At 37.1% G+C, this 70759-nt stretch overlaps 7 protein-coding genes across 24 annotated transcripts in view; 3 read left to right on the top strand and 4 right to left on the bottom strand.

Annotated features, from left to right (window-relative positions):
• LOC121879659 (protein pelota homolog) overlaps nt 1-8521 on the bottom strand; it is a 12569-nt gene extending 4048 nt beyond the window's left edge. The window contains exons 1-9 of one of the 2 annotated variants that reach the window (XM_042386345.1): nt 8397-8521; nt 7570-7773; nt 6184-6337; nt 5338-5478; nt 4697-4825; nt 3933-4026; nt 3421-3613; nt 2808-2914; nt 1191-2405 (exon numbers count right to left, since the gene is read on the bottom strand). In XM_042386345.1, coding sequence (XP_042242279.1) covers nt 2311-2405; nt 2808-2914; nt 3421-3613; nt 3933-4026; nt 4697-4825; nt 5338-5478; nt 6184-6337; nt 7570-7773; nt 8397-8437 — 1158 coding nt within the window. In that variant the 5' untranslated portion in view covers nt 8438-8521 and the 3' untranslated portion in view covers nt 1191-2310. Of the gene's footprint in view, nt 1-1190; nt 2406-2807; nt 2915-3420; nt 3614-3932; nt 4027-4696; nt 4826-5337; nt 5479-6183; nt 6338-7569; nt 7774-8396 lie in introns of those variants that run through there. The other variant, XM_042386346.1, reaches the window with a different exon arrangement.
• Nucleotides 8522-11160: 2639 nt separating this feature from the next.
• On the bottom strand, nt 11161-19769 carry LOC121879715. 2 transcript variants are annotated; one of them, XM_042386478.1, is made up of 9 exons: nt 19592-19769; nt 16923-17113; nt 15975-16082; nt 15695-15871; nt 15420-15530; nt 14682-14894; nt 13959-14146; nt 13539-13728; nt 11161-12816 (listed from the first exon to the last, which is right to left on the bottom strand). In XM_042386478.1, exons 1-9 carry the CDS (start codon nt 19767-19769, stop codon nt 12583-12585), a joined length of 1590 nt encoding a protein of 529 aa, XP_042242412.1. In that variant the 3' UTR covers nt 11161-12582. The 2 variants fall into 2 exon arrangements, with proteins under 2 accessions (XP_042242412.1, XP_042242413.1); XM_042386479.1 differs by lacking the exon at nt 19592-19769 and adding an exon at nt 17686-18398.
• Nucleotides 19596-30842, bottom strand: LOC121879716 (STAGA complex 65 subunit gamma-like). Its single transcript, XM_042386480.1, has 7 exons — nt 30734-30842; nt 28263-28439; nt 27794-28009; nt 27340-27574; nt 26762-26937; nt 26179-26337; nt 19596-19902 (listed from the first exon to the last, which is right to left on the bottom strand). The coding sequence occupies exons 2-7, from the start codon at nt 28433-28435 to the stop codon at nt 19824-19826; spliced, it is 1038 nt and encodes a 345-aa protein (XP_042242414.1). The 5' UTR covers nt 28436-28439; nt 30734-30842; the 3' UTR covers nt 19596-19823.
• A 370-nt stretch (nt 30843-31212) lies between these two features.
• Nucleotides 31213-34682, top strand: LOC121879714 (signal recognition particle 19 kDa protein-like). The gene is made up of 5 exons (XM_042386476.1): nt 31213-31313; nt 32351-32426; nt 33460-33519; nt 34190-34305; nt 34526-34682. Exons 1-5 carry the CDS (start codon nt 31261-31263, stop codon nt 34647-34649), a joined length of 429 nt encoding a protein of 142 aa, XP_042242410.1. The 5' UTR covers nt 31213-31260; the 3' UTR covers nt 34650-34682.
• Nucleotides 34683-34909: 227 nt separating this feature from the next.
• Nucleotides 34910-57761, bottom strand: LOC121879709. Of its 10 annotated transcripts, none has more exons than XM_042386459.1 (11): nt 57739-57761; nt 53672-53761; nt 43040-43173; nt 41609-42679; nt 40716-40903; nt 40168-40275; nt 39769-39927; nt 37679-37891; nt 36117-36304; nt 35434-35581; nt 34910-35070 (listed from the first exon to the last, which is right to left on the bottom strand). In XM_042386459.1, exons 4-11 carry the CDS (start codon nt 42642-42644, stop codon nt 34948-34950), a joined length of 2163 nt encoding a protein of 720 aa, XP_042242393.1. In that variant the 5' UTR covers nt 42645-42679; nt 43040-43173; nt 53672-53761; nt 57739-57761; the 3' UTR covers nt 34910-34947. The 10 variants fall into 10 exon arrangements, with proteins under 10 accessions (XP_042242393.1, XP_042242395.1, XP_042242392.1 ...); XM_042386461.1 differs by having other exon boundaries at nt 53677-53761; nt 57739-57755; XM_042386458.1 differs by lacking the exon at nt 57739-57761 and adding an exon at nt 57507-57556.
• On the top strand, nt 44036-50994 carry LOC121879711 (rRNA-processing protein UTP23 homolog). Of its 3 annotated transcripts, XM_042386468.1 has the most exons (6): nt 44054-44213; nt 45602-45746; nt 46190-46295; nt 47179-47305; nt 49457-49603; nt 50738-50994. In XM_042386468.1, the coding sequence occupies exons 2-6, from the start codon at nt 45627-45629 to the stop codon at nt 50973-50975; spliced, it is 738 nt and encodes a 245-aa protein (XP_042242402.1). In that variant the 5' UTR covers nt 44054-44213; nt 45602-45626; the 3' UTR covers nt 50976-50994. The 3 variants fall into 3 exon arrangements, with proteins under 3 accessions (XP_042242403.1, XP_042242404.1, XP_042242402.1); XM_042386469.1 differs by lacking the exon at nt 49457-49603 and having other exon boundaries at nt 44036-44213; XM_042386470.1 differs by lacking the exon at nt 45602-45746 and having other exon boundaries at nt 44050-44213.
• On the top strand, nt 57681-67801 carry LOC121879712 (39S ribosomal protein L13, mitochondrial-like). 5 transcript variants are annotated; one of them, XM_042386474.1, is made up of 5 exons: nt 57681-57703; nt 59432-59555; nt 61423-61577; nt 62862-62951; nt 67202-67801. In XM_042386474.1, the coding sequence occupies exons 2-5, from the start codon at nt 59453-59455 to the stop codon at nt 67343-67345; spliced, it is 492 nt and encodes a 163-aa protein (XP_042242408.1). In that variant the 5' UTR covers nt 57681-57703; nt 59432-59452; the 3' UTR covers nt 67346-67801. The 5 variants fall into 5 exon arrangements, with proteins under 5 accessions (XP_042242408.1, XP_042242405.1, XP_042242409.1 ...); XM_042386471.1 differs by lacking the exon at nt 57681-57703 and adding an exon at nt 57784-58126; XM_042386475.1 differs by lacking the exon at nt 57681-57703 and adding an exon at nt 57789-57811.
• Nucleotides 67802-70759: the final 2958 nt, after the last annotated feature.

The raw sequence follows: 70759 nt of genomic DNA, 5'->3' as shown, positions 1-70759 counted from the left end.
TTTTCTGATAAGTGATCTATGCCTGGGCTAATACACATTAAAAAAAAAAAAAAAAAAAAATTCTGAAAACCGAAAAATTCCGAAATGCCTCTGGCCCCAAGGATTTCGGGTAAGGGATTTTCAACCTGTAATACACCTTTTCACATATCCATTGAGACATTGTTACATAACTATTTGACAAATTTCATAACCGAATGACAGAACACATATCGAATGACAATCTAAAATAACTGTAAGGTGGTATGTCATTCTCCAATTGTTACATTCTCAAACTATATGTAGACTGTCGGTTTATTGTTCACGTGTCAACTTCATAACTTAAGTCAATCACTTCCGTTAGCATGAACGAACAGTTATTTCAGATTGTCATTCGATGTGTTCTGTCATTCAGTTGTGAAATTTGTCAAATAGTTATGTAACAATGTCTCATCGGATATGTGAAAAGGTGTAGTTTTTAAGACATTGGGTAAATAAAAGAAATACTGTACCCCGTCTCTATAAAGTCACAACCTCTTGTATCAATTCAAGAGTTAAGTTGGCAGTGTGAGGAAACTAAACAACTGAAATGGTGAGATTATTTTTTAAGCGAGCTCCGATGATGTGCTTATTGCCAGCTCGTGACTGCTTGATTTTTATGCAAATTCAGCAACTTCATTCCTGTACATAAGTTAAAATGAGGACCTAATTTTTTATGGTTTTTAACTATCAAAGGATTTTCTTATACTGTAATCTACTAAATACTATATAATGACATTTAATTGACAGTGTGCATGTAAATACAGTAGAGTATTATGCTTCCATAGTACAGTACTATATCGTATATTTATTTGATCTTTCTCTGACATTTTAAACTTGTGGCCGTTGTTGTTTTCCTTGGAAAACATTAGCTGCTAGTGTTATAGTACTGACAACAAATGAAACCTCTTACTTATGATCTAATAAGTGGTCTACCTACAGTATACATTTATTAATACACAAGTTTTTCTTTGGAGGATACTTAAAGAGTATAGATGAGATGTAGTTCTTCCTGTGGCCAACCTTGTATACTTAGGGTGAGTCTATACCAAGGAGAGATTAAACCTGAACAATCCTTAACTTGGTTTAATTTTGTGACAACAAGCCAGTTAACTTGTTCTATACTGCAAAGGTGTTAGCTTCTTATATTTTACATGACAAATACACACACTCCCTGCCACCAGCCAATCTTTTATTCCAACAGCTGAGCAGAAACATAACACAAGTAACAATAAATGGATGAATGAATGGCTGCCAATGAGAGACAGCCTGCATTTGTTCTTACACCATAGCAAGAAATGGCTTACGAGCGAATAATTAAAATGAATCGACAGTCAAATAAACGGCTTTCTTTCTTCCGATCGTCTACATATATCTTGAACATAGTAAACACAATAATATATATCAAGGTAAATTTATTTAACACTGACAGAGTAATAGTAGTCTATTAACACTTTGGGACAACTTTTTGGCAGTGATAACCATTACTCTATACGTACTGTAATGTATTATCAACACACACACAGATGTGTCAGAATATCCAACAAGCTATACAGTATTGTCATAGTGAACCAATATTACACACTCACTCACTTATTACTTTATACAACAGTTGAATACTGATGTAATAATAAGCAAGCATAGACAATGGTCGGACACCATTGATGAAATAAACAGAAAATTGACCAATTTAGTTAAATACCTTTGACACAGAGCCAAAGAGACTTATAATGATACAGTACTAGATATTACAGCTAGGCAAGGTAAGGTGTGGCATGGCAGGACTATACTGTACAGTACATACTTACCATAAAACAGCAATAATGTAGCTTGAGACCAGTTGGAGTCTTCTAAAGTGTTAAAACACAAGTTAGCTTCAGTCATTTATTCCAATAACTGATTTCATTATAACATGATCATATAAACAGGATTTTTTTACCATCCTCACAGACCAAATGGCTCTCACTTGCTACTAATTATCAATACTTACTGTGTCTCACACCTGACTGTTATACCACTAATACCAGGTACGTAATATGGTTGGCTGCAAAGATTCATCCTTCAATATTTTTCTTATCATTTATTACATACGCCCACACCTGATAAGTACAGTACTGTAATAAAAATAAATTTCAAATATGTGCTAATGTAATAAATAATTACTTTGTGTATGTGACCAATAAAACTGGGGAACACAGAAAAGAATTGCAGTTTCAATGTTGTCATAAAATAGTGATAAAGAAATAAAAGGTAAAAAAAAAAGATAAATGGATGGTTTTCTATCCTGAATCTGCATTATTCTTCATCAGAGTCTAATGCATGATCTTCTTCCTCTATTTCTGGCATAGGGAAGCGAAGAATGGCTGCCACCCCCGTCATCTGGTCCAGTTCTGTATATAGAGGTAGGAATAAACAAAATTTGCTCCGCTAACGGTCTGGTCTAGTTCTGCATATTAAAAACAAAGCCTCGGAAGTCATCTGATCCTGTTCTACAAATATAATTCCAACAAGCAAGGGATTACTGCATGGACTAAATGACCCAAATCTGTGTTTCAGTCCATGCAAAACCAAAAATGTGACCTTTAAGTGATGCTCCATGGAGGAAAGGAGAGAAAACCAAGCTGCTTATAGTGTTTATATCATCAACCAGAATGTACAATAATCCTCTTCTAATTATGCAAAACTGTTCCCATATTACACAGCTTCAGTTTGTGCAGTATTTTTCAAGAGAGCAACACCCCCCCCCCCTCCCCCCATATGCAGAGTGAAGAAACATTGTCAAAACTACTTACGTTCACCAGAAACATGAAGACTGGAAAATATCTTAACATCACCACCGTTCTCCTTCACATTATCCACCAGCCTCACGTACCTCCGCCTCTCATCTAAGTCTTGAGATCTGGAAGAAACAATAGTGATAAATGATGAAAATTAGATAAAGGAAAAATAATGTGTTCTCCATCATGATATACCATGGCTCCTATGAGAGATCTCTTAATTCTATGGAAATGTATGAACTTTTCTGAATCCAAAAATTTTCAGAGTTCAATTTTTAACATTTCCTTTTCATCCATTTGGTTCACTGCTTTTGTGTAAATTACTACTGTCATTATACTGTATTGCTTATTCCCATCTCCCTGTGAGTGTCTACTCCTTCACTATACCTCCTCCCCTATAATCTATTCCTCTTCACTTACTTGTTACCACCACTCTCACTGTCCCCTTTCCATCACATCTAACACATCCATCTATATACATCTGTATATAAAGGTCTTAACTAGAGCAGCATGTCTAGAGCCGAGTTAAATATAATCAGAATTAAGCAAACAAGATATTCCCAACAAGAAGCAACAAGAGCGAATTAAGGTAAACATGTGTAAGCAGGAGGAAGGTGTGGCTGCATACCTAAAGAGACTGTCTGAGACAAGCAGGGTTTCAATGGCCAGACTATCGTTGGCTCTCTCAACATGCTTAATACCATAATAAGCACGGTCGGGGTCAGTTCCTAGCATGGTCATGAACTGTTGCAGTGCTTTTGTTTCTCCAGCAGCTTTGGTGTCTGCCAGCCTTGCTGTTACTGTCGGGTCTTCAAGAACCTCTGCAAGGAATAAAACAAAGGGTTGATCCTCATATCCCATTTTACAACTTGGACCAAACAAATGGTCTCATAACTGTAGGTTCACAAAGCCAACCCTCCATAGTGTTTGACTGATGTAGGTTAATTGATTACAAAAAATAAAGAGATTCTGAAGTATATGTACTATGATGATCCTCCCTGCATACCATTCTCCATATCACCTGATTCTAGATCCTGGCAGTAATATTAGAGGACAAACAGAGGGTCAGTAAGATGCATGAACATGAATGCATCTGGAATAAATATTCTGAAATAAAAATAACTTTGAAATAAAACTTACCCCTGAGGGAATGCCTGAAGCCACTAGAGGAATGCACAAGTACAAACTTGTTCTTGTTTTCCAACAAGAGTTTATTGTCTGTCTGCACTGCATTCTGCAATATAAGACAAAAACTAATACAATGACAAGATCCTACTGTATTAAGCAGCAAGAGATGGCCAGTACACGACTAGAGTACCCAGGGCTATATAACACTTCTCGCCTGGGATTTACCACACCACAAATTAAGGGATGTTTTATGTGAACCCATAATGTCTAGCCAGCCTTAAAATATGTTAAAAATGCCAACAAAACACTGTTTGAGTAAGAAAACCATCTGCATCAGCTACATTACAGATTAATACATGCTTGTTTTTCTTCTATTTATAAAATAAACTTCATTAATCTAATGCCTGTAACATTTGTTTCAAAATCTTGCTAATCATTACAGCCAGAGTATGTAAAGATATGGACATTAAGTACAATAAGTATGTGTTTAATTTTTTTCTGACACTATTCAAAGATAACCCCAAAAAAATGCTCAGGACTGAAACTGAAAATCCAAGATGGTTAGTCATGGGCCAGGAAGGGGGTGTGATACTGTACACTAAGAGTCAGCTTCAGCTTAAATTTAACTGAGTTTCCTGTTTTCTGCCACTTCAAGGATGCTAAATTTAGGAACTGTTCAAAAATGGTATTGGCATTATAAGTTTGCAGAACCCAAGATACAAAGAAATTACAAATAATTAAGGTATAGTACACAACCTCCTTCATGTAACACTTACCCTCATCAAGTACTCAAAGAACTGATCCTTGACAAACCCTGGAGAAGCAATTAACACAGCCTTCACAATCTCGAAGTTGAGATGACGCAAGATAGATGCCATCACCAGATCGAAGAACTTTGCAACTGCCTGGAATTGAAGAGTTAATATGAAAACAATCAATCATGGTGTTCACAAAATTTAAACATTAAATAAAACACTATACAGTATATTACTAACCTAAACAGAAAAACTACAAGCATAAAAAAACTCTCATATCCACACTCATATACGTGACCACCTTATGTAGAGTACTTATTGTTACTTATGTTGGTATATAATTTATTTATATCTCTACATTTGCTTTATCATTTCTAGAGCATCCAAACTTACAGTTTAACATTATATAAATGAGTAAAAAATAAATTTCTATTTACAAAAGTAGTGTTACAAGTATCACTCTCACAGCAGTAATGTCATCACTTGCTTAACAGTCATGTGAGATTCAGGCAGTTGTCAGCATCAACAAGCTGTAAGATGACTAAACTTGACCTGATGAAATAATTTACAAAGCTGTGCACAGACCTGAGCAACAAAGGATGGTGCCCTCCTACTGGAGACAACAACAAAATATAAATATTGAACATGTAAAAAATATTAACCTTCTTCCTCTGAGTATCATCAGCCTTTCCTTTCTTGGGGATGTTGACATCTATCTTGGCTCGGTCGACAGTCATGGCTGAGGTAATGAGACAGACAAAGGCCAAGCCATCCTGCATTACCACAGCTGCCAGGTCTGCATGCTGCAAAAATATATAGTCTGTCTGCTACTACAATGTATAAAAAAATATATTATTTCCTGTGCCAAGAAATTAATAATTTTCTATGCAACTGATAACTAGTCCAGTACATACAGGTACACACATGTGCACTCTACAATGTGTAACTAACCCAAGACACTTTATCACTGACGCCTTCCAAATTCCTGACATAAGTTAATTCACTTTCAATACTGTACAATCAGCATTTTGTATTAAGAAATAGAATTATTATACACATTTTTTAATATACTGTACGTAAATAAAATTAAAGCAGCTAGGGGAACTTATGCTTTTAATTTGACCTGAAATAATTTTGTACAGTTTTGATACAAGGTGTAGGAATAAATGTACTGTACTACTATATACAGTACAAAAATGTCTTATTTTATTTTAAGCCTTTAAAGTTATATGAGCTCTTAGAAAGCATGACTACTGTACACTAAATACAAGACTATAAACTGGTGTTTAGTTAACACAGTACTACAGTATGTATTATGAAGTACTGTACAGCCATTTTATGATGCTCTAATTATACATGAACTGTCTCTTGTCAGTATTATAAGTGAGAATAACCTGCACAGCACACAAATATACACACACAAAATAACCTCTTGTTAATTTCTCAGTTTAAAATTTTTTAAGAACTATTTTAGGATTGAAAACAGTTAGACATATCAGTGCACTAACCTTAGCAGGGTCACAGGCATTCTCCACACGCTCTAAGGTAACAGAATCCCATTGTTCCTTAAAGAGAGTGAATTTGCGATTAGGTTCCAAATCCACTGTGTGGTATGCACCCATCTTGATGTACTGATTCTCTTCAACATTGCGGCCCTTTACTCTGTAACAGATATTCATAATATACGGTATAAAACATATTTATATTTTATTATCAAAGTAATGTAGAGTACAGTACAGTCATTATAAAATCAATATTCTAGATAAAATTTATACGACATGATTTATAGTTTGCAGAACAAAAATTAAACTATCAATTTTAGGTTAATATATAGGACTAACCAGTGAGCGAGTTATTTTTATTACAGTATATTTTCTTACATTACAGCTCCTCCCCGACTTAAGACCTGCCTCAGTCGTACCAAAATTTTGTCAAATTACGTATTGTCGAGTCCCAACTTCAGTACACAGACAAAATTTTTGTTTGTAATTCACTTTAAAATGGCTGGCGAGCTTAAAAGTGAGAGTTTTGTGGTGCTGAGAAGAAAGAGACACCCATTTTAGATTTTCTATGTATTATTTAAGCATTTTCGACTTATGACCTGGATTTGGGTCCCTAACCGCGTCGTAAGTCGGGGAGGAGCTGTATTTTCATCAGTGAATTCTGATATGATAATCATTTATTGTGTAAATTGTTCGTTTCATAGATAATTAGGCGCCTTGGCGCGCACTAGTTTATCTTGCAGGTGGTAATGAGGCTGCGCTCTGCTGAGGGGCTTTGCCCGGGGCAGTTAGTTTTTCAGCATATCGCGTGAGGGTCGTCGCCGATCTTTCATGGACGTAATTTGTGAATTTAGGGGTAAAGACAATGAGACCCTTTAACTGTTTAAAGATCACAGCATTGTTCCTTTACATAGAGACTGTTTATTTTCTTACATCAGTGAGTTATAATGATGTGATATTCACTTATTGTGGAACACAGTAAATCACTCCTCCTCCCTGGCTGCAGAGCCCCGATGCGGCCGTATCATCTCGCATCTAGATAATGCCTCAAATTTGACCATATAATAGTAATTTCTTTCTGTTTAATATACCAGGCGGCAGAGCCCCCCTGTAAGGAAGTTAGGTAAGGCTAAGTAGGTTTGGTCTGTTTTTCATACCCACAAATGTTAAGTAATGTTTATTTTTTTAAATATCAAATATTTAACATATTTCCACAAACTACAACAGTGTCCACTATAATATAACAATGAAAATCCGGTGTTTTTATAATTATTGTCAATCAATTTCGCTCACTAGTTAGTCCTATATAATTACCCAATTTTATTATTCACAAATCAATCGGCAAACTATGAGACCAAGAAATGTAATTTCTTGGTCTCATAGTCTCATTACCTAAGCATACAAGCTCCCGTGTCAAAAGTGATGGCTTCAACTCTGATGGTGATGGTTGTGCGAACACGGGACGAGGTAGATGATCCCGTGGCAGACTCTTGCTGGACCTTACGGATGGTGGTGGCTCTAAGTCGGTCACCCTCAGTCATGATGTTGTAAGTGTGCCACATATCCTCACCCTCATCAGGCACCAGCACCATCTTGCTGCTCACACAATGTTCAGTCAACTAATTTACAGCACCAATAAGACAAGAGTTAAGGGAAACTATAGCTACCTAACCTAACCTTCACTTATCATTTTTTTAAACAACTGACAGAATCAGACAGGAAACTAAGATACCACTTGGTAAAAATATTCTCAAACATAAAAATGCTCCCAATACGTTCTGTACACGATAAAACAATGATGATAAGTTATATTACCTGCCTGACACACTATTGTTGACTTCTCCATATTTACCTCAAGTGTCAGACATTGCTGCACCATCAACCACCTCACAAATAACAGGGTAAAATATGGCAGGAAACAATATGGTCTTATATTACTGTGGTACACATTCATCTCTGGGGCAACGAGACGTGGTGAAAGGTAAAGCTCGTCTGGTAGGTCCCAGCAATCGATAAAAATATACAGTATTCTCCATTTGTAGATTCTATATCATATTCTGAGCAAAAATGATCGAAAATCTGTAAATATTTAGGTTTTTTTACCCATCTTCACAAAAACGCGGAAAATAATTAGGATGGACATCCAGTATTACTTCGTTATTTATCACTTACTTGATACCTTAAAAATAAATAACCAGACTTTAATGTTTAGTACTTACCCTCGGCCATCCCTGTCTATTTCTTTATGTATCAGTTTCATTTTTAAAGGAATATAAGATAAAATAATTATTTACGTATGTACACATCGGGGAGGACTGGGCGACTGACTCCATCATTTTGTAAAGCTACTATCGAACCCCGAGTCCCAAACACCAAACCTTTCCTTATGAAATAACGAAGTCACACTTAAATATATGAACTTACAATCCTTGCTCATTGATTTTTACACACATAACTATAATTACTGATATATATATATATATATATATATATATATATATATATATATATATATATATATATATATATATATATATATATAATTACAAAACTTCTACTGGGTGGGTTTGGTATCATGCGAACCCCTTTAATTAAATTAAGAAAATAATAATAATGTGTATTACAATATTTATAATAATATTAAGAGTACTGTAATGTCCATAACCATGTTAGTCCACAGTTCTTCAACACAGGATTTGGTCAGGGGTTCAAGGGTTCGGTGTTTAATGACTCATGTTAGCCTCTCACCACATTTATACAGTAAATTTATTTATTGTTATTCTAGAATCAATTTAGATATAATTTTGGCACGCTACCTACACGTTGGTCAGTGTTGACTGAAATATTTACCATTCTTTAAGTTGTACTTTACTGCACGGTCCTCTACTGAGCTTGCTGCCCTCTGGGAACTAATAAATATATATCTGTATACGTATACACACAAACTAGTTAAAACTCGCCCTTTTTTTTACATCATATGTATCACATATTATCCATATTCTAAGGATCTACCAAAATTTATTGCATTAATGCTATATTAAAAAAAATGTCGATCACTAACACCCCTAAGTTGTCTCACCACTAGAATTTCTTGCACAGTACTCCTATTTCACCATATGCTAAAGAATTTCTTACCTTGACATCAGTGATACAGACTGGGTTACTAAACCAAAGACCATTAGTGTTCAATAATCAGAGAAAATTATGCACTTATTTCGAAAGCTGTTTGCAGTGAACCATGGGGATAAATCCTCAGTGGAAGGTCTACCCAGGAATAAACTGAGGTTGATATTGAAAACCATCATGCGAAGAATAGCACAATGCATACTACTGCAGCTAAATGTGACACCAAAAGCTTCTACAGTTACTGAGGGCAACAGCTGCAGTGGAGGAAGACAGACTATTCATAAAATTAGTTGTTGTGACCACTAATGTAAGGTCTCCTATACTGCAGTACAGTACTAATAAATGAGAACATAATTTGAGTTATACCAAGTGGCTACTGGTCATAAGTGTTAGATACTGGACATAATCACTTACTGTTCTTATAACACAACAAAGTGAATATTTTGATCACATAGTCGGGGCCCATTTCAGACAGCCAGAGGCCAGCTCAGACAGTCAGGGGCCAGCTCAGACAATCAGAGGTCAGCTCAGACAGTCAGGGGCCAGTTCAGACAGTCGGGGGCCGGTTCAGATGTTCACAGTTTTGAAGTCTGCTTATATAGATTTTGCATCCATAGTGTATCTCTAGTCCCAAAAATCAATCATGTCAGCTAATTTTTGGGTCATATATAGATAATAAACCTCCATTTGTTTTAATCCACAGTACCACCTGTGAGCACCTGAACTAGCCTCTTTAACAGTGACATAACTGAGAGAACTGTACTTCATAAGTGGGAGGAAGACTCACAACATGTTCATTATTAAACATTTGTCTTCGTGCCTAAAGTGTGCATCCTTGTGTCTAGTTTTCATAATAAAAGCATCACTCACAGATGATGCTCTGAGTCAAAGGGGATCATAGTTTCTCGACTTTTCCAATGTCCCGATATTTAAAAAATGCCTCCATATAATAAATAAAACTACGTGGTGAACAAATTTTGGAGATTTTTTTTTTAAACAATCATTTGCTATACACACAAGAACCTGCACTGTTGTTATCAAAGCTAAATATGAGAGCAAATGCTCGATATTTTTAGAGTAGGATATTGTTTAAATACATTGTGTTAGATCATCAGAAACATTTCACCATAATGAAGACGGGTCCTGCAGCCCTGACAGTTTATTAGAGACAGCACTGTAGGCTAAACCCTTTCTCAGTACATTAGGGATGCATGCATGGCTATACAACTACACCCAGCTGCAGTCACTTTCCCCACCACCTGCAAATCAGGTACCAGGTTTATGTTCAAAACTTGGTGAAGTGGATGCAAACACATGAGCCTTCTTTCAAGATACTGTACAGGCGGTACCCGACTTACGAACATCCTCGGGAACGGAACCCGTTTGTAACCCAGGGACCCCCTGTACTCTATATCCATTCAGAAGCTACATCCAATTTAACACAGTAACTTTCATTTTACACATACAAGTACTGCACTGTTTTACTCGAGGGATCATTCCTTTGGAGAAACCTGCTGTAGTCTAGTTCTTGGTTCTCTTGAATTTTATCTTTTTTAATTTCCTTTTATGTGAAAAAAAATTCCTGATACCCTATGGGTTTAAAAGAGGCATGAGAGCCAGGTATTGTATTATCCCAAGTTACTCTTATATTTTCAGCTGCAGGTCATATTGGTCCAAACCCTAATAGATCTAACCTTCACCTAAACCTTTGGATTGGGCCTAGTAGCACATGAGACCATTTTATTTTCTATATTCATCCACTGGAGCAATTTCCTTAATTCCTAGGTTCTATTACCTTTCCAGAAATAGGATAGCTTCAGTACCTAAAATTTGTATTCACAAAAGGAAACTTTCATCCATTATCATATAAATTTTAATACAACTCACAATAAGCCATTTGTAACAAATAATAAATTTCCTTTCATAGACATATCACTAAATCCATTTATTTTTCATAATAAAGCTTTTCTCCCTTAATATAAGGAATACAGAGCCTCCCTTTTCTCAGTCAATATCTTTGAAACTAAAACATTTCAAATGTCAAATAATTAACATTGATGATACATACCGTACTATTTCATCCCTCACTATAGGTATAAAAAATAAATATCAATTACTACAGTATGCACAAAACAATGTTCCTCAGGCACAAACTTTATCTTACACTATAAATGATCAAATGATCATTTGTCTCATTAAGATTTTAACAGTTGAGCAAACTCTTTGGTAACGAAGGTAATAAATAATAATCCAGATATGAAGACAGCACCAGAGTGGTGACCACATAAAAGAAGAAATTATATCTTGACGAGGAAGGATGAATGAGAACAGACAAGCAACAAAAAATATCTTAATACAAAAAGAAAAGAGGTAAAGGGAAAATAAAGAAGGACAAAGAGGAAAACTAAGTAAGGAAAGATAGATTTAGTAAAACAGAAACCAAAATTGTTTGAAGGCCTATAAGTATAGTTCTTCCTTTTTACTACATTCATCTATCTTTTTTTTGTCACCAGTTTCATTTCTTAATTCTCTTGTATAAAATAAAATGCATACCTTCATGCACACCTTGGTATTACACAACAAACTGTGTTGTTCTGGAGTGATGTGCCCCACTTGAAAAGGTTGGATGTCAAGCATTAATTTAAACAAATCTCAAAATTTTTGTAAAGGGTTAATGCTCTCCATGAAATGAAAGTGAAACTGCTTGTGTGAATTGTTAATTGGAGTAAAAATGATAATGATGAAACTATAGCACAGTAATACTATAGTACAGTAATATCACGCAGGCAGTCCCCGACCGTCTGACTTATGATCATCCACCAACGGGATCCCAATACACTGATCTAATTTGTTTGAATTAAAATCCCATTTTACATTATATCAATTATTCTATATTGTTTAGTGCCACTTTATTGTGTCTGAGATATTATTGCATGGGCAGGGTTGTGAATTAACACTGCTCAGACTTACCAACAAATAGACTTACGATCAGAGTTCAGGAACGTATCCCTGTCATAAGTTGGGGACTGTATTCTTCTTTAAACTAATTAAAAAATAAAAACTAAGCATTTCACGCAAGTGGCAGATGGTGTCAAATCCTGGCTAAAAGTCCCATCAAGGTCAGGGAAGAACACGTCAATGGCCAAGTGCCGGGAACTACAGTATAAAATGTTCTATATTTTCTTATTTTCATTTTCACATGTTAGATATTCATTACAGACAAATATACAATATGGAATGCTGTACCGTGTCAATCAAAAACAAAAGATTAAATCATGTCTAAAGATTATCATTTGCTGGTGGTTCTGTCTTGATGTTCTGAGGCTGGATAATGATGGCATCCTTCTGGTACGGGTGCTGCTGCTGCTGCTCCGGGTTTTCAGCTTCAATATAATGGTCAAACTGATCCACCGGTTGATAATAATAGACCTGCGTGACAGTGCCGTCCTCCTGGTGAATTATTTCGTGAACCTGATGATGTTCCAGTACACCGTCAAGTTCCATCTGCTGATCCTATGGGTCAGGTAATAAACACAACATACAGTATAGGAAATTATATTACTGAAGAGCTCATCCTGTTACTACATACCTTAAGACCAATACTGGGTACCACCCATTTAACACACTTATAGTTTATGCAAAATAACCATAACATTTTCATTAAGTCGCTAACTGTGATTCAGAGCTGCAGTATTCATGACTTTATCCTCCTATATGAGTAGGTAGTAGGCAGCTACCAAACGAAGGTACTACCGCCTGGGAAGATATTGGACGCATAATGTATTGTCTAATGGTAAACCCTGTTGCCATATGACATCACAAAAATTGTGACCAAGTCCCAGGTTGCTGAAGTGACTTTCTGCCTCATTTACACACAATTGCAGGGTCTCAATTATTTCTCTTACTATTGACAACACAACATACATATATTGTTTCTCACTTTTATCTTGTTTTTATTTTTTTTATTTATGGTTCTTTATTATTAGTATTATTATTACTTCAGAGTTATTATTATCATTACTATTTTATTATTTAATTTTCTATTATAAATTTTATTTACTATGAATTATTATTATTATTACATTTTAGTCCCCCAGGCCCCGATGTAGGTCAGTGATCTGTGCCCGGGTGGGCTAATCCCAGTTAAAAAAAAAGAAAGAAAAAGAAAGTACTGTACCAGTAACAGATAGCATTAAACAAGCACTGAGTAAAGTATAATACAGTATAGTACTTACATTTGTTTGTAGTTGTTGATTTTCTAATTTTAAATGATAAGTTGCAGCATTCAGCTCAGCCTGTTGTTCTATGTGTTTGCGTCTTCTGCCTCGTTTAGACTTTGTTACCCCATCTAGGCCTATAGATATGGTTGCTTCAAATGGGCCACCATTCAGGACCTGCTTTGCCTTTTCAGCCTCTGGATCTGGTCTGTTTAAAACAACAACACTTTAAACCCTTTATTTCTGCAGCCTGCATGTTTAAAAGAGTCCGATCTTCAGTACAGTACTATACTTATCTTTACACTATTTTGGAAATTTGCACAATAATTAAAATCTATACTACACCAAAATGGAGGTTATTGATGAAGATACTATACCTAATAAGGTTGAGTTATATCATGTATTAATGGCATACAAAATGCCTACAGTAATACCCACCTGAACTGAAACTCCTGGACTGGAACAGTGTTTCTTACAGCATCATATATACTTCTCAGCTGTTCTTCAAGCTGGTTCAGATATTCTTCACTGTCTGTTTGAACCACTAATTCAGTAATTTCTCGAACTAGTGCTGCACATCGGTACTGCAGGATACTCTTCCCTTCCAAGCGCATCTCCTGCTTCACCTGTAAGGACCAAAGCAGTGTCACTCTTGGCTGTTTTTCTATAACCATCAGGAGTCACCAATAAATTACTGTTATCCTGTGGTTCATCGATTCTTCTAACTCTCCTGTCGTGTTGATGGGGTTGGTAAATGTGATTCCAATGTCATTTCCTCTACCCATTTTCTGTTAAATACTGTACAGTATTTGAATAAATTTTAAAAACAGGATTACACAAAAAAGGAAATTACATGAAGACAAGTGGCAGGAATAGCTCCACATACTGTATTCTCATTACAAGGAAAACAGAGTCAGTTTGTCATATTGTTTGACAAATCCAAGTTGACTTCCTGGAATGCAAGCAATATTTTACAAGTACAGTACAGTATATGATACATATAGTAACAAAAGAGAAAGCTATAAGAACATAAAATTACACCAATATATTTGACTGTACGATACTCATATTTATCCTAAAGTTCCTACTGAGACCCTTGCTGCCTTGGCATACTAAACCCAGGCAGACATTGCTATATGATTACATATATCTCCTACTGACCTTATACATAGCATTCTGAATATCTGATGATGTGGGATTATATCGGCGGTACATGATAGGTGGAGGTTCACCACAGGGAAACAGTTCCTCCCTCACATACTCTGCTATACACTCTTGCATCATCTTAACTGTTGACACACCTTGACGTGTTAGTTCATACATCTTGTGTAGCACCCGAGGATCCACCGGCTCTTTCGTCCGAAATTTTGTGCCCTGCAAGAAAGACCCAAGTTAAAAGATAATTACAGTGTACAACAAACTGTATTATTACTGTACTGTATCTGCATTTATAAGCCAAATGACATTAATTTAGAACTTTAAATAATTAATACAATTCACTGATCAGAAAGCCATATATTGTAAAAGTCAAGTGAGCAAATGTGATGTATTGGAAATCAACATGACGACTAATGATTTATTCTGCAAACTACCTTAAGCAGATATGAAGAAGGTGCCAGTGTTTCTACTTGTTGTCTATCACGTTTCCTTACACTTTAAACTCTGTCCATACACCGACTTAGAGATTTTAGTATATTCTATTATTGCTGGTATTATTCCTTTCATTTTAAAGGTGACAAGTTCCTCCAACTGGTTAACCCAGAATACAAACTATTTCCCCCATAAGCTATGATAAAGTTTGTGCAGATTTTATTATCCAGGAGTCGCCCAAGACCATAACTCGTGAGGAAGCTCCTACTTTATATAACAAATAAGGTTATACATCAACCTAATGCTTACTTTGGGTTGTCTTTTCTTTTTTATTTCTGCAGGTTCTCCGCCCTTACTTTGAAGTTCAATAGTACACTCTGGCTCTACAGGAATGTTGGATGCTGTTAGTTCTGGTTTCACCTGAAATGAAGGAGTTTCTTTAATAGTCTTAATCATTTGCCTAGAGTGATTACAAAATGGATCCAGTACTGTACTTCAATAGCTCATGGGGTCAATACACTTTAATGCAACATAGTTCAGTACACTACACTGAACCAATGAACCTTTAACAATAAGGAACTTACCAGTCCTAAAACAGGATGTCCTTCGTGTTCAACAGGATCAGGTAATCTCACATAGTACCAAGACTCTCGCACAAATCTATTTGCATAACGCCTGAAGCTGTTGATAATTTTCCTTTTGGCTAACTTCTTCATATGATCAGTTGGCAATGAATTAATTGCCAATAAAGCATTAGGTACCTGTAGATAAATAACAATATTATTATCACTAAAAATTTTTTTATACAATAACACCAGAAATATTAAGAAAGGCACAGGTAAAAATACTTGCAGTAATGCTAACCTTGTGTTGTGGAAACTTCATGATGTGAGTAACGTAAATTTCTGCTGGACAATTCACTTTCTTGGTAACCTGAGAACGATTCCTGCTCTTGGGTGCCACTCCACTCTCCTGAAACAAAATACAGTGCAACTCACTTAGGGTTTCAACTTACTTAATATATCAAAAAATTTCAAACTATTAGTCATGTTAGCTATACTGTACTGTACAATCTAGTCTTATCTTCATTTAATGTTACAGCACAATTATCACAGTCCAAAGCTTAAGCTGGTCATCAAGGTAAGAAAAGCATGTCTGTTAAGTACAGTACAATGCTATTTATCAGTGACACTAGACAGCTTATGACTAATGAGTGTTAAATGTGAGTCAAAGAAAGAACAGGCCATCTACAGGCTTCACAGAGACTTACTCTCAACTGTATATAAACACTCATGCGAATAAGGAGTCCATGCACCGTGTACACTGTACATGTGAAGTTCCATGAAAATCCCTCTTAAGAACCCTTCATTTCTTCCCATAAAGCTGTCTAATCAGTGTACTCCATGTCATGACTATGAATACCTTTTTTAAACTTCAGGACCAACCCATTACTCCTAATTCAGTTACAGCTAACTAATCCATTAGCCCCTAATTAGTTAAAGCCAGGCAGCTCTTCTAAGAACAAATCAACATACCAAAGGGAGGGACACAGTAAATAATACAAAATTGCTAGCTGCATTATGTTAGACTAACATTCTGGTCCCCAAATACCAGACTGCTTGGTCCCAACTGTACCAGATTCTTGACACTCCACAGTCAGTTAAAAGAAATAAATTTTACAACAGTCTATATTGTACATCATAAAAGTGTCATTATAATTACTAATACAAACACAACATAAGAATTGCATGTCTATATTTACAGACAAACCCTTCATCCACAAGACGCATAAATAAAACATGTATATCTTACTACTTGTTCTCTGTGTTTACGTATCTGGTACTTTTCTTTATGGCGTTTGTTTGTGTCTTGTCCCTGGTGACACATGAGCACCCAGCGGCCCACGTGCATGAAGGGAACGCCATCATATTCAATGGGAACTCCAGACTTCCCTGTGTGAGACCAATAGTGGAGCCGGCCCTTCTCAATGTTTGGTATATAATCTGTAAACACAAAATAATATGGAATGATTAAGTATTTAATTACGGTATTCTATACGTACAGTTGCGGAAGAATATTCTGCCTCACATGGCTGCGGTCAGTGGAGACATTCGGCAACTCTCTCTCCGAGTAGTAAACAGGGCACGTTTCAAATCCATATGAATGAACCAGTCTCAAACTCTAGTGTGGGCAGCATTAGGATGAAACGTCATCATTGGTGTTGTTTATAATATTATACTGTGTGATAAGTTTGTGAAGAACCTGATAATGACTCTTAGGTTGTTTATTTACCCAAGTGGTGTTAATTTATATGAATTGTGCTTTGATGTTAATTATTATTTGAAGGGACTAAATAAATGGAGGTTATAATAAAAAAAAAATACTTGTCTCGTATATTTAACTCATCCAACAAAAACCAATAATATCACGCATAAATGAATTTATACAAACATTTAATACAACCCACCTATTTGGCTCACCTAACCCATCCAAAATACAGCCATATATAACAACTACAACCCAATTTACCCAAAAAACCCTACTAGTGACCCCATCCTCCATTGTTGGCAATTACCTCTTGCAGTCGTCCAGGAACTGACACCACGTGCCTGTAAATAAGTTCAGGTTTCCTTTGGAACACCTCCCATTCTCTTTGCAAATGTTGTATTATCTGGAGAGAGGTTCGTTCTTGCTCTGGCGCCCACACGCTGACGATGTTCGCCCAAACATTTTCAACTGGGTTCAGATCGCAAGATTTACTCGGCCAGACGAGAAGATTCATATTTCTTTGATCTTTAAACCAGCGAGTTACTACCCTGGCTGTGTGTATTGGACATGAAGAGGACTCACTCTGTCTAAGGAAGAGCATATGTGTTCTACCAGATGACAGCATTACTTCCTCCAAGATCTCTATATACTGTACTTCTTGGCTGTAAATCTGCCTTCTATTTCTACCAACACCGTAGAGGTATACCCAGCCCCCCATCTTGGTCGTCACCTGAGCGCTTCTCGCCGCCTCCAAGATATTTTCTCGGGCACACCCGATTTGGAAATAAAAACGTTCATTATAATTATTCATATGTGGAGCACATAATAATCCATTAAAATTACATACTACACAGATGTATTATTTAAGTTTAGGGACAGTAATATTTACACTGAAAGCTTCAGCACCTCGTGTACTGTACATTTGCTTAAATAATGAAGGAAATTATATTAATGAATTGGCAACTCAACTACAACCACAGCAGCCACAAGATTCTCACATCAAATTTTCTTCATTATTTAAACAAATATACGAATATTTGGAAATTTCTCATGACCTTAAATAAAAATGAATAGTTTATTATTATAAAAATGTTACCTTCGGTTTGTTTAATATCTATCCTGACAGTGAAACAGCCCAAAACAGATTCACCAATCACCTTTACATACAGCCTTCCTTTACCAAGTATTACGAGCAAGAGACCCAGGGTGAGGTCGGTGCATCTTTGGCTGACCGTACCATACAGCATTAATGATAAACCAAACTAACCTACCTAACCTAACCTAACCTAAATAATATAATAATGCTCCAGTGAAGCTAAAATGTAGGTTAGGTAACTGATATTAAAGTAAGTTCTTTCTGCTTAATATGCTGAAGATCCAATAGTTGCGTTAAGGTTAGGTAAATGTGGTTGGCTAGGTTTGGTTAGGTTAGGTTCTGTGCATTGTTATACCCATTTTTTTATATTATCATGCAAATAACATCACCAGAAATTTTGGTGCTATTCCATAGGTATTTTCTACAGCTAACTGTCTCCTCATTATCACCAATACAAGATTACTAAGTTTTCTTTTCTATTAAGCAACTCGTTCACATGAATCTGACGTCTAATACTGTACAGTGTATAATGGATGCAGGTACGGCAGCCAGTGTTGTTAATGGTTAGGTTAAGTAAGGATTGGTTAAGTTAGGTTTGGTTAATGGTTAGGTTAAGTTAGGCTTGGTTAATGGTTAGGTTAGGTTAAATTAGGTTGGGTTAATGGTTAGGTTAAGTTAGGTTGGGTTAATGGTTAGGTTAAGTTAGGTTGGGAAGGTCATCTTAATAACTATCGTTGTACAGTCAATGTATTAATGTACCAACACATCTATGGCTGCTGTACCTGTATCCTGTTACAAAATATTACTGTCTGAGACCAACAAAATTAATGCGATCAGATAAACTATGAAGATGTGACAACACCAGAGGACTGTTGATAACTGGAACAGCTCACCAATAAATATTGTGGAAAGCCATTTGTAACAAATAAACACTAGGAAAACAAAACAAATAAATTACTGTAGGTAGAGTATTGATCCTCTGACTAGACTACAGATCGTGGCTAACCAGAGATCATCTTAAATAACCCATGTACACTATGGTTAATGAGTCACCAAATGTTGTTAGGTATTTACCCATAAGTCATCTATAACCTCAGACGTATAATGCTCACATTACCTTCATTTCCGAACTTTTTATCTTTGTTGTACTTGATGAAGTGAGTGACAGTCTGCTCCTGGTATTGTTCCAGACACTCGTACACTTCCTTCAATGTCCGGAATTTACGTACAATGAAGGACCTGTAAGCCATGGCTCTCTGCTCCCTCGCAAGATCTTTAGCATATTCGTGCATCATATTGGTGGATAATAGAGTCAGTTTCCTCCCTGGTGAGACAACTTCTCTCCTGCCTCAAAGTTTATACACTCCAAAACCCGACACGTTTTTAACTCGCCTCATCCATAGTGGGAATGGCGGAGTCCTGGAGAAGCTGGGGGATGACTTAATAATTTAACACTGTCAGATGGATACTTTGGGAGATATATAACATTAAACTTATATAAATATTTACATACTCTATTATAAAAACAATATGGCCTACATATAATTTGATAAATAATAGCTGTAGGTAAATTTAGAAAATCACAAGTTTTTTTTTTACATGAGTAATAATACATCATCACCGCTATTTCTTATATCTCAGTTAATAAGTTTTCTGTATATACTTTACTTAGAAAAATAACCATAAAAATATCGTTATATGATACTAGAATAAACTACTACGTGTAATTATTCAAATTTCTTGTCTTCATGCACAGTCCTGAATATTGTTTGTGACCAACGTCGACTTTTTTTTCATTAAATTAAGAGGGAAAAATGTTAATTAAAAAGTTCATGGAAATGACTTGGGGAACAGGAACATAATATTTGGATTTAAGAGAATAAAAAATATTTGAGGGAATTAAATATTAACGTATGGAATCTGCGGTAAAATTGCCGTCTCACTACGAATGGCTTTTTTTGAGCAGAAGTCTACTTTTCCCCTGGCCCCAGTATTTAGTGCGATTCATTCGAATTTCACCTTCATTTCCGTTTGAAATAAGTCTTTTTTAGTTATCACCCTCCCTGTAGGAATTTTCTTGGGGTGTGAAACAGAAGCCAATAGAAAGCTAACCAAACCTTATCTAACTTAACCTAACCAATCCTAACTCAACCTAACTGGTAAAATTGCAGTTTCACTACCAATTGGTGTTTGACCATAAATTTAGGTTTTCCCGTGGTATTTAGTGTGATCCATTCGAATGTTGCCTTCAATTGTGACAAATGAGTCTTTTTTTTTATTTCCTCCCCTCCAATAATGCAAGACCTCCAACACATTGGTACAAACAATCATGAACACAAACTAAAACAATTGGGCCGAGAAAACTGGAGACATAACAAGATGAAAGGGAAACATTACAGTGATCCCTCTGTTAACAAGATTTCGGTTAACGAAATACCTTCCATAAGATTCTTAACTTCGGTTAACGAGCAATCCCTCGATTAACGAGTTTCTTACGAGCGACCCTCCACATGTTTTCGCTTGCATTTGGCGGTCCACCAGCTGTAGTATTAGTCCGCCAATACAGTAATCGGTTCTAGGGCTTAAATTCCTTACTATTTTATTAAATATCAAGAAGTTTGTTCTCTTCAATAATCTTAAAAGTTTTATATTAAATTTTTTAGTCATTTGAACAATTATTGAACATACCTGAAGTATAGGAAGCTAGTTTTATGCGCTATCCAGCCTGTCAACACACCATACAGTCTTTTCAGACTCTCTTCAACTAAATGCTTTTTTTCTGTGTTTCCAGTCAAATTATTGGTCATTTTGAAATTTATTTTACATATTGACAATATATAATGCAGTGCAGTGTTGATTCAAAGAAAATAATCTTGAATTACACCAAGTGAACTAAAATTTTATGGGTGAAATGGCACCATGGGGTGACTCCTCTTCCACCCCAATGCCTTCTCTTTTTCCTTCTCCTCCACCCCCATTCTAATTCCCATCATCATCATCATTATCCAGGAGCCTTCTACATACACACCTCAAAGTAAGTGTACTTTTCTACCTTTTTTGTTGACTAGGCAATTTTCGGTGAGCTGGAACCAATTACCCAAAAACCCATTGAAACAATGGTTTCGGTTAACGAATTTTTCGGTTAACGAGCAACCTTCTAGAACGAATTGTGCTCGTTAACCGAGGGACCACTGTATACATATTTTGGAAAATGAGAGAGCAAACAATGAAGGACCAGAAGTAGGATAAGTAAAAAATAAAAGTAAATTGCTGTTGGAAAGGCAAATACCCAGCCCAGTCATCACAATGCTTATCAACTTATTAGCCATTCTAGTGGGCGATCTCCTCTCTGTTGCAACCTTTAATTGTCCAGCGTTAGTACAGGAGAAAACTGGAGTACCTGGAGGAAACTATTTTATTTTTCATTTATTTATTTTATTTTTTTTTATGGGAAATAGTCCACCCGGGCACAGGTCGAACGACCCACAAAGGGGCCTAGGAGGCGAAAAAATACGAACAGAAAGAAATTAAAAACAGAAAAGAAGGTTAAACTGTATTAAAATATACCACAAAGATGCTGGAAAACCAGCTTTTTAAAGTGAGACAGATTATTTGAGTATGGAAACACAGAAGAAGGCAGAGCATTCCACAGTTTGGCTGTGTGAGGAAAGAAGGATGTACTATGACGGGTTATTATAGTGTGACCGACATCCACAGAGAAACGGCGGGCACTGCGGGCAAGACGAGTGTTAAGAACCCACGGCCTTGCCGGCGGTACACGGGATGCCAAATCCACCGAACATTGCCCGTTAAAGTACCTGTAAAAGAGAGTGAGTGAAGCAGCATTGTGGCGAAGAGAAAGGGAAGAAAGATTATCAACTAAAGGAGGAGTTAATAAGACAAAATGCCTTTGATTCCACCCTATCTAACAGTTGAAGAGCCACCCCAGATATGAGAGCAGTACTCCAAGTTAGGACCAATGAATCCCTTATATACTTGAAGCAACTGCTCAGGAGTGAAGTAGCTATGGCATCTACGGTATACAGCATTCCCGGCTTTGGGGAGGCAGCTTTAGCAATGTTGAGGATGTGTGGCTTCCATGACTTATTCAATAACTTTCTTCTCACATCACTTCTGACATGCGAACTGAATCCGCAAGCAGAATGAAGCAGAATGAAAGGCATTTTGTCGCCAGTCCGCAAAACATTCTTATTGTAACTGGTTTTTATAAACGAACTGTAAATGCACCAGCAAATTTATTTAAGAACTACAGAACGTCTAGTTAATTTGTGTACCTGTAGTTGTGAACTATGGAGTCACTTTTAATATCTTTTCACTGAAGAACATTATTACCTTATTTCTAGTTACCTTAACATAGTTTTAAGGTGTACAGTACAGCACAGTACAGCACAGCACAGCCCAGTCCAGAACAGCCCAGCTCAGCCCAACACAGCACAGTACTGTACAGTACAGCCCAGCCCAGCACAGCACAGTACTGTACAGTACGGTAATGTACAGCACAGCACAGCCCAGTCCAGAACAGCCCAGCACAGCACAGCACAGTACTGTACAGTACAGTACTGTACAGCACAGCACAGCCCAGTCCAGAACAGCCCAGCCCAGCCCAGCACAGCACTGTACAGTACAGTACTGTACAGCACAGTACAAAACAGTACAGTACAATACAGTACAGTACAATACAGTACAGCACTGTACAGTACAATACAGTACAGTACAATACAGTACAGTACAGTACAGTACAATACAGTACAGCACTGTACAGTACAATACAGTACAGTACAATACAATACAATACAGTACAGTACAGTACAGTACAGTACAGTACAATACAGTACAGCACTGTACAGTACAATACAGTACAGCACTGTACAGTACAATTCAGTACAGTACTGGACTGTACTGTATTGTGCTGTAAGTAAAAAAATTCTCAACCAATCTAGTATCTTATTAAGTTACTCTATGGCCCCAATACTGTACCATCTTATTAAGTTACTCTATGGCCCCAAGACTGTACCATCTTATTAAGTTACTCTATGGCCCCAATACTGTACCATCTTATTAAGTTACTCTATGGCCCCAATACTGTACCATCTTATTAAGTTACTCTAAGGCCCCAATACTGTACCATCTTATTAAGTTACTCTAAGGCCCCAATACTGTACCATCTTATTAAGTTACTCTATGGCCCCAATACTGTACCATCTTATTAAGTTACTCTATGGCCCCAATACTGTACCATCTTATTAAGTTACTATGGCCCCAATACTGGCCCCAATACTGTACCATCTTATTAAGTTACTCTATGGCCCCAATACTGTACCATCTTATTAAGTTACTCTAAGGCCCCAATACTGTACCATCTTATTAAGTTACTCTATGGCCCCAATACTGTACCATCTTATTAAGTTACTCTATGGCCCCAATACTGTACCATCTTATTAAGTTACTCTATGGCCCCAATACTGTACCATCTTATTAAGTTACTCTATGGCCCCAATACTGTACCATCTTATTAAGTTACTCTAAGGCCCCAATACTGTACCATCTTATTAAGTTACTCTAAGGCCCCAATACTGTACCATCTTATTAAGTTACTCTATGGCCCCAAGACTGTACCATCTTATTAAGTTACTATGGCCCCAATACTGTACCATCTTATTAAGTTACTCTAAGGCCCCAATACTGTACCATCTTATTAAGTTACTCTATGGCCCCAATACTGTACCATCTTATTAAGTTACTCTATGGCCCCAATACTGTACCATCTTATTAAGTTACTATGGCCCCAATACTGTACCAGTCTCTCACTTCCTGCCCCACAAAATATATTATTTTATTCCTAATATTTATGCAATATTTCTCATCTAATACATTAAGTTTTCATTTTAATTCACAAAAAATATCATCACCTTTTTCCCCACACATTACTGTACCATTCATTTTTAACCCTCAAATTTCTCAGTCTTGTGCTGTTAGACTGTTTCAAAGATCAGAAGAAAATAGATTCCACTTAAAATTTTGTGAGGGAGGTTTTTGGACTTTTACAATCAAGTGTTACCTAAATGGACGGAGCTGAGACGTGATCACCTTCATGATAAATCAGTGAAAGACAGCACTGTACTATAAGGGGACACAACTCATTCAGAACTGCATTTTTTATATTAACTTTACTTAATCTAAAATGGATTAAATAACTAAAATCCCAGAAAATTTTGATTTATTTCAATGAACATAAAACCAGGTTGGTATATTGTACTTATACTATTGCACAAAATTATGGTACTGTACACTGTTCATGTTAAAGAAGTATTAATACAGTACTTTATGCAAGTTTAAAGCTTGCCTAATACGGTTCAACTCTATTTAGGTACAGTACTGTATTTCAGCTACAGTCATGATCTGGGTCAGTGGCATCAACAATGGTTTATAAGGTCATGAAAAATAAATAAATAAAAATATAGAAAACATTATAAATTATCTTGGTGTGAGAGGGTAGAGCTGATATTGTTGAACAGTAGCTGGAGAGTTCTGTACACCTTCCTCCCCATCACCGCCAACCCTGCACAATATGGTATGTACATTAATTGATATTTTCTGCTACTACAGATATTTCCCTACTTTGGCTACATTACTAGACAACATTAATTCAATGTCTATCATGTATTATAGTTTCTATACAGTACTACCTCATAACAGATTAATTATATGACTGTAAAACTGTCTAAGCTGACATATACTGTATAACCTTTCAGTAGATGTTTAAAATACCTGAAAGTCGCAGGGGGCCATGTCGGGAGAGTAGGGAGCCTGCCAGACCTGTGTGATCCTGTGTTTGGCCAAAAAATCCTGGACAACATGAGATGATGAGTGGGGTGGCTGGAGCATTGTCGCGGTGGTCCTCCGCCTCCAACGACTCTTGTCTCTTGTGACGCACTGCATCCCGTGGGCGACGGAGAACTCCCCGGTAGTGCTCTTTATTAATTGTTTGGCCTTCTGGAGCGTACTCGTAATAAACAACACCCTGGTAGTCGAAAAAAAACTGTCGGCATGAGCTTCACCTTGCTCCAAACTGCCGTGCCTTCTTTGGCCTCGGTGATGCCAGTGACTTCCACTGTGATGACTGAGCTTTCGTTTCTGGGTCGTATCCATACACCCAAGACTCATCTCCCAACATGGCCCCCTGCGACTTTTGGGTGTTTTATAATATTAAGATGATGCCGCTGAAGGGTTCCAGGACACAAATGAGATAAAGAAAAATGTGATGAAGATCATGTTGGTGATCCCAAAACTGACTTTATAAATTGTTTCCAGCTGGGCTAAGTGTGTTGAGTCCCAAGGGGCCTACTTTGAAGGGAATTAAAGTCTCAACTAAGTAAGTAAGCTTGTTTTTTCTCACCTGCTAAAGGTCGGATACTTCTCGATCAGTCCTCGTATATCTAAATTCACTTAATTGAAGACAAAAAAAAGTGGATGACAAAATACAGTAAATGAAAGAAAAAAATTAGTCATCAGTTAATAAAATACTGTAAATTTCAAGCTTAACCTCGTTCATATCAGTGGGCGTTTGTAAGTCGGGGCCCGCCTGTACTGTATTTTAACTTTTACCTACTGTATTTTTATTTGTAACTACTGTACTGTACTGTACTCATACTGAGTAAAAGAAAGATATGAATGAGGACTTACTGACTGAGTACAGAGAAGGGATGAAGAGACAACTCTGGGTCAAGACTTGATGTACTCTTTATGGAAGGGACTGATGCTTCATCCATGCCGGGGGCTGAGGCACCTCCAGGTCCACCACACTCATCCACCCACCAATCACCGGTGCTCTCTCGCCTTGACCTTTGTAACCCAAGGAAAGCAAAATATATTTATGATTGTCTATAATGAGCAGTGGGAGTTTGTACAATTAAATGATGAAGTAAATATGACAAGGATATTCAGTGAATAAAAGTATCACCAATGAAAAAAAAAAAGATCATAGTGAAATAAACAAAGGAAGTTTTACATTGTTAGGTTCCTGTACCTCTCACAATAGTGACAGATGTGTTTGAAATTCTTAACAATTAAATAGGAATTTATTTATTTTTTTCAGGAGCAGTCATGTCCCAAGTTATTTTCTTCAGTTTGTAAATCTTTATTAGTTAATGTTTACTAAGTAAATGAAACATTAAGACCAAACAATTATTTATTTCAAGCAAATTCTAGAATTAACAAACATATTCCAAACTAAAGGTTCAGTGTTTGCTTGACCAAGACAACTTACCCAGGAGTGGCTATGTTGGCCTCTCTGTTCTGTGAGAGTGTCAGGTACTGGTGGTAAAGCTGCACACTCTCCTGACGCACACGAGCATGATACAACACCACACGATCACGGTACATCTGGTGAAGCTCACTCATGCTGCCCATCCCTATATCATGCAGTGTTTGTTCCACAACATCCTGTGTAATCCACCAACATAGTTTACTACTCATAATCAATAATCCTACATTAAGAGCAATGTTAAATTCCTAAATAAATTATTAAAGTATATTAACTTCAGTAAAAACATGTCAATAATATTTATTTGTATTTGGAAATTGCTGAGGTAAAGTAAATGGAATCAAACATTTATAAATTAGTTTTTCCACTCATACTGTAAATGATCAGACTAATGTTAGAACTGAACTCGTTAATAAAAATTACTTACTGTACTTTACCGTCGATTCTAAAATATAAATGAGGTACAGTATTTGATGTTAAGAACTCAGATAGCTAGGTATGTAATGTATGATGCAGCCTGAAACAATATCTGATGAACCGTTGTAAAGGAGAGCCAGATTGTGATAGCACTCGTAACTTACATGGAAGGGGCATCTGTCACGAAGAAGAAGATTATCAGTATTGGCTCGCATAACTTTAGTCAGTTTGGTAAGAAACTCATGGGTAACATCAGTCAGTAACCGCAGCACACTCTCTGCAGTATCAGTATAGCCGGTGTGGGCGCACATTGTTGCTACTGCCTTACGTAATATGAGTCTAGCAGTAGTACCTTCCACTTCACGAATTTGGGGTTGATTTTTACCACTTGTAAATGGCCTGTGAAAGAAATACAACATTATTTCTAGTTCAATGAGTTGTACTTTATATTAAGTAGAGTATCCTGCATATATACAGTTTACAATACAGTAGCACATTCTTTAACTACATAATGATCAAAGGAAAAGATACAAGGCTGGGTTTGAGGTATGTCAGGGTACCATGAATGTGCAAGTCCCCCCCTTAAGCTAGTTACTTGTCAACATTACTGTAACTCACGTGTGCTCAGGTGGTATGAAGTTTAAAAAATGTGGCTTGGTAGTTTTGCGATCAAGGGGCGGGTCTTCAGGAGGTGGGGGACAGGACGGAAGACTACCTCCATCCATGCCAATACTCTGTGCTCTAGTTATAAGCTGTGCAACTTGTCTTTGGTATTGCAGCAGGCGTATTGTCTGCAGAACCATAGGGTCTGTTCTACAGAACTCTGCTGGCAGTCTGCAATTAAAAATAATAAAATTAACAAATTTCATAATTAGACTAAGACTTGTTGAACTTATAATTAATATTTAGTCAATGTTCTGACTGAGTTAGCAAGTTAATTTTATGGCTTCTTATATTTATGTATAAAAGAATGCCTACATCCCTATTATGCTTTTAACCATCTTAATACATAAAATGATATTCTCCTCCATCTTACTTCACTATTGACATCACAAAAAGTATATAAAATATGTTTAAAAATAATCACATTTGAAATGAAGGTGTTTCTTCCTGTGAAGGTTGGTGGAGAGGTGTTAGTGACAGTGGTGGAGGAAGAGGGTTGAGCAGATCATCCATGTCTGAGGTACTCAGTCCCCAGTCATCACTGTTACCACGCTGAGAATCATGGTCCTCTCCCCAGTGGCTGCCCGCACAACTCATTATTCTGAAATTGGGAACAAATCACTATTACATGAACAATACTACAGATAATGCTTATGTCTAATTGAATAATGAATTGTTCTTTCTGGATGATAAGCCTGAATACGGTGTGGGCTGCTTCACTGCCATATTCACCTTCCTTCTTTTATGAATAATTAATTAAGATATAGTTGTAAGGAGGGAGCCAGCTCCTCCGCAGATGGAAAAGATGGTATTATTTTAGTTTTGGTCATCCGGGAAGTCTTAGAAATTTAGGTTAGGTTAGATATAGTTCCTGGGTTTTGTGGCTAGGTTAGGTTAGATCAAACACGTCAAAAACCATCAGAAAAATGCAGGGATGACCAAAACTAATATTTTACTGAAAAGATATAACAAATCTTGAAAGAGAATTATGCAAAACACATTCCTCCATCATTTTATGCAAGTTTCTCAAGGTAAGAACATTTTTATCTTCCATGGTGAAGTTTTGTCCAGTTGCTGCTAAGGTCGGACCACTCGTCACACTTACCAAGAACTTCCCTTAAGTGGTTTCTTCCCTTTAGTTTGACGTCTAAAGTTAATGAATGTGGTAGTCGAGCATAACAGAACAAAGAGTGCGTGTGGAGTTTTACCGGGTTACAGACCAACTCGGCCCATCTTGGATAACCGACTCGGACCGCTTCAGTTAACGAACTCGGAACTAAAAAGTAAAAGTTTACACATTTATTTTTGCATGAATGATAAAAGTACAAAAGCACAATGATAAAAAGCAGCATAGATTGTAAGGGAGGGAATTGATTTTGTTATTATTTATCTTTTCATTCTATCTTATTAATATATTAATGTACATAGTGGAAGAAGTTACAACCATCGCACTGGAGTCCTTCCTGTCGGGGATGCACTTTTGCCATGCATACTAAGCATTGGTCAGCCATGGTCAAGATTCAGAATGTGACTGATCCTGTAATCTAACACCAATAAAGAAGGCGACCTCACTTTACCTGGAGACCTAACAACAGTAACCTTACAATATTTGACGGTTGAGGATGACCTGATCACAAGATCTGAGGTTGATGAGTTCCACAACAATTTAAATAATGAGTTGCTTAATGCACAAAGGCAGAACATACCATACAGAAAACTCAGATCAAACAACAATGACCCTAAATGGATAAACTATTATTTAAAGAACATTATTGGACAAAGGAAGGCTATAGGTAGACGAATAAATGGTGGTGAAGTTTACCTCCGAGATTATTATAAGGTATTGGCCAGTTGGGTTAAGATCGAGATAAGAAGAGGAAAATGAACTGAAGGGAGGCGAAGTCAAACCTCAAGGGATTTATTCAAATGTATCAAACACGAGAAAAGATTGGACCAATACAGTCAGATACCGGCGAGCTAGCTGATAACGACGGAGAAATGAGCAATAATCTGAATAAATATTTTTCAACAGTTTTCACCACAGAAAATCTAAACATGATACCCGAGGCACCGACTCTATACAGAGGTAGTGAAGAAAATAGATTAAGCAAGATCGTATTGACTGGTAACGACGTTAGTAAGCAAATAGACAAATTAACGCCTAATAAGTCACCAGGTCTGGATGAAATATTTGCCAGAGTATTAAAGGAATGTAAGGAAGAGCTTAGTATGCCCTTAGCAAAATTGTTTAACATGTCCTTAAAAACGGGTGCAGTACCAGAATCCTGGAGGATAGCAAATGTCATACAAATTTTCAAGAAGGGAGATAGATCTTTTTACTTTACCTGTATCCTCTTCACCAAATGATCGGATCGTTAGCTGCTTGAGCAATCGGTCACGTCTCTGTCACGCACTGTTGGCAAGTACTGGGCATGCACCGGCTCCTGAATGTACCTGAACCTGCTCCAGTGTTGGTCAAGTCTGTTCTTGAAAGAGCTCACACTCGGTGTCATCACAACACTCTCTGGTCCAAGAGTTCACAACTCTCACTCCAAAAAAGTTTGCCCTCACTACCCTCTAACTACTGCTGGAACCAATAATTTCATAACCTATACGAAATCACCTGGAAAAGCACAAGTTACGAATGTGAATCATGGTTCATTAATCAAGTTTTACTAACGTACTCATAAAAATTCGTCCTTCATACCGATGCACTTCAGTGAACCAAAAGAGATGTATCTCAGACTCATTCGCGAACCTCTAGTTAGTAAAATGTGTGGGCCGAGTTGGTCATTTAAGATGGGCCAAGTACGATTTACCGTTTTACTGAACCTCTTGGGTAACCAGTTTTACTGATATGTAATACAGTAAACAACTTGAAACTCTATCACTCGCCTGTAGTAAGGTCGTTGAATCCGTAGTCTATTAACAGGTTGAATTATTATGTTAAGAACCGTCCCAAGTTGATCTTGTAGCTCTTCTCGCAAGTATTTGTTGTAAAAAAAATATAAATACGTCTCCAGAAAAGATAAATATTCATCATTATAATACAAACTCTTTATTTATGTATTTAGAGTTATATTTATTTTTTACCATCATATTTTAAATTTTATTATTTATTACACGATCAAAGTTTACTACAAGTTTTCTTATAAAAATAAGTTTTATGTAACTCGACTTTAAACAAAACTAACAAGGTAACATTTGGGTGTTACCAATGCCTAAATATATCCTAGAAAAATATATATGAATTTTGTTTTATGTATATATAATCATTTTTAAAGTGTGAATATCTATTAATTTTAACTGTTATATAAATTAAAAAGGAATTTTAACGTAAATAATACCCAAATATTACATATGATTATGGCCACACTGAGGTGTAGCGTGTGGCTGATGTGGTAACACTGAGGAAGGTCATCATGGCGGCAGCTGCTCCGCGACCCATGACAAAATACCCAGATGGATTTGACAAGTACTGTATATAAATTTCCTATTTTATTTAGAAACTTTTTTATTTGGGAGTAGGGCATTTATGAAACCGATTCAATTGATATATTACGTTCAGTTTAATGAGGATTTGATTCCTTTAAAGTGTGGGTTGTCCATATCAATTTTAATTTACTTTTATCCTCTTCACCACTGATCGGCTCGCTAGCCGCCCGGGCAATCGGTCACGTCTCTGTCACGCACTGTTGGCAAGTACTGGGCATGCACCAGCTCCTGAATGTACCTGAACCCGCTCCAGTGTTGGTCAAGTCTGGTCTTGAAAGAGCTCACACTCGGTGCCGTCACAACACTCTCTGGTAGATTGTTCCAAGAGCTCACAACTCTCACTCCGAAAAAGTTTGCCCTCACAGTTTTCTTGACCTGCGGCTTCTTCAATCTTGAGCTGTGACCCCTTGTAGGGCGAGCGTCTTCCAACATCTCAATTAGGTCCCCTCTTGCCTGCCTATTGTATGAGCTAGGCATTTGCAGGCGTTCTAATCCTCTCTGTATATCTGAGGTGCCGTAGTGCAAGCACCAATCTGGTGGCCCTCTTTTGGACATTTTCAACCAACTAACAGTCTGTAGCATATCTCGGAGGCCAGTCGGGGTGACAGTACTCCAGACAGGGAAGCACCTCGCTCTTGAAGAACTTTACGAGGGATGGGCCATGTAGATATCTGAATGACCTTATAAAACCTACTAGTTTCGTTGCCTGATACACCTTCTCACAATGACCTAAGATCATTGTCAACATACACACACACATGTCTTTTTCACATTTGGTCTCTATTAATGCAGTCTCTTCACCCCATTGGGACACATGATATGTACGCCTCCTTACTGGTGGTATGACTCAGGGGCATCCTCTTGAACTTCATGTATTATGGTTCTCACATTATTTTTTGGGTCAATTTATAGTAGAGGACAATTAAATTTAGGATAGTAATAATTAATACTGTACAGAGAATATTCTGTGTATTGTTAAGTATTGTATGTTAATACCCAGTAATATGTGTGTTTTAGGTGGGTGTGTCTGTATCCTGCATATATAAATAAGGATAAGTCCCGAGCTGAAGGCCGAAGAATCCCCAAGGATAAGGTAGGAGACTTCATTCTGTGTCTCACTTTTCTCTGTTCCGAACTCTTTGAATTGAAATGTGCGTTATACTTCACGCACACACACACATATTCATTTATCCCTTGCTCATTTAGTAATCCTTGGATTTAGTAGGTAGTAGGCAGCTACCGAACAGGGAGGTACTACCGCCTGGGAAGATATTGGGAGCATAATGTGTTGTCTAATGGTAGACCCTGCTGCCATATGTGACCAAGTACCAGGTTGATGATCTGACTTTCTGCCTCATTTACACACAATTGTAGGGTCTCAATTGTTTCTATTATATGACAAAACAACATACATATATAGCGTTTCTCAATGTTGATTTTTTTTCATTCTTGCATTTCTTTGTATGTATTATTATCAGTGTTGTTATTATTATTTTGTTTTACTTTTTATTATAAATTTTATTTACTATGAATTATTATTATTATTATTATTAAATTTTCGCCCCCCGGGCCCTGATGTGGGTCAGTGACTTGTGCCCGGGTGGGCTAATCCCCTTAAAAAAAAAAAAAAACATTTAATTATCTGATAAATAGCAGGATATATAAGGGTAGGTACCCCTGTCCTTAATGATACTGTAACATATAAATGGTACCACATTCTGTAGATGCCAAGTCATTAACACAACGTAGCTGGCCCTCCCTGTATTGTCTTGGTACCGTACTTGGTATCTTTACATACAGTAGTACAGTATATTGTATACCTACATTGTTTATACATACATATACTGAATTAGTGTAAACACATATGACGATTTTACTAAATAATATTCATCTATCTGTATCTGAAGCCATAGAATGAGCAAAAGCAGCATACATGAGTAAACACTATTATTCATAATGGAAAGATAAGGAACTTACGTTGTTTGAGGGATAATGTTGCTTACCTCCCACTGCACAAATCAATTGTGGTATGTGGTTTACAGTCTATATATTTGGGTATTAAAAAAAATACACTGAATAAAATTCAGTTTACATATTCATAAAATACCAACCTTAACCTTTTGCAGGCAGTATCAGCACCAACTTGTAAGGAGATGCTCGATGTATTGTCCACATCAGGCCTGCAAGTAGGTTCCATTTGTTGTACTAGAACAAAGTTATATAGTAAATGGGTTACTTTTCTTATAGAACAAATCTGGATCATGTGTATCTTCAGACAATTAATGTTGTGAATAAAGGTGTACCTTAAAGGATATTCTGCATGTTATTGATAGTCATTGTTCGTATTAAATTGCATAATAGTGCAGAACAGAACTTTAATTGTAATATTTAAGCATTAAATACCAAATAAAGTCCATAAACTGTCTTGACTGTCATATTAGAGAACTATATACAGGTACAATATTTTATAACAGTAAGAGAAAGATTGGTGAACCAGTGCATGATTCAGAGGTGGATGGTAGGAGGAGAAGACCAAGAGCAAGTAAAGAAGAGGTGAAAAAGTCAGTCTTGGGGAAAGATATATGGCTGATGCTGGCTTGTGTGAAGTGTCAGAGGAAGGGTGAAACACATGGTTTACTGTAGTGAGAATGACCAAGAGAAAGTTATGTATTTGTTCTTGTTCCTCTTCAGCCTAAAGAAAGCAACAAAAGATGCTGAGCAAAAAGAGATCTATTTAAAGTTGATGCCATTAATTTTAAGTGTATGTTTGATATTGATTTATTGCATTTACATTCTTATTTCTTTTTCTCCCTTGGAAGAAAAAATAAAACTTACCTGTATTTACCTAAACTTCAGGTGTTGGGTGAGCGTAAGATATATTGCCGTGAGAAGAGCAAGGAGCCTCCATATTGGGGCAGAGTCCGTGTCCAGCTTAAGAATCAAGTTGGAGAATCAGTCAATCCAAAATTCAGGTAACATTTTTTTCTTTTCTGTGCCTATAGTTTTGTCCTCATGGTTCAGGTACAGAGTTTTATATTTTTAGTTGCCTTACCTGTACTGTACAGGATTAAAGTCCATTAAATATAAAATCTCCTTCTAAAGGACTACTATAACCATAAAAGGTTAGTCCATTATATGAAGGTTTCAATGTGCAGCACCTTATTAATTTGTATCTTTTTTTAAATATTTCAGTACTCGTGACGACGTACTGGTATTTACGGCAGAGAAAATCCCACAACTAAAAACAAGAACAAACCCCAAACATAACCAAGACCAACAACAGGGGAAACAGGGCAAAGGCAAGAAAAAGAAGTAAATTAATGTATTTGTCAATAAAGTTGGAGTACTGTACGATGGATAATTGTCACAATTTCTTTTAAAGTTGCTGCTGTATGTGGGACATTATTATATTTATTTTCATACTTGGATACTCTCCTAGGCCAGACCCTACATCTGGAATAAAGCTCTTCTAAAATAGGCAGAAATGGGCGAGTCCCGAAGTATGGTTCAAAAAATAAATTGTCACGATCGATTCTTCATATCACCTTCAGAAAACAAAGGCAATAAGTCACGCAATGACAAGACCGTAATATTTATTTCAGTTTAACAAAATATTACAACACGGCTGAATCTACAACTTCTGTACCGTAAACCTCTTCCCCCGGTGCCATCTGCTGGTAATAGTATATCTGGGTAACTCCATCAAGCTGTGTTTCTGGGTCTTGTGGCAGCTCAACCTGTTTAATAAAAAATATATGTAAGTGACAATTTTACTCACACAGGTATTTGACAAACTCACTCATAATCCTTCGTGAGACATTGTTTGGGATCAAGTAACCTGTGACCTTGAAATAAGAGGTCAAAGGCAAATGATTTAGAAATCAACCTTTCAGGAACGAGGCAAAATGAATCATTCTTGTGGTGCATGAAGAGTGGACGGCGTAATATATAAATTTTGAATACTGTTCCTTACTTTCTTTTACATTTTCTGGATATTGTACTGTAGTGATTAATCCTAATATCAGATACAGTAGATTATCATTTGTGTTTCACCTCAGCAAGAACTAGTAGTTATAAATCTACTCATCCAGACAACTCACCTGTGTTGCTTGTTCAGGCTGGGAGGTATAAAAAGAATACCGACTCTTAGTTACTGCCGATGGTGTTACCGAGACATCTGGTTTAATTCTCTTTGGTTTCCTCTTTTTAACTGAGCCAGTGGTCAGTTGTGCAGTAGTTTTAGGTTGACTGAAAATAAGAACCTGATTAGTGTGAGGTGATCCCCCAAAATCCAGGATGTATTGGTGGTCATTATGTGTCTGTGAAAATGAAGAATGATTGGGGAATTTTGATAAGGAGGGCAAGACAATGATGTCAGGTCTTCTTCAATCTACACCTCTTGGTTACTCTCTACTACAAAGCTTTACATTAACTTTTCCCTTACACCATCATCCTGTATCTGGTCTATCTGTACTTTCTTACTTTTAATCATGCTGTCAGTGACATCCTTCATCAGTTTATCACTCATTTTATTTACCATATGACCAAAATCTCTCTCTGTCCATTCATGCTTTACCCATCTATTCAAATAACTCCCAAAATACTGCAGAAGTCCCAAAATACTGCAGAAGTCATTGATAAATCTCCTTCCCTCACCCGTGACTTATCTGTACTGTGGAAACAATCATAAACAGACACTACAATAAGCATTCCCTTATGCAGACCTAATAGCAAGGGTCAACTGTATAATATTGAATGGTGGAAGAAGAAAATGTTGACCTACCAAGCTAGGTATGGATCCAGAGGTGCTCCATCTCGTACAGTTGTAAGAAGTTGGGTGAGAAGCTCCTTCAACTGATTCAAATATTCCTCATTACAAGTTGTCCTAATAGCCTCGCCAAGGTCTTTAATCAATGAAGAACACTGAATTTCGACCACACTTCTACCTGCTCTCTGCAACTCTAAACGAGCCTGTGTGATGGTAAGATGATGAAATAACACAGCATTTATCATTACAATAACACTAATGGAAAATTCTGAACATCTAGTGAGTTACTTACTGAATTTAGTATGAATTGAAAAATAACCAATACATTAATGTTGGCCCATTTTTAGCATACTTCACACAAGTGGTTGTTGACTGAACAATGCACTTAGAAAGTAATCAATTGCTAAGAATTGTGATATTGCAATGAACACTAACAATGGACATAGCTTAGTGATAAGTCAACTGAAGTATGAGGCTTTAGTACTGTACAATGAAGCTTGTTACCTTGAGCTCATTAGGAAACATCTGTTAGTTAAAAATAAAGATAATAAAATGTAAACAAAATTGACAGGAGCTCTTGTGAGTGCTGGGCACAGCACCCACAACTGTAACCCAGAGCACAGCTGAATTTTATATGAGGAAGAAGAAAATGGATTACAGTATTACCTCCATAAACACAGTCATTTATGTGAAGTAAGAAAATTTTTCTCACAGTTCCCTTTTATGACAGAAAGAAATAGAACATGACCCCTCAAAAGAACTTTTAATTCCACTTTACAGTTACCTGCAACACACTGAAACAGAAAACATTTCATTGAAAATAAATCAAACTTTCAGTGCAGGATGCAATACATATAATTTATGAAGCAAGAATATTGTGAGGTATTGGCTGGGTCTAAACAACTTCTCAAACCTTCCAACATAACAACCTAAAACTCACCATTTATTTCTAGTAAACAATAGTTCGGTGATTAACCCGTACAGCGTCAACGGCATAACAGTTACGCCGATATACTTTGAGATAAACGAATAAATACTGTACTGTAAAATCTATACTTACAATGCAAAAGTGAAACCAAATAAAAAATAAATAATTATATAATCATAAAACAAATACGTATTGGTGAAAATTATTATGAAAATGAGTAAATAATATGAAAAAGGATAAATATATTGATGTTCGGGATAGAAGATAAATAAAGAAAAAACAGCTACAGACAGTGAAAACTTTGGGTAATTAGCATAATTCCACTCACTCGATGAAAAACGCCAACACTCTTAAAACTCTACACTCGTAAACTTTCAACGCCGCGATACATTCACCCATGGGCGTAACTACACCTTCCATAGTCCGATGAGTTGCTAAATGATGTTTTTCCTTCATTATATGATAGTATAAGTCCATTTCAGCCAAAATCCAAAAGTCAAAAAATTGCCGACGCCAGACAAACATAATTATATTAACTTAGCCGACGCCGTAGTACGGGTTAAAGTGTGTTTATCGTTGAAAAGTGGAGACAAAGGACTAGCAACAACAATAAAAAATTTAAAATAAAGTGTGATCTCAATGACATTACCCTTTTCATTGTATTTCTGTAGTCCTGAACACTGGGATTGTATCGTCGACGTTCAGGAGGTGGAAGTTGACAGTCTTTGAATATTTCTTCCCTGATGAAGGAAGATATGTGTTCCATCATGTGTCTCATTTCTGTTACTCCTTCATAGGAAAGGTCACGAATCTTTTGTATAATTCTTGGATCGATGGGCTCCTGGAATTTGGCACTACCAGTCTGCAACATAATTGTTGTGTCAACCATTAGTGAATTATACCATAATGAATTTCAAAATCAATTATAAATAAAAACAACACTAACATATACAGACGGTCCCCGACTTATCAACGCCCACTGAGGTTAAGCTTTAAATATACAGTACAGTATTTACCTCATAACTTATTTTTTACTTTCATTTACTGTATTTTGTCATTCTATTTTTTCTTTTGGCTTAAATTCAGTGATTTTAGATGTATATAAGAGATCATACAGTGGGAGTTTAGACACTTTTGTAAGTACGGTTTGCACACAGCTTGTGTTTCGACCTGCGTACATTTTTTACTTAAAGAATGTGGAGAAGCATCAACTCCCATCTGCACAACCCTCACTCTTGGTGTCCAGTTGCCTGCCATCATACACATTTTAATCTATTTATTTTTTTAAATTAACCTCAAGAATCATAAAAAATCAATTAACCAAAGGGGTCCCAGTCCTATGGCTTTTGGATATGTGAGCTTCATTGTACAGTATAGTCTTGGTTTACGCGGTCAATTAAACCCATGGAGGTCCGCGTAAAACGAGAAACGCGTAAACGAAATAACAGAACATATGGGATTAATTGAAATACAGAATGGGCCGACCCCCAAACTCCACTTTTTCCGACACAATACGTACGTTGTGGTAAAAATAACATCTTAATTTTATGATGGTATGCACACACAATTAATATTTAAGAGAAATATCAATAATATTAGGTTTTTTAACACTTACGTTAGTAGAAAAGATGGCTGGGCACACAGGGATGGGGGGTTGGTTCCGAGGCAGAGGGCAGATTATTGGCCCTCATCTGTAACTCTTGTATCACTTGTATCACTATCCACCGCAGAGGCTTGCAGGGCCTCTTTGTCAAACCCCTCAAAGTCCATATCCTCACTATAACTGACTTGGGCCGGCTGTGGTGGGTGGCGGGTGAAGAACTCGGTAATGTTTTGATGACTCGGTGACGTTGTACGCATTCTGCCCGTGCCGCTTCACGCGTAAATTATGTAATGTACCACGTAACTAATAATTGCCGGTCTGGCCAGGTGCCGCGTAAATGACCAAACGTGTAAACGAAATCCGCGTAAATCGAGACTACAGTGAGTTCTGCTATAACGCGTGTTTTGACAACGCGAATTGGCTCTAATGCGACTTATGAATAGAAGAACGATATTTGTATAACGCGAACGCTTGTTTGCTATAACGCGATTTTTGCTTACTATTTCTCCAATTTTGTGGTATTAACTGTGAATATGGTAAAGAAGAATATTTCCAAGAAGCGTTCTGGTGATCGCATTCCCGGTGATGATCGTAAAAGAAAGGATATAACACTAGAAGAGAAGCTCGATGTTATCAACCTCAAAATCACCCTTCTCCCCCATCAAGTTATATTCATATTTTTTCAAGGTAAAGTGTTACATTTACTGTATGATTTCATTATTAGATATGAATGTAACATTTATTTAGACTGTGCTATCCTTTGTGGTAGGCTAACTACTAAATTTTTTTCGATTTAGAGTAATCTGCACCTAACCCTATTTTCTCCATAAGCCCTGTTATTTCTATTACGCGAATTTCTATAACGCAATGTTTTACAAGAACACAACTATCGCGTTATAGCAGAACTGACTGTACGTATACTGTATTATAATCTCTCAAACTTGTATAACTTTCTGTCACATACCAGGTATTTGTCTTCTTTTTTTTTTAACTATTGAAAAAATATATTAATTCACTAACTGTATAAGTGAAACAATGTAGAGTAAGGTAACTTAGATAACTGTACTGTTGTACACCTATACTATAATTATACTTTAAGTTATCATTAAATATATATAAATTAATATATAAAATACCTTATTAAAGATGTGTCCCTGGTGGTCCTCCAGTCGGGGTCGCTTAACATGGTATTCAATATAGTAGCGGACTTTCTCTGGAGTTTTTGTCCACGCGTTGCGTAGTTCAGCGGAAACTGTACTTCTGCATTTACTCTCGTCAGTTAACTGTGAAAAAATCTACAACTAGAAGGTCAATAACTTAAAGTGAATGTATTATATCTCCCTGTTTAGAGTGCCTGGAGAAGTGATGAATCTTAGCAATCAGTGAGATACAGCACAGTGTCCCACTACAGTACTGCTGCATATATAAACATTACTGAACAGAAGGGAAAAAACAGCTGTTAGTTTAAGTAGCTAATATGCATAAAATAAATACTATATTTCATTAAAAATTTATCTGAGGAAGATCAATGTTACCTCAAAATCTGGAAACCTGGCTATTTTTGTCACAGAAAATGTTGCAGGGCAGCCAACTTTTTTTGAAGGAGTGTTTTTCTTTGGTCTGTCTGAGTCAAAGTCATCAACCTAGGGAAAGAAAATACTTCATAAATCTTTTACAATACCGGTAAGGTACTACAGAAAATATATACAGTAAACATGAGTACCTTACAGTACATATCAGCAAGTATAAAGATACTGTACTATAAGGAAACAAAAAGTCAACTGCAACTATATTTCTTCTTAAAAAAATCCTCTAACCCTCTGTTTCATTTCAATTGTTAAAAGTGGCACTGAAATAGGAACATTTTCTTGAGCCTCTCTCACCTTTGGTGCTCTGTATTGACCTTAATCTGGTATAAGAGAAGTAATGTTCAAATTTTAAAATAAAGTATTATCCTTTAAGTGATCTGGCCTATTATATGAGGAGCTACTACCTAGGTTCACACACACATGGCCAACAATTATTACCGGTATATCTCAACGGTCATCACATAACTTTGAAAACTTTCCTAAGTTTCACTAACCTGTTGATGGTTCTTCTTAGCCAAAGATAGTTTTGTTTTTGTTTTGAATCGTGGTTTACCAAGGTGACAGGTATAGACTTGATTACCAATCCACATCAAAGGAACTCCACTGCAAGGGACTACAACTGCATCACCCTTTGAACGTTTTAACTCAAACAGGACTCTTTTATATGGTTTGGGTTTGTCATCTGAAATGCAAGATTATGTATCATCTTGATGCAAAAATAACCATTTATCCCTTAGTGAATTTAGATACTTTATTTAAATCCAAATACCGGTACTATGTACCCATACTACTATACTTCAATGCATTCATACCCATTAATCAATGCAGTAAATAATAATTATTATTAATAGCCACTACACATACTAAAGTCTGATGCAATGATAGTACTAATGATGACTGGTCTTATACTGTTAACATCACCCAGCAGTAGTACTGTATGTCCTCCTTCCAATAATTACTTAACATTGTGCTCTATACTCATTCACACACACACTGCTACTTACATTCAATTCTCGTACATCATTCACCTAAATCTTCCCAGCACATTCTTGATCTGCCACTTTCCATCCTACCATGTTCTAAGAATCAAACACTCTTTTCACTAATACTGTATACAGTACGTATATCACTTCTTCAGTCTCTCAAAATCCATGCCATTAGAGTAGTTCCTGATCTGATCTTTCCCTGACACTCCTTCCATTCTTAAATTAACTGGTAATGTTTTTCTACCTTGAAAAGCATAATATTTTTGTGCAGAAATTATTACAGTTCAGTATTATTATTTGTTGGTAGGGGGGAATGTTCACATTTTTAGCTACACAAACTCGACCTGTATACCCAAGAGAATGACAAAAATAAAATATATAAGCTATAAGAGCAGCTATACCTTTGAAGGTATTTGTTCTAGAGTAAAGGTTGTATTTAGATCTGGTCTCCTCTTCCACTCTGTTTTTGCAGGCCAGAACGCTCTCCCAGGTATGGAAGACACTGTACCTCTGGCTGGCTTGCATTTCCATCGATCGTTTGTGACGCTCGAATGCCTGAATCTTGTACTCGGGAACAATAGCTTTGCCATTCACTACTTCATGGTTCTTTCGCCAAGGTTTATAAGGATCTCGGACCCGCAATGAAGCACACACATAGTCTTTTACATGTTCAAAGTTTCCTTCAAGACGTTTTCTACTACTAATACTTGTATTCTGCTCTTGAACAATATTTTCTGGTGCGGAGTCACTTGCAATATCTTGATAAATTGAATTCTCTCTGTTGCCATCTCTTATTAAATGGTTACACACACAGTTACACTCACCCGGTTGAATTACTGTCCTACTCTTTGTTTTAACAATTCTTTTACAAGTATGAAGTACATCATCTCCCTTATCTGCACTACATTCACCTTTTCGAGGTCGGCCTCTTCTCCTTTTTGGTTTGTTGTTAACTGGTGAAGTATCAATGTTACTCTCTTCCCTATTCTCCAAGACTAGTTCTTCATCGTAAGTGTTTTTATTTATAACCTTGTCTTCTGTTATACTTAAACTGTGGACTGACAGTTTATCTGTCTCTGGGTGTTTTGTTAACCTGAGTACACTACTGGGTGTCAGCTCACTGCTGGATGCTATTTCTGGCATAAAAATTGATTCTTCTCTTTGGTTTTCTATATTTTGTAAATTCATGCTATTTGAGGGACGAGTTTCATCTTTATGTGACTGTATTACAATATTTTCACTAAACTTAGAGTGTGAGGCAGCATCACCCCTGCCTGACCTTCCATTATCCCATAAAGCACCATTGGAATGTGGACGTGCAGGTCTCGGCAAGGTGTCCACTGAGGTTATCTGCTTCTTTGAGTGTATCAAGATTTGAATGCCACCTCTTTTTCCTCCATTAACATTCTCCTCCTTCCCTGATTGAACTTGAGCCATATTAAACACTCCCTGACTCACTCAGCAGTCATTACCTGGAAGAGTAGAAAAAAAATAATCCTTTAGAAAAATACATTACAATATTGTAAAAAAATTATATTACAGTATTATCAATTACGATGACTGCAAGAGGAATTAGATCTCATATAGATTAACACCCAAACTTATTTCACCTGATAATTAAACACCCTATCACTAACCTAACCCAACCTATTCCATTCTAATGTAATCTAACCTAACCTAACCCCCACGGTAATGGTAGACTTATGGGGCTGGGGTTGCTAACATTCATGTATAGTACAGCGCTTAATAATATATTAATTCATGGAAATATTGTACTGTACCATATGTATTCCTCACCTTCCACCTACTTTCATTTCCACTTTCATGCTTACCGGTAATTTTTCTCCATTGTATATGCTGCACTTTGTTGTATGCTCTTCACTGACTGTCTCAATTGCTGAGCCATCTTATTTCTTATGTACGTAGTCTAATTCTTCCCATTCTGCCTTCTTCAATGTTTATGTACCTGTATAAATACAATTAAGATGAGAATAATACCTGTACAGTATCTATTAATTTAATGACCCAAACACAGGAAAATATTGTAAACCTTCCGCTCGTGTTAATATTGACGACTAATCAGCGTTATTTGTTTGGAGGTTTATTTTCTTACATTATTTTCATGAGTGAGTTCTGATATGATAATCGTTTCTTGTGTAAATGCTTTGTTTGGTAGATAATTAGGCGCCTTGGCATCCACTACTCTGACTTCTCAGTGGTAATGCTGTAGTGACGTCTCGTCCCACGATGTAAACAGCTAATCATATTGACACCGATGCTCTGTGTATGCTTATTAACTGTTCAGTACGGACTGCTGCTCTCATATCCACAAAAAACGCAAAATTACACCATATCAGAGCAAGTTCTTTCTGTTTAATATACTTGGGGAGTGGGGGGAGGGGGGGCTCTGGCTAGGAAGTTAGGTAAGGTTGGTGAGGTCTTCTAACAATGCTTCTGCTGCTTGTTTTTCACATCAAATAGGGTTAGGTTAGGTTAGGTTTATTTTCGAAATAACCATTTTTTAACACATTTTCACAAACTACGACAATATTCACTATAAAACACAGTGAAATTGAGGCATTTTTATAATCGTTTTCTATGATAAATAGGTCGCGGGTGAGTCGTCAATAATTACCTGTGTTTTTGACAGTGTCTAACAATGTACTTTTATTTAGGAAGAAATTCTATAAAATATATATGGAGTCAGCACCACACTACTAGGGGTCAATTAATAGGAGCTATTGCAGTAAAGGGTTGTCAAGTCCTCAGGTTAAGAGGGCGCGTGTGAGCTCCTTTACCAGACTCAACCAACCCGAGTGGTGAAAGATAAATATTTTCAGTGACTAAGGAACTGTTGCATTACTTCTCAGTGTTGTAAAACTATAATAAACATAAATAAAAACAGTAGTCTAAAGAATCCGGATTATTACAGAATATAATCTACAAGTCGGATTATCTTAAGAGAACAAAAGGCCATATGTCTCTCCTCCAAAAGTAACAACAAAGGTAATAGGAACATTATAACTTAAAGTATTTAACACAATGGTGTATAATAGGTAAATTTGCATTGTCACACCATTCACTTTTAGCAAGTAAAAATATAGTTTCTCGTGTATTTGTGTGTGTTGAGACCGAATATGACCTTCATTTCTGGCGGAAATTAGCTGGGTTTTTTGCGATTTTTTTTTTCGTTGGACGTGTTCCGAACAAAAATCATGGCAAAATACATAAAAAAAACACTAGTAAAACCAAAACCAAACCAAACCTAACCTAACTGACTCTCACCATATGATGGAATCACCTATTTCTGGGGTCCAACTAATTACCCAAATGTAGCCGCAATGAAGTCAAATAATGGTCCTACATGAATAAATCGGGTTACTAATCACTTCTCGACTAGTATTTGGTGTCACAAAGTAAAAAAAAATTGGAAAACGTAATTTAATTTGAGTTAAAAGATCGAGTGCATGTACCGAACCTAACCTAACACAACACAACTCAGATTAAATTAAGTTTACCAATTTTTTGTGACTTTTTGACACCAAATAATAATCGAGAAGTGATTAGCAGTCCGATTTATTCATGTAGGACCATTATTTGACTTCATTGCGGCTACATTTTGCTACATTTGGGTACATTTGGGTAATTAGTCAGACCGCCTATTTCTTACCTTATTGGCCTGGTTCTTGTTCGTCGTTGAATTCTGAGAATCTTACACAACGCCACATATGTTGGTCTTTATGATATTTACATTGCCTTGCTCTTAGTACACTTTACTGAAGAACACCATGCGATCAAAAAAATGCTATAGCTAATACGTTTTTTTCCAAAAAACTCGCAATCAGCTCGATATACTTTAAGTGACATCCATCACAGACTTCCATGGTCGGAAGTGAACTTGAATTTCAAAATATGAGACCCAAAATAAAACTCAAATTTGATTGGGCCAAATATACTGCGAATTAAACCCAAAATCATTTTAATTGGTTGCAAAAACAAAAACGCTTTTGATTGACTGCGTGACGTGTACATGAACGCATGCACGTGATGATTTATGAAGGAGACACTCAGTGTTGGAGGTGAGGCAGACGATAATGGCGGAAGGTTAATGGAAGAAAATAGAGAAAATTTTGGACAAGCTATCTCCATTATTATACATTTCCGCCGGTAATGTAATGTCATAGAATAAATCATTTGTATTTATTTGTTCTCTATCTCCCCATATATGACTCAATATTCAGTTGCCTGGTGTCAGTTTCTAAATATTGGCCAAAAACATAATTCAGAGTGGGGTGAAATTACTGTAGTTATTTTTTTTTTTTTGCTTGAGGAGCAGCTGTTGTTTTGTACAAGTACAGTATCTTAAATGTTAAGAGCACTTTCTCTTATTTCAGACAAGGGAGATAACTACAGATTACAATGAAAATCAAGCGATACAAAAAAGCCCAACGAATACTGGGTTTTTTCCAAAACAACTTTGATCTTCGACCTCCATACAGTGTGTTGCTGGATGGCACCTTCTGTAGAGCTTCTTTAGAAGTAAGAGTCTCGTCTGTCGGCTTTTACCCTCTGCTAGGGTGAAGGCTACATGGGCTCTTTTAAATATTTAAATACCGTACTATATAACTACTGTACAGTATGAGAAACTTGGGTAGTTGATGCACGTGAAATTGCAGTCAGTTTTCCTTAGCCCTTCCTAAAGACAAATTTGGGAGTACACACTGGCTATCAGGATCACTTACATAACCATGGAATACCTGTGTCTTAGTATGTGTGAAGTGGATTACAATGTAGACATTTATATAATTTTCATATACCTATGTAGTATTATAATTACTCTTGATTTGACCGACAACCTTCATCAGCGGACTCCTGAATCATATCTGGAGAAGTGAATAATAGGAGTAGAAAATTAGGGTTGAGCTTGTAGAATAACTCCTCCCTCCACAGTAAAATTAAGTGATACATGTTTGTGTTTGCAGGTTAAAGTGAAAATTAAAGAACAGATTCCAAAATACCTCGGTGCTCAAACAAAATTGGTCACAACCCAGTGCATCATTTTGGAAGTGGAAAAACTGAGTAAGATGAGTAAGTTGTTGATTGGGTTCAGTTTCTGTAGTTTTCTTTTATTCCATTTACAGTCGTACACACTTGGTTGATTTCATAATAGTTTCAACCTCCTTCTTACAACAGTATGATGCAGTACTTTAAGTTGTAATTTTCAGATTCCTACTCATATACATTTATTGCAATATTTTACAGTATTTAATGATCATACTGTACAAATTTATGCATCTTTCAAGCTTTATTATTTTTCACTATTACTGTACAGTATTGGTCTGGTTACAGTAGATCCTGCTGCAACTTAAGCATAGCTCCTCTTAACTACTCCCTCTATTCTGTCAGCTCCTTCCTCAGTCTTAGTGAAGATATCCTTCCCAACATTATCTAGTTTGGTAACCAACAAGGATCCAATTTCATCTCTAGGTATCTCTTACGTTCTGTAATAGTCTCCTTGACATTGTCTATACATTCAGGGCAATATGTACCAGCAACAACCTTCATACTTTACCCCATTCAGCATCGTCCTAAATGCCGTCCTGCTCGAACCCACAGTTCTCACTAGACGTCTCCTTACAGTAGTTGCATGTCAACAAACTTCCTGGTGGTGCTGGCATTTTAACTTGATTCCCTAAGCCTATGCATGTCTTTCACTTACTATCTTCTTTCTTTTATGTACTTACACCTGTGCTTGACAGCTGTCACCATAGGCAATAAGGAGGTGTGTCAAGTGCACATTTGTCCAATTTAATGGCAAGACTCTATAGGAATCTTCTTAGCCTTTAGTCCAATTTACGATGTGCTATAATTTTCCTGTAGGCTACGGTATTTTAAGGCTAATTAGATTTTTCTTGCCTTTTTGAAAAAAGATCATAAGATACAATATCTTTAAAAATGTCAAATATTTCAGGAGCTAATTTATATGGAACATGGATGGTGGTAAAGCAGTTTCCTGTCCATAAATGTGGTCATGAGGGTGATGCAATTCCAGCTTCATCATGTATAAAGTCTCTTCTTCAGGAGAAAAATCCAGCTAAGTAAGTTTTATTGTTTTTGCCATTTATGACCCTATGTCTGGACTAGTGTCTCATCTATTATTAAATCAAAGAGGTTAAACCCAAGTAACACCAGGATTATGGTAACTCACTAAGATCATTACTTTCCCATTGCAACAATAGCCATTACAAGTGTTTCCTCGGGGCAAAAGTTGCTATTCACAAGTCTTGACATCACATCAGCTAAAGGCACTCTGCCTGTACATTGCTTTTGGCCATGTTGTGACTTCCAAGATCAAACCACATAGTTGCAGTCACCTCATAACATGGTGAAGATTTCTTGGTCTTAACAAACTACCACTTTTGGGAAAAACTAAATACTACACCTTTAGCACTTGTGAGGTTTAATATCATTATTGTTATGCAGTATTTTATTAAGGCAACTTTGCTTTTGCTTGTTATTGCATATTTAAGTTATTTTCATCAACCAGTCAATTTGTGGGACCAAACTAACTCAAGCTGTTCAGAGGATGACCCAAATATTTCAGTAACTGAACCCGGATTATAAGACAGCTTACTCAGCAGACTAGATGTCTGACCCAAGGGAGGAAAACAGGTTTTAAATGTGGAATAGCAACCTGGGATTCAATATGTGTCAGAGGATTTATTGTCCTCTTTAGTGTCCTGTACAGTATATCTTTGGGGAACCCTTCATGGAGTTCATTTGCCAGTTGGAATGAGTTTCCATAGATATGCGGTCTGTTAACACCCGTATACCTTCTGATATTGTGCAGTGGCTGCCCTCCAAAGGCCTGTGAGGGAGGTGATATAAAAGCAGTGTATCTTATAATCACACATGTCAAGGCAAACTGTAGTTGCAGCAGACCAGCTCTCCACGACTGCTTTATTGCACAAAGCTAAGTGTTCAGCCCCTTTAGGCACATTCTGTTTCAATTTTTTGTCAGTTTAAAGTGCTTTTGTTCGATTTTAATGATCTAATCATAAGTAAACCCTTCAGGGGGTCTGTCAGTTAGCATGGATCGGTGGTAATGGATCATTAACCCTTTGTGTATGGGGTCCCCTCTGAGCTGAATAAAATCATCTGGCATTGGCCAAATAAAATATTTAAAGTGACATCCTCGTAGTGAAGAGGTTATGGTCATTTTCATTAGCGATGAACTTTTAAGTCCTCCTATATCAAGTGCACTTAAAGTGATTCCTGTTCTATACGTCACAAGTACAGGAAACCTTCGATAAATGGGCACATATGGGGCTCTAGCCTTGCCCAGTTATCCCAACTTATTGAGGCACTTTTCCCCTCCTACAAAAATACAATAATAAAAAATTATCGACCCATATATGTATACATGTAATTACTATATATAAAAAAGTAACACTTACCAGCACTACAGGTGAAGAGTGAAGCATCATGGTAGGTGACACAGAGGTATGGTAGGTGACACAGAGGTATGGTAGGTGACACAGGTATGGTAGGTGACACAGAGGTATGGTAGGCGATACACAGGTATGGTAGGTGACACAGAGGTATGGTAGGCGATACAGAGGCATGGTAGGTGACACAGGTATGGTAGGTGACACAGAGGTATGGTAGGTGATACAGATGCATGGTAGGTGACACAGAGGCATGGTAGGTGACACAGAGGCTTGGTAAGTGACACAGAGGCATGGTAGGTAATCAGATACAGTATGCGGAGATTTTCTCAGCATTTCCCGAGCCATACTATAATACATTCCAAAACCATATCCATGCCCACTTATCAAGGGTTTACTGTACCTGTATGCATAATGGAATAATTGTAGCCAGTATACTAGTGATCATATCCTGAAAATGGTCTTCATAGTCTTCTTTCTAATATATATATATATATATATATATATATATATATATATATATATATATATATATATATATATATATATATATATATATATATATATATATATATATATATATATATATATATATATATATGCTGATAACGACAAGGAAGGAAGAAAACACGAAGTTCCCAAGCGCTTTCGTGTAATTCACATCTTCAGGGGTGAGTACAGACTAAGGAGAAGTACAAAACAATATATATATATATATATATATATATTGTTTAATTTTTACATTTCATGTTTTCCATCCATGGTGTGACAACAATTGCAGCTTATACATTTTTCTTATAGGTACATTATAGCAACACAAGATGATGATCTCCGTCAACATATTCACCACAGTGTGACAGGTGCACCTATTCTGTATCTTTATCATAGTGCTCCTACACTGGAGAAACCCACAGATAAATGTCTTAAGTTGGCTTCAGAATCAAACAAGTAAGTGATTAGTGGAATTGTGCAAATTAACTCTTATTAAATTATATGATGCCGAGTTGGATGAATTACCAGGAAATACATCAGATGAGCTTCTGAGCCTAATGAAAGTGTTACATCAGTAAGTGATAAATGAGAGCAGGTAATGGGAGAGTTTTCATGTGTGCATTTGCTTCCATCCACCCTGCTCTAGTGGGAAATAGCTTGGTTACAAAAAACGATATAATTATGATAGTGTTGAAGAAACTTGATGCCTTAACATTCATAAGGTGTAATGAATCAGTTTAGATGCCAGATTCATTGGATACTGCATATGCATGTTGAGGATATGAGCAAATTGTATAGTTAGTGTATTTACCTGGCACTTGCAGGGAGATATTCTCATCTGCCCAGTAGCCACCTTAAGGCAAACACCAATTTCTGTTGGGTTTTCTTTGCTGTGGAATACCAGGTGAGTGGCGGAGGAGGGAGGAAAGATCAACCCGCCTCGCGATCCCTTTATAACTACAGTATGCAATTTCTCAATAATTCAGGTTCATTTGGTGCCGGGTTAATAAAACTTTATCAAAAACTAATAAATTTTCCCCCTAAAATCAGAGATTAGCTTTTGTTCCCTAAACTCCCCATCTCTCAAGCACTGTTGTTGTCACTTACCGCAGGATCTATCTTGAGCACTTAGTAAATAATATTGTAGTGTATTTATCAGAATTTATTAAATATTATTGTCATGCATAATGCATCTCCATATGCCCTGGTTTATTCACTGATCAGTTGTCTAAGTGCAAAAGTAGTCAGATCAAGCCATCATGTATGTTAATATTTAAAAATAGCTTAAAAATGTTAGAAGACAATGGTTTAATACTGCTGTTAATGTGTGAACTCACCTCGCAGTGTTACATTTATTTATGTACATTTAAAAAAAATATTTGTCTGCACATTAATAATAAATAATTTTGTGGCAACCAAGGTAAGGTGCAAAAATTGAACAGAAAACAAAAGATGTGAATCACACGAAAGCACTTGGGAACTTCGTGTGTATATATGTATATATGTATATATATATATATATATATACTAGGCAGTTTCAAATATCATGCATGAATGAATATTGATAACCTATTTCCTTTTTGTTTTTAGGTTATTAACAGATCATGAAGAAAAAACTTTGAAATCTCTCAAGCGTAAATACATTGGAGAAGATGACCAACCACCACCAAAGAAGAAGAAGAAACCCAAGAATCCAAACCCTTTATCTTGTAAAAAGAGCAAGAAAACAAAACCACAGCCTCAAAATGAAGAAGTGAAAAGAAAGAGAAAGAGACACAAGAAAAAGAAACAGCTTGATGAAGAAGCCTCCACTTCAAGTGGTAAATAAACATACCGTAGCTACTTTATCCTAAAGTGTATATCTTGAACCTAAATTAATTTACATAGGGGATATTAACCCCCATCTATTTTTTTTAGACTAAAATGTGAATAAAGCTTAAAATTGAGGTTCTGGGATTTGTAATGAATAAATGGAACCAGAATGTTCTCATTTTGTGCAAAACAAAGTTGAAGGGCAATGGAGAAGTTTGCTGGGAACAATTGTGGTAAGTAAAATCAGGAGTGTCAATGTTGTTGAATAAATGGTAGCCAGTCCCACATTAAATATATATTTATGTTAACAATAATATAAACTATGTTAATGGATTTTTGGTTGAAAATGATAAGGAATAATAGTAGAAATTGTACACATTAATGATTATTTGGAAACATCAATTACAAAAAATTATGAATATAAAAAATATAGAGGAACGGTATCAGTTGAGGGATTAATGGTCAGCAACATAATGCCAATTAAACTAATATTTACAGTTCCAAATAAAAAGGACTGGGTATCAAGTTCTATCTACAGGAGCAAACACAAACACCTGTAGAGTTTTCGTAGGTTCTATTTACTGGATAAACAGAGATACACAAGTGAGGTGGTGCTCCTTTCTCTGTCTGGGGGGTCAACTAGCCTCTAGGTGACATGTGGCAAGTGATACATTAACAGCTCCCATATGTCGCCAGGCACATTAATTAAGCGTGTGGGACATGGTAAATACATTGCCACACGCTGCTAGCTAGGCTGAATAAATAGTGTATATAAATGGAGCACATACATAATATACAGTGACCCCTCGTTTAACGAACGCCTCGGTTAACGAACTGCCTTCCATAAGGATCTTCAATTCGGTTAACGAATTTCTTACGAACCGACCTCAACATGTTTTTGCTTGCACTGACCGGGCAACCAGCTTTAGTATCAGTCCGCCAATACATTAATCGGTTCTAGAAGTTGATACTATTCAATAATTTTAAAAGTTTAATATTAACTTTTTTAGTCATTTAACAATTATTGAACATAATTGAAGGTGAAGAAACTAGTTTCTGGCGTGCCATCCAGCCTCTTAACACACCAGACAGGCGTTAGTCTCTCTCTGTTTTCAGTGGAGGTAACATCTTGCCTGAGACTCTCTTCAACTAAATGCTTTTTTTCTGTTTCCAAGCAAATTATTGGTCATTTTGAAATATATTTTACATATTGACAATATATAATGCAGTGCAGTGTTGATTTAAAGAAAATAATCTTAAATTACACCAAGAGCTAAAATTTTATGGGTGAAATGGCACCATGGGGTGATTTCTGTTCCACCCCAATGCCTTCTCTTCTTCCTTCTCCTCCACCCCCATTCTAATTCCCATCATCATCATCATCCAGGAGCCTTCTACATACACACCTCAAAGTAAGTGTACTACCTTTTTTGTTGACTTTCGGCTAACGAGCAACGTTCTAGAATGAATTGTGCTCGTTAACCGAGGGACCACTGTACAGTAATTGAAGAACAATACATTAGTGATGCACCGTTAATAACCAGATTCAAAACTCTCCCAATAATCTGCTGCCAGAGTTAATGCTATAATTTAGGTCAATTTTATCATGCAGGTAAAACAGTTAAGTCACTATATAGTCTCACCACCAAAGCCAGACTATAAACAAAGTATCGGCCAAATAGTACAGTATTTAAATAAAACAAGCTTGCCATTAGTATGTTCATCAATGTTTAATAACCCGGCCCTCGCCTAGTGTTGGTAAACCAGCCAAGGTGCCCGGGAAAGTCCTTACTATTGATGTGAAAATGAAAGCAATAAGAGTCGGGTCAGAGGAGCATCGGGACAACAGATAAACCAGACCAAGACCAGAAAATATTATCTTGCGGTGTTACTAAATTAATATTTATTTATTATTGAAGTTAAAGTCTCCTCGTGACGGCCATTTTTGTTGTATTATCCTCAAGTGGTCTTCATCAGCTTAATGTTCACTTGTACAGAGATGGTGGTGGAAAGGACTCGCATTTCTAAGCAGCAGCGACTTTATTCTAATATTTAAGACTTATTTTGGAACATTTATTCATAATTTACTCATTCTTTAATAAAATAGGATTTAAATCATGTTATTTATCATTTTGACTAATTTTGTTATAAAAACTCTCCAGCCTCAACAACCTATGTCGTTCATTCTAGGAGTTATGATACTGTAGCAGGTCGTTCTTGGTTCTAATTTGGGTAATATTGGTCAATAAAATATCTAATGTACTTTACCGATGTTACAGTATATATCCATTACCTTACAATGAAGTGCTATAGACAGACTTCCACAGAGGACACTGCCATGTTATCCAATAAAACATTATGATCAGCGGCCAAGTGTAAACTTCCCATAATAAGTGAACAGATTACAGTAACTGGTTTCCGTAATTACTGTATTTTGCCGATAATAAAAATGCTCGAGTAATTTATTAACCCAAAACGGCAAAATGGCATCAACTAATACTTTGTGTACAGATACTGATTCAGCAAAATATTGATATTATCTGTAGCTGATATCAATTCATTGGTGCATCCCAAGTATTGTACAGTACAAATACTCTATTGATATTTACACTTAGAAGAGTTAACTAGACAAGGCAGTCCATGGGTTACAATTACTGTACTCTGTCAAGAGTTTGGAGAAGAAAACACAATGAGAGATGACCTGTACTGTACCTAACCTGACTTGTGTCTCTGGTGCATCATGAGTCAGGTCACCAGAAGAACTCTTGTGGTCATCATTTCCTCTACCTTCAAGTCATCATCCTGGAATGAATAATTATTACAACTCTGTACTAATATATTAAATAGTACTATACCTACAGTACAGTACACTGCCTATATACAGTACATGATAAACTATATAAGCAAACAAACAATAAATCCCATTTTGTTGTTTTTGTCAATGTAAAGATTTTCCCTCACAGGAACATAACCCCAATCTATAAATTACTTAAAACTTAATTTAAGTATTTCCAGGAACACTATCTTAGTATATGAAGGAACACCTGTGAACTAGTTTACTGAGTACATGAAGCATTACACAGCACAACTTAAGCACCAGATATGAAAAGTGGAGAAAAACGTAAAGTAACACAGCCTTATTTTTACCATAGGTCTAACAGTAGTGATATAAACATTGATAAATAAGCTTTGATACAGTGTACAGTATTATGTAGTCATCTCCCTGATTATACTGTTAACTGCCCCCTTCAATGTTTCATACAACTGTACAGTACTAGATTATTGATGACCACTATGCAAGGTATCTGTTAGTGAAGAAAAGGTTTATTAAGAACTGTTGGTAAGTGTAAGGCAGAGTAACAATCAACACTTTCTCCATCAATTTCTTTTAAGAATGTGGCAACATTAAAAAAAAAGTTACTCAAAATAATCAAAACTAAGTTAAAATTTGAAGAAACTAACATTTACAATTATGTGTTAGACTAATCCAAGGACTGTGTACAAACATCAACAAGCCATCAACCCAGAACATCAATTTACAATTCTTTACAACTACATAAAGTTTCTTGTGCAGTTTAATAAATAACTAGTAAAAAACTTTAAATTCCACCATCTATAACAGGTAATCCACATTCTTCACCTGGTATAAAGTTTATATAGAATACAAGTATAGTATTTCCCTGCTAACCTGACCTATAAGCCACGCCCCTCTTCTATACTTACAGCCGAAGAGGATAAAAGTAAATGTATGTATTAAAAGTCGTAACTAATTCAATTGGTTATGACAGGAGGGAACGAGCGCCGTGTAAACAATGACATTTCTAACCACACCCTGCAAAATACAGTGTACTTAGCAAATGCTGCAGCTTCTGAGAATGTGGGTGGAGCGGGTTTATTACTAAGAGCAGAGACGTTACCGAGAACAAATTCTGGCTTGAATGTCATGTACACTAATACTGACACGTTCCTTGATAAGAGAGAGGAGTTTGAAACACTACTAAGAGTACACCAACCAGATATTGTAGGAGTTGTAGAACTGTTGTACAAGAACAGGAGAATCGACCCAGAGGAATGTGAGTTCAGTATTGCTGGATATGACTCATTTACGAACCTAACTCAAGAATCCTGCAGGAGGGGTGTGGTTATCTACGCTAGGCAAGACCTTAGAGCCAGGCGAGGGTACAGGGAGAGGATGTTTTTGAAGAGTCCAAGTGGTGTAAAATTAAATTAAAGGGAGGGGACTTACTTATCGTCGGGTGTATCTACAGATCCCCAAACTGTGGCCCACTAAATCAAAGGAACTTAAGAACCTTAATAAACAATGCGGCGATGCTCAACCCCAGCCACCTCCTTATCATGGGGGACTTTAACTATGGCGACATCGACTGGAGAAACGAGTCCACCCCGAATGACTTGAATAATCCTGCTACTCTTTTTGTAGAAACTGAGAGATAATTTTCTGTTCCAACATGTGAGAGACCCGACACATTACAGAGGGGAGCAAACACCCAAGCCACTTGACCTCATCATAACAAACGAGGAGGGTATGGTGGCCAAACTGGAACACCTTGCCCCAGTTGGCACCAGTCACCATACAATGTTGTCATTCAGATTTAACTGTTACCTAGTTCAAGATAAGGCCAGGCCAAGGTGCAAATATTACAAGGGAAATTACAATGGGATGAGGGAAGAGATGAGGGGTATCAACTGGCCTGACTTATTAAGGTACAAGAACGCAGACACTACGCTGAATATCATAACTAGTAAAATGACCCATTTGATCGATAAATATATACCCAAGACCAAACCCAGTGCTTCTAGGAATACGAGGGGATCCCTACACATGAACCATGCGGCGGTCGACAAAATTAAGAAGAAAACCCAGAAATTCAAGACGTGGGTTGGGTCAAACGATGAGCAAGACAGGAGGATGTATGCAAGAGCCAGAAACCAAGCAAAGATAGAGTGTAGGAGGGCTGAAAAGGAGTTCCAGAGGCTGGTTGCACGCGAGGTCAAGTCAAACCCAAAGGCGTTTTACCGCTATGCAAAGTCGAAATTGAAAACGCGAGTAGGAGTATCAGACCTGAGGCTTGAAGATGGTAGTTATGCAGATTCTGACCAGGATAAAGCTGAGGCATTGAACAGCTTCTTTTCCTCAGTGTTCACAAGAGAGGATGCAACTAACCTTCCTGCGTTTGAGGACAGACGGTTCGACACAGCACTGACCCACATTGTGTTCACAGAAGAGGGTATTAGAAATAAACTGTCCAGGCTAAAGGTCCATAAGAGTCCCGGACCTGACATGGTGCATCCTAGAGTGCTAAGAGAGTTGTGCAACGAGCTTGCAGAGCCCCTGAAGATTCTGTTTTGTAAATGCCTGGATGAACAAATGGTCTCCAGTGAATGGAAAGTGGCTTATGTGAGTCCTATCTTCAAGAAGGGCGATAGTCACTCCACGAACAACTATAGACCGGTGAGCCTGACCAGCATAATATGTAAAGTACTTGAGAGTATTATCAGAGATGCCGTGATGGAACATCTACTACGAAACAACCTTGTAAAAGATTGCCAACACGGTTTTATGCCGGGGCGCTCTTGCTTAACACAATTGCTCAAGGTATTGGATATTTGGACCCATATTCTAGAACGGGGTGGTAATATCGACAATATTTACCTAGATTTTGCCAAGGCTTTCGACAGTGTACCCCACGAAAGGCTGAAAATCAAACTGGAAGGGTACGGAATTCGGGGAAATGTCCTAGCGTGGATAGAAGACTTTCTACATGACCGCAAGCAGTGTGTGGTGATTAATGGCACGAAATCGTCATCTGTACCTGTAACAAGTGGGGTACCGCAGGGTAGTGTATTGGGCCCGCTGTTGTTTGTTTGTTTCATAAATGATATGCCTGACGTTGTACACTCCTCCATACAAATGTTTGCCGATGATGGCAAGTTATTTCGGGAAATTAAGAACCAAGCGGACTGTGAAGAGCTGCAGAAGGACCTCTGTGGGCTCCAGGAATGGTCGAAGAAATGGCTGCTGAGATTCAATGTCACGAAGTGTAAGAGGATGCACCTGGGGCGTACCAACGGTAAGGAGGCGTATCATATGTCCCAACGGGATGAAGAAACTGCACTAGTTGAGACTGTGTGTGAGAAGGACCTAGGTGTGTATGTTGACAATGAGCTGAAGTTCTCGGGCCATTGTGAGAAGAAGGTAAATCAGGCAAATAAATTATTGGGTCTTATAAGAAGGTCGTTCAAATATCTAGACGGTCCGTCCCTCGTGACGATCTTCAGGAGTGAAGTGCTTCCCCATCTGGAGTACTGTCACCCCATCTGGTCCCCGAGGTATGCTAGGGACTGTCAGTTGGTTGAAAATGTTCAAAGGAGGGCCACCAGACTGGTGCCTGCACTTCGGCACCTCAGCTACCCTGAGAGATTGGAGCGCCTGAACTTGCCTAGCTTATACTACAGACGGGCAAGGGGGGACCTAGTTGAGGTGTATAAGCATCTCAGGGGGCACTACTCAGTTGAGTGTCCTTACTTGGAGCTGGCGGACGCTCGCCCTACAAGGGGTCACAGCTCAAGACTGAAGAAGCCGCAAGTCCAGAAAACTGTGAGGGCAAACTTTTTCGGAGTGAGAGTTGTGAGCTCTTGGAACAATCTACCAGAGAGTGTTGTGACGGCACCGAGTGTGAGCTCTTTCAAGACCAGACTTGACCAACACTGGAGCGGGTTCAGGTACATTCAGGAGCTGGTGCATGCCCAGTACTTACCAACAGTGCGTGACAGAGACGTGACCGATTGCCCGGGCGGCTAGCGAGCCGATCAGTGGTGAAGAGGATAAAAGTAAAAGAAAAAAGTTCACTACTTTGACTTATGATTATTTTATTTTCTGCGTCAAAGATTCGGTGTTTGAGTACTGGGATCCGGTTTCTGGGTTCAAGGGAGGTGATTCTCTTATAGGCTGAGGAAGAGTATTGGAAACTACACCAACGCATTTCTCTCTTACTCGATGGTTTTCTGTTCCCACACATCTCTCTCTAATTACTTTAACTCAGCCTAATGTAAACACTTAAACATTTCCTTCTGGCTAATATACAAGAGGAGGACCTACATTAGAGATACACGTAGATAAAAATGTCTGTTGCCAGAAGAGTTCAGGTAAGTTATTATTATAAGTGAAGGACAGTGAGACCAAATTTTAAGTCACAAGTTTTAGAAGATCGTCCTCGCCTGTCTGAGAACTTCCCTTTTAGTTTGTGTCAATTTTATAATTCGTTGTCAACTATGTCGGTTAATTTGCATTTTTCAATCAGTTTGGCTCGAGTTGAGCAGTGTGTTTGCCCATGGTGGTAATTATATAGGACTAACCTGCGAGCAAAATTGATTGAAAACAATTATAAAAACTCTGGATTTTCACTGTTATATAATAGTGAACACTGTTGTAGTTTGTGGAAATATGTAAAATAATTTTTTTTTTAAATAAACGCTACATAACAATTGTGGGTATGAAGAACAGACCTAACCAAAGAAACCTACCTAACCTTACCTAACTTCCCCGGTATATTAAGCAGAAAACTTACTATGATATGGTGAAATTTTGGGCATCTTCTGGACGTGAGATGCCACGGCCGCATCGGCACTATGCAGCCAGGGCGGGTTAGTCCTATACACAGTATAGTCTGCATATATGCGGTCAATTGAACCCGTGGAGGTCAGCATAAAACGAGAAACGCGTAAACGAAATAACAGAACATATTGGATTAATTGAAATAGAGACTGGGCCGTCCCCCAAACTACACTTTATCCGACACAATACCTACGTTGTAGTAAAAATAACATCTTAATTTTATGATGGTATGCACACACAATTAATATTGAAGAGAAATATCAATAATATTAGGTTTTTAACACTTACGTTAGTAGAAAAGATGGCTGGGCACACGGGGATGGGGGTTGGTTCCGAGGCAGAGGGCAGATTATTGGCCCTCACCTGTATCACTTGTATCACTATCCACCACAGAGGCTTGCAGGGCATCTTTGTCAAACCCCTCAAAGTCCATATCCTCACTATCACTGACTTGGGCCAGCTGTGGTGGGTGGCGGGTGAGGAACTCGGTAATGTTTTGATGACTGGGCGACCTTGTGCGCAGCCTGCCTGCTCCGCTTCCCGCGTAAATGACCAAATTTACTGCGTAATTAAAGCATTTTCATTCTGGCAAGGCACCGCGTAAATGATCAAACGAGTAAACAAAACCCGCGTAAATGCAGACTATACTGTATTAACCCCGGTGGTTTTTGATGCGTTTTATTCGGGTTTGATATTGATTTTTCTCGGAAATCTTTCGTTTTTCAGATAGCTCCCCCCTTCTATCCCATTGGTTGAAAATGTAACAATACCTCTTATTGTCCTGACTTGACCAAATGTAACCTAACCTATACATTGATATCAGATTTATTTTTCAGCAATGGGCAACATTTGGAAGAATGTGGTATTTGTATGATGCTAGGTGGCAGAATCCATTTCACTCGGCAGACAAGATCAAACTTTATCTTGCAGGCAGGAACAAACCAATTTATCATCCTCTAAGTAAGTATTTACAGTACTGTGTTATACCTAGTTGGTGGTTAATATTGTTCAGATGCGTTATTTGTTTTGATGTTTCTTACCATATGGGTTGCTTGAAAACAAACAGAAGACATGCAGCAACGTGAATAAATTAATTATTTACTGTAAATAATTAATTTATTCACGTATAAAGCAAGTAGAGACGTCCTTTTAGTGTCATATAAATTTTTCACCGTTTTGCCCTGCAATTTTCCTCATTCTTCATACCCTGCCCACTACAGGTGATTTATGATTTTAGACAGAAAAAGTAAAAATATTGAAAAAATCTGTACTTATAATTAAAACAAAGAGTTCTCTTATATTGCTTACTATAATGTTAAAAAAACATGTGAAAAAAATGAACAAAATTGGACAACTTGTGGTGGGAGCGGCCTCCCCATAAGTTACCAATACCAGTATGTTATCCAAAAACTGTTAAGCTTAAAAACATTGAAAAAAATTCTTTGAAGTTCTCCTTAGAGATCAGGAGAGGGTTGAAGCCCAAACTTGATGTAAACTTTTTCTTAGGATGTTTGGTGGTGAAGGAGAGGTTATTTAATATGCTTTCACCAAGTACTCAACACTGAACCCATTAGTTATTGTGGCCACAAAACTCACTGTCTATTATTTAACTCCCAACACCACTAGTTTATAGGTCAGGAAAAATAATCTCAAGAATATGGGGTCGGTTGAGGACAGCAGCAAACATCCACTCTTTACTGTACTTTATCTGAATGATAAATAAGGTGTAGCCCACTGATGAGACTAGTGTCAGCGTGTGGATCAGTTGGCAGCCTTAGATAACATGCCTTAAAACTGGGTGTCAAAACTCATGTAATACTGTATAGTGTCAACAAACCTCTGTAAAGTATAACTACAGTAAACCCTTGTTGTTCGCGGGAGATAGGTTCCAAGGAATGGCGCAAATAGGCAAAACAGTGAATTGCAACTTATACTACCGTAGTACACTACTGTAATACCTATACCAAACAACTGACCAGCCGTGACAACACCCATCCCCTTTTAACTTATCTAATAATTCAACTTTCTTTGTCAGGGTCATCACTGACTTCTGCCTTTTACATTTCACTCCTCTACCAACACTAGGCAGTCTTTATAAGGGCCATTTCACACAGAAACACAAAAGTTTTGAGCGTACAACACGAGATGCTGTGTCACAGGCTCCGAGTGAGCACGAACAGAGGGAGAGGAGACGCTGCGCTGTGGGAAAAGGCTCACAAGCTAACCACCATAGCTGCCATCTGTGAATGGCAACGGTCTACAATATTTACTGCATATGCTACATGACATCAAAAGGCTCAGATCATATTTTATTATTGTAAGATGAAAACCTCGGCGAGTTATCTTTAGTAGAACCATGAGTAAGAACACCTTTGTAAGACAGCTATTGTTTAAGGTTGGGCTAGTAGGAGAGTGCCCTATGGGGATGCACTTGTATGTAACCCTTTGAGTACCTCCTCTTGCCTTTCTGACTGGCTTTGGTTTATGGAGTTACTTGATTCTGATGGTCATATATATAAATGTTGGATTAATCTTGAGGTGCTTAGGTGAGCAGGATCTGGGGTTGTTAAGTACAGTAGTGTCAATAAATGAAGTGTTTATGTTATGCTGACACAAAAATGCTTACTCCTCCCTTCTTACTAAATGACTACCCTTGTGTTACATTTAAGGATACTGTAATATAATCATCAAATATTCAGGGGTATTAGATCACTTTATGTTTAGTGGCTATATGCTCACCCATGACTAGGCCATTCCATTTAAAAAAAAAAATTTAATATTAATTGATGCTTCAAGTCAACACACTTTATTTTATTTAATATTACAGGTGACTGTGGAGACCATGTTGTAGTTATAAATTCACTGGACATAGCCCTCCCAGGAATGGAATGGGAAAAACGTGTATATTTTCATCACACTGGTTATGCTGGAGGAGCTTCATGGACGTTAGCATGGGAATTACATAAACTGGACCCCACAATGGTAAAGTACTGTAGTGTGTTTTATCTCAGCTGAGAAAAGATGCTCCACCCCCTCCTCAAGAGTGTGTGTGTGTGTATATATATATATATATATATATATATATATATATATATATATATATATATATATATATATATATATATATATATATATATATATATATATATATATATATATATATACACAGTGGGGTATGCTATTACGAACGGATCCTACTACGAATATTCCTATAACGAACGGTTTTACCTATAAAATTGAGAATGCTATAACGAACGAAACTCCTACAACGATCATAATTTAATTGTTTTTTTTTCTAATTTATTGTTTTATTATTACAAATATTAATGATATTCTTTATTTCAGGGGTTTAGATGCATATTTATGCACTTTTTTACAATTTTTACAATTTTATATTATATTTTTCAGTGTTAAGTGGTTGTATTTGGGGGCCTGGAACGGATTAATCCTATAACAAACGAATGCTATAACGAACAAGGTTCTAGAACCAATTAGATTCGTTATAGCATACCCCACTGTATATATATATATAGATATATATATATATATATATATATATATATATATATATATATATATATATATATATATATATATATATATATATATATATATATATATATATATATATATATATATATATATATATATATATATATATATATATATATATATATATATATATATATATATATATTGTCTGAGTAGTTCTTCATACAGTATACCCCGGTACCAATAATTATTCATCTTGTTTCCTTCTGATTTCATTTACAGTACAGTACTGTATGTGTACTATTGTTGGCATCCATTATCATTGCTTCACTCACCTGTTACTCATTGTAGAATAAAGGACTATGTAATTGCATGACCATCATTCTAGTACTGTACAAGGTCTAGGAAATTTTATCATATGGTCAAACTGTTGCTGTCCAGTAGCTTATTAATACGTAGCTTTGGTAGCTGAGATTACTTGGGGAAAGTTCCCAATGTGGTGTTTTGATGTAGGATCAGATATACTTAAGTGATGATGGTTTGCCACAAATATTTCATATTTCCTTTAGAATTTCAATTAATGTGCTTCAGAATGTACTTATGATAATAATTATCTAATTAACTAGCATTATATTTAAGCTTGAGGGATTTTTTCCAATGTCTCATCATAAAATAACTACAGGACTGTTCACTCATCCCTACATTAATGCAGCTGTTATTGAATGTTGTTCACCCTGGATGTTATTTTTAAATATATTACTATTTGTTTTATAGATTCTCAGAAAAGCTGTATATAATAAGTTAGACAAGAACTTACTAAGAAGAGGAAGAATGGCCAGACTTCATATATTTCCTTATGATAAGGTTGGTCTGGTGTATTTATTTTGTAATATTTGCCTTTAATTCTGAGACAATCTAAAAATTCTAGGTTGTCAGAACAATAAAGCAATGTCAAGCCAATTTGTGATGATGAGGCTGTTATTACTATTACTTGGGAAAATCTGTCAAAATTGGCAACTTTGCCACAACTGTGGACAAAAACCTGAAAATTGGGACATGTACCTTGTGGTGATAAAGTTTTTGGTCCTTAAGGGCAATCGGTGAGTGTGATGAACATGACCCGCTTCTTCTTTTTCCCTGTATCAGACAGTCATTCCTTCTGTTCCCTGAGCTTGAAAGACATTTTTATTCACCAACTTCCCAGCTGCCATAAGGTGACAGTCTGTCCATGATATCAAAGTCCTGGAGGATCTGAATTCCCATCTTAATGTTATCATCCTGGGATGTTGTTGATACACAGTGGAGGTTCTTGTCTGAATTCCCACAGATGATACAAATCTGTCGGCGTGATAGCTTGTGAAGTTGATGGCTTGGGTGTATGTTGGTTACTGGAGGACTTTAACCTGCGCCCTTTGAAGAGGCCTGGCTGAAACTTGTGCCATTTAGCCTCACTGGTTACACATTTTTCTGGAGTTAGTTCCTTAGTATTACACAGTACCTTCTGCAGCCCCCTCAAACTTCCAAACTCTATTAGTATTTCAATCACAGCTCCACAGGCTTTCTCAGCCCCACCTGACAGAGTCTTTAGAGATGGTCTCTTGCACAAAAAACAAACACTGTGGCCCATGACTCTGTTCAGCTCATAAAATGGAATATTTAGTATTACATATTCTATATAATTATTATGTACTCTAAGTAAAATTAATTATTATTATAAAGTTACAGTGGGGTATGCTATAACGAACGGATCCTACTACGAATATTCCTATAACGAACGGTTTTACTTATAAAATTGAGAATGCTATAACGAACGAAACTCCTACAACGAACATTATTTAAAAAATATATATATTTTTTCTTTTTTTACTAAGTTATTGTTTTTTATTACAAGTATTAATGATATTCTTTATTTCAGGGGTTTAGATGCATATTTATGCACTTTTTTACAATTTTTACAATTTTATATTATATTTTTCAGTGTTAAGTGGTTGTATTTGGGGGCCTGGAACGGATTAATCCTATAACGAACGAATGCTATAACGAACAAGGTTCTAGAACCAATTAGATTCGTTATAGCATACCCCACTGTATAACAAATATCTACAGTATACAGTACAGAGGGTCCCGACTTAGAAACGAAGTCCCATAAGGCCAATTATTTAAAAAATCTGACATAAGTACAATGGTTCATAGTACAGTAGTTACGTACGAGAACTAGTTTGCACAATATAGAGGGGAGGCGGTGGGAGCGGTGCGTCGCTCCCAGTCACCCTCATTGCCTAAACGTGCGTGATCAAATGCAAACTTTATTAACTCTCTTTTTTGGCCCTCATCATGGCTCCCAAACCTGATGCAAGCAATGGTAGTGCATCCAAGAAAAAGAAAACAATTACAGCAGAAGTGAAAAGTGATGTAATTAAACGTTCTGAAAAAGGCGAAACATCGTCAGTGATCGGTAAGGCTTTGGGTTTCAGTCGTTCAACAGTTGGATAATTTTGAAAGACAAAGAGAAAATTCTCGAATATGCAAAAGGATCTACACCAATGCACTCAACTGTGATAACAAAATAAAGAAGTGGATTTTTAATTGAAATGGAAAGATTGTTAGTGATGTGGATGGAAGATCAAAAAGTGAGAAGCTTGCATGCTGACTTGAAGGCTAAACGTGGTAGTGAAAGTGTTGGGGAAGATTTTGTTGCTAGTACGGGCTGGTTTAACTGGTTCAAGCTCAGGGGGAAATGCTGCTTGGAGAAAACACTGCCCACAGTTTGCTCATAATTTCGAGTGCTTTGAAAATGATGTTGGGTAAGTGACAGTGGTAGACCAAGTTGGGTAAGTGACAGTGGTGGTAGACCAAGTTGGGTAAGTGACTCCAGCTTGATAGTCATGAGGATGATGTCACACAGTTGCTTCAGTCTCATGCTGAATAATTAAGAGCTGATTAAAGTGGTGAAGCAAATGTTGTCAGAGGAGAAACTTCTGAGGGATTAAATACAAAATAAAAGGTTTCAGGTTTATTGAAGGAGGATTGTTTAAATACCAACACGTCAAGAGTTATTATACGATGTTACGGAGAGATTCATGACAAGAGGAAGAAAGTTTCAGTTCAACCATCCCAGTAAAGTCTTTGTAATTCATACAAATGCCCATCTATCGTGCAGCTCGGCTGTATACTTTTCTTTACTGTATTTTGTCATTCAATTTCTATTTTTCTCTTAAATTAAGTGATTGGAGATGTATAAAAGGACTTGTGGTATGATGTAGTGCACGCGTTGAGGACGGCCTCGGGAATGGAACCCGAGAACCCCCGTACTGTACAGTATATGCATAATGTCTTGTGAGTAATCGTAGTAGTTACGCGATGGACCCGACGAGCTCGTGTGTTTGACCGGGTGGGTTGCATGTGCCTTAAGAGTGGTGCTCTACTTTATTACAAACATTTTAACATCAAAACCAGACCTTTGGGGAGTTACTTTAGGGATGTCTTTAGCATCTGACCTTGATACCTTTGCATTTTTGGCCCAAAACTCACCAGGTTCATCTGTTCCAATTTTCAGGTTTTTATCCACAGTTGCACAAATATGCAGATTTTCCTGAGTATATTCCCTGGTTCCATCCAATGGATGTTTATGCATATTTTGTTCTGTTTACCTCCATATTCTGTAATGCTGTCAAGGGTAAGAGGGAACTTGTGTGGTTTTGAGACTGAAGGTTGCTATTCCTCTTACCTTATAAATTATGTGTTTTATGTACCATTAGAGGCACATGTATGGGACTTGCTTTAGTTCTTTAAAACCAGTTAATAATAATAAATTCACGGTTTATTGAAAAAGTCGGCAGCTCGAAGGCTGAAGATATACATTAGACAAAAATGACTTATTACATACGAAGACATGGGGTGGGTGGGTCGTTTAACAAAAGCTTTCATTCATTACTAAAAGAAGAAGGAACAATGATTGAACATACAAATTATTATGGTTTACAGTTGATGGCGTGGGCTGATCATGGAGACATAAGGTGGTGTGGTGTTCACCTGGTGTAGTAACTCCTCGGGTGTTGATATGAGGGACCTCACGTGGTCATGGAGACACCAGGTGGTGTGATGTTCACGTGGTGTAGTAACTCCTCGGGTGTTGATATGAGGGACCTCACGTGGTCATGGAGACACCGGGTGGTGTTGTGTTCACGTGGTACAGTGACTCATCCTCAGGTGTTGATATGAAGGACCTCACATAGTCATGGGGACACCATGTGGTGTGGGGTGGTGTCACACAGTACCCCACTGCGCGGTGATGTTGTGTTGTCTCGTAGTCAGGTGCATAGCCGGCCGGCCCTCTGTTGTTCCCAGGGTGGACGGATTAGCACCTCCTTGTCAGGGAGTTCCCAGGGGTGCTTATCTCACTGGTGGGATGTGGCTTTCACTGGTACTGTCTAGTGCTGAATTCACTGGCCTAAACACTGTTCCCACTTCTTTCCAAAACGAAATTGTCACTTTTGATTATGCAGATATCCCGGTGGTGAGGATGGGTCGGGGAAAGGGACTAGGGGAGTGAGCCGACATTGGCCAAGGGGGGCAGCGGCGTAGCAGGAGCAGCGTCTGAATAGGTCTTGACCCTAGGCTCTTGTATCACCTACTATGTCTGAATGAAGGGAGTTTGTCCTTCACAGGCCATACAGTGGTTGTTTTCACATTAAAATCCAGTATACAGCATAATGATAAGTGTAAAAATTTACAGAGAGGTAGTATAGTGTGTTAACAGAATGTTAAATAAGAAATGTGTGGTGTCCAGTATATGCTGCCTCCCATACAAGGCAAATTTAACTTTATCATTCTTGCCTAATGGTTTATGCACATGGCTTCTGCCTCTGTTAGTTCCAGGGTCATAAAGATAGTCTGTCTTAATTATCTACTTTCTGAGTTACTTGTAGGAAGTGGTGCAATTACTGCTTATTGTCAAAATGCAATAAATATCAATACATTATATCCAATGATTACTTTATATAGTAATTACATGAAGTAGGTTCTAGGTAGGGCTTTATTCTATCTCCATATCCTGGTTTGTTATTTTAGAGAAAATATCACTACTTACCAAACACATCCCTCCTCTCCTCCAGGTTCCTGACAACATCTTGGAGAATGTTTCTGCCCAGATGCGTCAGCTGCGCCCGGTTCCTATACGACTTGACCAAATCCCTGAAGAGGAAGTTGTTAATTTCCCTAAAGTTTATGATTGGCCAAAAGACCATGTTATTTCATAGTTTATCAGAGCTCATTCCACCTAGTGATGAATGGAAATATGTTATTGTGATGCTGTGGTACCATCAAATAACAACCTGAGAAGCATTTGAGAGTCCATGTACTGTATAAATAGCACACACACTGTGCAATAGGACACTGGACTATCTGCCCCCTGGTGACTTACAAGACATAAAGCCATTATCTTTCAATGATTGTATAACACCATATATACTTGCATACAACCCCCCCCCCCAACTAGGTGCCAAGTATTGTATAAAACGAGAACTGGGTATCATAAAATTTACGTCAACTGGCGGTGACTAGTCCCGTCCCCCCTACTTAGACAGGTTGTACTGGTGGTTAGCGAGAGTCTAGACGATTGTTGATATGGATAAGCTTCCACAGTTTTTACCAGATTTCTAGTTTCCAACTCTCCCAGACTTGTAAATACCTATAATAAAGTTATCTTCAATAAAGTTATTAATTTACTTAAAAACATTACCTCATTATAGATCAAGTCAGTCAGGAACATCATCCATTCTCTTAAGAAAGATTAACATCTTTCTCAGGATAAACTTGGACAGTCAAACATTGCTCCTATTAGATAAGAAGTAAGGCAATTTTTATAAAAACTATTAAGTTGATCAGTTTCTCTAAAGGTATGTTAAAATTAGTACAGTATGATACTACATTTAATGTCACACAATGTATTTAGGAAAACTTTGAGGTGATTTATGTAAGGAAATTACACTGGAAAAAGGGAAAGCCAATACTGTACACCCTTTTGTTAAATGTCATGAAGGAGAATACTAAGCACTCAACCCAAAGTTGACAATGTGATTATACCAATAATTAAAAGTGGGAGTTGTTATATTACAGGAATTAGCCAAAGTACAAGATTGCAACTCGTTTGGGAGCAATGACCCCTAATGGAGTGATTTACCTGGGTAATGTACCTTGCAACAAGCCCCAGATGGGAAGAAGACCACGATGGTGTTAACCAAACTTTAAAAAAGCTGAAAAGAGAAATAAGTTACAGAAAGAACCATATTGCTTCCGATCAGACCGTAGTTATGTTGTCTTGAGGATTCCCACATGTACGACATCAAACAAAGGGGCATGTAATAAGACTGAAAAGAGCATAATACTGTACATGCAGACTTCATAATTCTCTAGATAGGATTCCTGGTTAATATCTGATGTGGAACTTAACAGATAAGCTGAGCCCAAACTTCCTTATGGACACTAAATATCCTTTTTAGACGAGATCCCTCATCTGGTGTACAATTATCTTACAAAAGGCCAGGCCCTCATATGGGGTCGTACAATATCTTTAAAAGGTAAGGTGATGTACACACTACACTTTTATGACCTGGTTGCAGGGTTCTATTGGCCCTATAACCTGTCACCAAGACCTCAGTATGCAACCAATGTCTTAAAATCTGCCCCAAAAAATGCAAATGCCCCCCCAAGGGAAAAAGACCTACCAGTATCCATTAAGTATAAATACTGTACCATCTTCCAGCCATATATATATACAGTCAGCAGCTACCAAACAGGGAGGTACTACTGCCTTGGAAGCATAATGTATTGTCTAATGGTAGACCCTGTTGCCATATGGCATCACAAAAATTGTGACCAAGTCCCAGGTTGCTCATCTGACTTTCTGCCTCATTTACACACAATTGCAGGGTCTCAATTGTTTCTCTGACAACACAACCGTACTGTAGTATATCATTCCTCTATTTACTTATTTTTGTGTTTACTTATGGCTCTTTATTATTATTATTAATTTTTATTATCTTTTATTAGCATTATTAATATTTTCTTTATTATAATTGTTATTTATTTTTTATTAGTTATTATTTTATTATATTTTTGCCCCTCAGGTCTTGATGTGCAACATAAAATGACCTGTGCCCAGGTGAGTTAATGTCTGTATAAAAAAATAAATAGAAAAAATATTCTTCATGAAACTACTAGTATAGTGTTTACTATATATATATATATATATATATATATATATATATATATATATATATATATATATATATATATATATATATATATATATATATATATATATATATACAGGTGCTCCCCTACTTACAACTGCTTGGACTTGCGTCCATCGGTACTTACGACTGCTCTGACCTTACAACCGTCGAGACATACGACCATGGCAGTCGTGACCAAAAATATTTTCAAATGACGCGCGCATTTTCTATACCGAAACGTTTCTGTCCCAGGCGAGAGCGTGGGTACACTCACTCAGTGGAGCGCTTAGTTGGTGTTTGGCTATCGTATCCTATATACTGATCGCGCTGAGAGCTTTCATTATTATCGTATTTAATTGACTTTATAATGACTGGAAAGCGTACAAGTGAGAGTGCTGGTGGTGTTCCAAAGAAAAGGAGACAGGCAATTACTTTTGAGATGAAAATGAAGATAATAACACAGCATGAGAATGGAAAAACAGTAGCAACAATCTCACGCGACCTAGGTTTCTCACACTCGACCATATCCACTATTCTGAAGGACAAGGAACGTATTTGTGAAGTAGTGAAAGGAACAACACCTATAAAGGGAACTACTGTATAATATCAAAGAAAAGACAAGGTCCTATTCACGATATGGAAAAATTATTGGTGATATGGATGGAAGACAAGATACAGAAGCGTGTACCCTTAAGCCTTCTAACCATACAGGCTAAAGCAAGAAGCCTGTTCCAAAGCCTGAAGGAGCAGGCAGGAGATGAATGTGATCAAACCTTTACAGGAAGTCATGGGTGGTTTGATAGATTTAAAAAACGCTACAGTCTACACAATGTTAAGGTGAGTGGAGAGGCAGCTAGTGCCGATGTTGGTGCTGCCGAAGCTTTTAAGGAGGAGTTAGATGAAGTGATTGTGGAAGGGAATTATTTGCCTGAGCAAATATACAATGTGGATGAGACTGGATTATTGTGGAAGCGCTTGCCTGAGCGGACATACATCCACAGAGGCAAAAACAATGCCCGGATTCAAGGCATTCAAGGACAGAATTACACTTCTGTTAGGGGGGAATGTTGCTGGTTTCAAGCTAAAGCCTTCATGATCTATCATTCAGAGAACCCCAGGGCTTTTAAACATGTCAGCAAGCACACACTGCCAGTGTTTTATCGCAGTAATAAGAAAGCCTGGATGACCTTCGCACTGTTTGAGGATTGGTTCATGACTTGTTTCATTCCACGAGCCAAGGAGTATTGTCTGCAACAACGGATTCCATTTAAGATTTTGCTGATTTTGGATAATGCTCTGGGACACCCACCACACCTGGACGACATGCACCCTGATGCTAAGGTAGTCTACATTCCACCTTAACACTACCTCTATCATCCAACCCATGGATCAAGGTGCTATTGCTGCCTTTAAGGCATATTATTTACGCACGACCTT

Source organism: Homarus americanus, unplaced genomic scaffold, assembly GCF_018991925.1.
Source record: "Homarus americanus isolate GMGI-L3 unplaced genomic scaffold, GMGI_Hamer_2.0 scaffold42643, whole genome shotgun sequence".
NCBI classification, from domain to species: Eukaryota; Metazoa; Arthropoda; class Malacostraca; order Decapoda; family Nephropidae; genus Homarus; species Homarus americanus.
Note: the sequence above shows the minus strand (reverse complement) of the source record. Positions and strands in the feature narration are given on the sequence as shown.

Bases quoted from the DNA above. Each gene is read 5' to 3' on its own strand.
- LOC121879715 (XM_042386478.1), bottom strand. From the start codon at position 19,769: ATGATGCACGAATATGCTAAAGATCTTGCGAGGGAGCAGAGAGCCATG. The intron at 17,114-19,591 runs GTAATGTGAGCA...TTGTGTTTACAG, and splicing joins TAAAAAGTTCGGAAATGAAG to ATTATATACCAAACATTGAG. The intron at 14,895-15,419 runs GTAAGCATTAGG...TCTTTCTTGCAG, and splicing joins AAAAGAAAAGACAACCCAAA to GGCACAAAATTTCGGACGAA.
- LOC121879716 (XM_042386480.1), bottom strand. From the start codon at position 28,435: ATGAGTTGTGCGGGCAGCCACTGGGGAGAGGACCATGATTCTCAGCGT. The intron at 28,010-28,262 runs GTGATTATTTTT...TTTTAATTGCAG, and splicing joins GAAACACCTTCATTTCAAAT to ACTGCCAGCAGAGTTCTGTA. The intron at 19,903-26,178 runs GTAAGTCCTCAT...GTCATCCCCCAG, and splicing joins CCCTTCTCTGTACTCAGTCA to CTTCTCCAGGACTCCGCCAT.
- LOC121879714 (XM_042386476.1), top strand. From the start codon at position 31,261: ATGGCGGCAGCTGCTCCGCGACCCATGACAAAATACCCAGATGGATTT. The intron at 31,314-32,350 runs GTACTGTATATA...TGTGTGTTTTAG, and splicing joins TACCCAGATGGATTTGACAA to GTGGGTGTGTCTGTATCCTG. The intron at 32,427-33,459 runs GTAGGAGACTTC...AACCTTTTGCAG, and splicing joins GAAGAATCCCCAAGGATAAG to GCAGTATCAGCACCAACTTG.
- LOC121879709 (XM_042386459.1), bottom strand. From the start codon at position 42,644: ATGGCTCAAGTTCAATCAGGGAAGGAGGAGAATGTTAATGGAGGAAAA. The intron at 39,928-40,167 runs GTAACATTGATC...TTCTAGTTGTAG, and splicing joins CCAGGTTTCCAGATTTTGAG to ATTTTTTCACAGTTAACTGA. The intron at 35,582-36,116 runs GTAGGTCAACAT...TCTTATTTTCAG, and splicing joins CTGGATCCATACCTAGCTTG to TCAACCTAAAACTACTGCAC.
- LOC121879711 (XM_042386468.1), top strand. From the start codon at position 45,627: ATGAAAATCAAGCGATACAAAAAAGCCCAACGAATACTGGGTTTTTTC. The intron at 45,747-46,189 runs GTAAGAGTCTCG...TTGTGTTTGCAG, and splicing joins TCTGTAGAGCTTCTTTAGAA to GTTAAAGTGAAAATTAAAGA. The intron at 49,604-50,737 runs GTAAGTGATTAG...TTTTGTTTTTAG, and splicing joins TTGGCTTCAGAATCAAACAA to GTTATTAACAGATCATGAAG.
- LOC121879712 (XM_042386471.1), top strand. From the start codon at position 58,103: ATGTCTGTTGCCAGAAGAGTTCAG. The intron at 61,578-62,861 runs GTAAAGTACTGT...TTTGTTTTATAG, and splicing joins ATAAACTGGACCCCACAATG to ATTCTCAGAAAAGCTGTATA. The intron at 62,952-67,201 runs GTTGGTCTGGTG...CCTCTCCTCCAG, and splicing joins ATATATTTCCTTATGATAAG to GTTCCTGACAACATCTTGGA.